Source organism: Pan troglodytes, chromosome 10 (genome assembly GCF_028858775.2).
Source record: "Pan troglodytes isolate AG18354 chromosome 10, NHGRI_mPanTro3-v2.0_pri, whole genome shotgun sequence".
NCBI lineage: Eukaryota > Metazoa > Chordata > Mammalia > Primates > Hominidae > Pan > Pan troglodytes.
Window position 1 is genome coordinate 61179905 of NC_072408.2, and position 72089 is coordinate 61251993.

The window sequence follows — 72089 nt, forward strand, 5'->3', positions numbered from 1 at the left end:
TTGGAAACATTATTTTTGCAGAATCTGCTAAAGAACTTTTCTCAGCCCACTGAGGCCTAGAGTAAAACACTGAATATCAAGCCATAAAAACAGAAAGTATGCTATTCGTGAATCTGCTTTTTGAGGTGTGAATTCAGCTGAGAAAGTTAAACCTACCTTTGATTCAGCAGGTTAGAAACAATTTTTTGTGGAATCAACCAAGGGACATTTCATACCTCACTGAGACCTATAGTAAAATATCAAATATCTCACCAGAAAATTTAGAAAGAAGCTATCTGTGAAACTGCATTGTGATTTGTGGATCCACCTCACACAGTTAACCCTTTTATTTGATTCAGTAGTTTCAAAGCACTCTTTTTGTAGAATCTATGAAGAAACATTTCAGAGCCCCCTGAGGCCTTTAGTGAGTAACTGAATATCCCATGATAAAAACTAGAAAAAAGCTATCTGAGAAACTGCTTTATGATATGTACAGTCAGCTCACACAATTAAACTTTTCTTTTGATTAAGCAGTTTGGAAACACTCTTTTTGTACAATCAGAAAAGGGAGATTTAGGAGTGTAGTGAGGCCTATAGTGAAAAAATGAATATCCCGTGATAAAAACTAGAAAAATCTATCTGTGAAATTGCTTTGTGTTGGCTGCATTCAGCTCACAGAGTTGAACCTTTCTTTTGATTCCACAAGTTGGAAACAGTCTTTTTGTAGAATCTGTAAAGGGGCATTACAAAGCCCACTGAAGCCTATAGGGAAAACCCGAATATTCCACAGTAAAAACTGGAAGAAAGGTATCTGTAAAACTGCTTTGTTATGTGTCAATTCACCTCATGGAATGAAACCTTTCTTTTGATTAAGAAGATTGGAAACATTCTTTTGGTGGAATTGGCAAAGCAACATTTCAAAAGTCATTGAGACTCATAGTGAAAATCTGAATATCCCTGGATAAAAACTAGCAAGAAGCATCTGTGAAACTGCCTTGTGATGTGTGCATTCAGCTCACAGGGTTAAACTTTTCTTTTGATTTGGGAGTTTGAAAACTCTTTTTGTAGGATCCGCAAAGCTACATTTTGGAGGTCATTTTGACCTATAGTGAAAAACTGAATATTTCTTGATACCAACTGGAAATAAGGTATATCTGAAACTGCTTTGTGATGTGTGGATTCACCTCACAGATTAAACATTTCTTTTGATTAACCAGTTTGGAAACACTCTTTATGTAGAGTCTGTGAAGAGATATTTCCTAGCACAGTAAGGCCTATACTGAAACACTGAATATTCCTAGATAAAAACTAGAAAGAAGCTATCTGTAAAACTGCTTTGTGATATGTGAAAACAGCTCACAGAGTTAAACTTTACTTTTTAATCAGCAGTTTGGAAACACTCTTTTTGTAGAATCTGTGAAGGGACACTTTGAGCACAGTTAGGCTTACAGTGAAAAATCAAATATCCAGCAATAAAAACTAGAAAGAAGCTCTCTGTCAAACTGCTTTCCTATTTGTCAATTCAGCTCAGAGTTAAAACTTACTTTTTATTAAGCATGTTGGAAACACTTGGTTTGTAGAATCTGTGAAGGGAAATTTTGAAGCTCACTGAGGCTTATAGTGGAAAACTGAATATTCCGTCACAAAAACCAGAAAGAAGCTATATGTGAAATGGCTTTGTAATTTGTAGATTCATCTCACAGAATTAAACCTTTCTTTTGATTCAGCAGGTTGGAAACACTATTTTTGTAGAATCTGCAAAGGGACATTTTTCATTCCACTGAGACTTACAGTAAAATATCAAATGTCCAGCCATAATAACAGGAAAGGTGCTATCTGTTAATCTGCTTTGTGAGGTGTGGCTTCAGCTGACAAAGTTAAACCTATCTTTTGATTCAGCAGGTTAGAAACACTTTTTTTGTAGAATCCGTGAAGTGACATTTCACACCTCACTGAGGCCTATAGTAAAATGTCGAATATCCCACCATAAAACCTAGAAAGAAGCTACCTGTGATACTGCTTTGTGATGTGTGTATTCTGCTCACAGACTTAAACCTTACTTTTAGTTCAGCGGTTTTGAAACACTCTTTTTGTACAAACTGCAAAGGGACATTTTGGTAGGCCTTGAGACTTATAGTGAAAAACTGAATATCATGCAATAAAAACTAGAAAAAATCTATCTGTGAAATGGCTTTGTAATGTGTGGTTTCAGTTCAGAGAGTTAAACCTTTCTTTTGAATCAGCAGTTTGTAAACACTCTTTCTGTAGAATCTGCAAAGAGATATTTCAAGGAGCAGTAAGTCCTATAGTGAAAAACTGAATACCCCACAATACGAACTAGAAAGAAGTTGTGAAACTGCTTTGCAATGTATAAGTTCATCTCCAAGAGTGAAACCTTGCTTTTGATTCAGCAGCTCAGTAACACTCTTTTTGTAGAGTTTGTGAGGAGCCATTTTGCAGCCCATTGAGGCCTATATTTAAAAAATGAATATGCCATAATGAAAACTAGAAAGTTGTTATCTGTTAAACCACTTTGCAAGGTGTGGATTCAAAAAGTTGAACTTTTCTTTTGATTCAGCATGTTTAAAATACTCTTTTTCTAGAATCTCTGAAAGAACATTTCAGAGCCCACTGATGCCTATATCGAAATACAGAATATCCCATGATAAAAACTAGAAAGAAGCTATCTGAGAAACCACTTTGCAGTGTGTGAATTCATCTTAAAGAGCTAAACCTTTCCTTTGATTCAATATGTTGGAAACCCTCTTTTTGAAGAATCTATGAAGGGACAGTTCAGATCCCATTGAGGCCTATAATGAAAAATGGAATATCCTGTGAAAAAAACTAGAAAGAATCTAACTGTAAAACCCCTTTGGGATGTGCGGATTTGTTTCATTGAGATAAACATTTCTTTCTTTCCAGCAGATTGAAACCACTCTATGTATAGAATTTACAAATGGACATTTCAGAGCTTTATGAGGCCTATAGTGAAATACGGAATATCCCATGATAAAACCCATAAAGAAGCTATTTGTGAAACTGCTTTGCATGTGTGGATTGAGCTCACAGAGTTGAACCTTTCTTTTGATTCAGCAGGGTGGAAACACTCTTTTTGTAGGATCAGTGGAAGAATACATTGGAGTCCCCTGAGGCCTATAGTGAAAAACTGAATATCCCACGATAAAAACTAGAAAGAAGCTATCTGTGAAACTGCTATGTGGTGTGTGGATTCAGCTCATAGAGTTAAACCTGTCTTTCAATTCAGCTAGTTGGAAACCCTCATTTTGCAGAATCAGTGAAGGGACATTACAAGGCCCAGTGAGGCCTATAGTGAAAAACCGAATATTCCGTGACAAAAACTAGAAAAAAGTTTCAGTTGAATTGTCTTATGATGTGTGTAGTTATTGAACAGAGTTAAAACTTACTTTTGATTCAACAGGTTGGAAACTCTCTCTTTTTAGAATCTACAGTGGCGTATTTGGAGCCCATTGAGGCCTATAGTGAAAAACTGAATATTCCAGGATAAAAACTAGAAACAAGATATCTGTAAAACTGCTTTGCTATGTGTGGATTTACCTTACAGAGTTAAAAAAATTCTTTTGATTCTGCAAACACTCTTCTTGTGGAATGTACAAAGGATATTTCTGAGCCCATCGAGAACTATAGTGAAAAACAGAATATCACATGATAAAAACTAGAAACAAGCTCTCTGGGAAACTGCTTGGCAATGAGTGCACTCATCTAACAGAGTTAAACCTTTCTTTGATTCAGCAGGTTGGAAATCCTCTTTTTTTAGAATCTACTAAGGGATGGCTGGGGGCAGTGGTTAACCCCTGTAATTCCAGGACTTTGGGAGCTGAGTTGGGCAGTTCACAAGGTCAGGAGATCGAGACCACCCTGGCTAACATGGTGAAACACCGTCTCTATGAAAAATTTTTAAAAAATAGCCAGACTTGGTGGCTGGCCCCTGTACTTCCAGCTACTCTGGAGGCTGAGGCAGGAGAATGGCATGAACTCAGGTAGCGGAATGTGCAGTGAGCCAAGATCACCCACTGTACTCCAACATGGGTGACAGAGTGAGACTCCATCTCAAAAAAAAAAAAAGCACTAAGGGACATTTTGGGGCCCATTGAAGTCTATAGTGAAAAATTGAATATCCCGCAATAAGGACTAGTAAGCAGCTATCTGTGAAACCGCTTTGTGATGTGTGGATTCATCTCACAGAGTTAAGCCTTTTTTTGATTCAGCCAGTTCAAAACACTCTTTTTGTAGAATCTGTGAAGGGACATTTCGGAGCCAATTGAGGCCTATAGTGAAAAACCGAATATCCCACTCTACAAACTAGAACAAGCTATCTGTGAAACCACTATGTCATATTTGGATTTATTTCACAGAGTTAAAGCTCTTTTTTGATTTGGCAGGTTGAAAACACTCTTTAAGTAGAATCTCTGAAGGGACATATCAAAGCCCATTGAGGCCTATTTTGAAAAACTGAATATCCCACAATAAAAACTAGAAACAAGGGCAGGCACTGTGGCTCACACCTGTAATCCCAGCACTTTACAAGGATAAGGCAGGCCGATCACCTGAGGTCGGGAGTTTGAGACCAGCCTGACCAACATGGAGAAACCCTATCTCTACTAAAAATACAAATTTCTCTGGGCATTGTGGTGCATGTTTCTAATCCCAGCTATTCAGGAGGCTGAGGCAGGAGAATTGCTTAAACCCAGGAGGCAGAGCTTTCGGTGAGCAGAGATCGCACCATTGCATTCCAACCTGGTCAACAAGGGCAAAACTCCATCTCAAAAAAAAAAAATCTAGAAGCAAACTGTCTGTGAAACCTTTATGCGATGTGTGGATTCATCTCACAGAGGTGGACCTTTCTTTTGATTCAGCAGGTTGGAAACCTCTTTTAGTAGAGCCTAAGAAGGGACATTTCAGAGCCCATGAAGTCTATTGGAAAAAAAAATGAATATCCCACGATAATAATGAGAAACAATCTACCTGTGAAACCTCATTGCAATGTGTAGATTCACACATTGAATCCACAGAGATAAACCTTTCTTCTGATTTAGCAGGGTAGAAACACTCTTTCTGTAGAATATACAAAGGGACATTTCAGAGCCCATTAAGGCTTATTGTGAAAAACCAAATATCTGGAGATTAAAAAAAAAAAAAAAACAGTAACAAACTATCCATGAAGCCGCTTTGGGATATGTGGATTCATCTCACAGAGTTGAACGTATTTTTTGATTCAGCAGTTTAGAAACCCGATTTTTTAAAATCTATGAACGGATGCTTTGGAACCCATTGAGGCCTGTAGGGAAAAACCGAATATTCCATGACAGTAACTAGAAACAAGCTATCTGTGAAATCACTTTGTGGTGTGTTCATTCATCTCACAGAGGTAAACCTTTCTTTTGATTCAGCAGGTTGGAAACACTATTTATGTAGAATCCATGAAGGGACATTATGGAGCCCATTAAGGCTGATAGGGAAAAACCCAGTATCCCGCAATAAAAACAAGAAACAAGGTATCTGTGAAACCACCTAATGATGTGTGGATTCATGTCACAGAAGTAAACCTTTCCTTTGATTCAGTAGGTTGGAAAAATTATTTTTGTAGAATCTACAAAGGGACATTTCAGAGCCCATTAAGGCCTATAGAGAAAAACAGAATTTCCCATGATAAAAAATATAAACAAAGGATCTGTGAAACCACTTTGTTTTGTTATGTGTGGATTCATCTCACAGAGTTAAACCTTTCCTTTGGTTCAGCAGCTTGGAAACACTCTTTTTGTAGAATCTATGAAGGGACATTTTGGAACCCATCGAGGCCTGTAGTGAAAAACCAAATACCCACATATTAGTCTGATGGGCTTCCCTTTGTGGGTGACCCGACTTTTCTCTCTGGCTGTCTTTAACATTTTTTTCTTAATTTTAACCTTGGTGACTCTGACGATTATGTATATTTCTCAGGATTGCTCTTCTCGAGAGTATCTCTGTGGTGTTCTCTGTATTTCCTGAATTTGAAGGTTGGCCTGTCTTGCTAGGTTGGGGAAGTTCTCCTGGGTAATATATTGAACAGTGTTTTCCAGCTTGGTTCCATTCTCCCTGTCACTTTTAGGTGACCAATCAAATGTAGATTTGGTGTTTTCACATAGTCCCATATTTCCTGGTGGCTTTGTTCTTTCCTTTTAAGTCTTCTTGCTATAATCTTGTCTTCTTGCTTTATTCATTAAGTTGATTTTCAATCTCTGATTTTTTTCCACTTGATTTATTCAGCTATTGATACTTGTGTATGCTTCACAAAATTCTTGTGCTTTGATTTTCCAGCTCCATCAGGTCATTTATGTTCTTATCTAAACTGGTTATTCTAGTTATCAATTTGTCTAATCTTTTTTCATAGTTCTTAGATTCCTTGCATTGGGTTAGAACATGCTTTTTTAGCTCAAAGGAGTTTGTTATTACCCACCTTCTGAAGCCTACTTCTGTGAATTCATCAAACTCATTCTACATCCAGTTTTGTTCCCTTCCTGGTGAGTTGTGATTTTTTTTTTCTGAAATGGAGTCTCTCTGTGTCACATAGGCTGTAGTGCAGTGGTGTGATCTTGGCTCACTGCAACCTCCGCTGCCCAGGTTCAAGCAATTCTCCTACCTCAGCTTCCTAAGTAGCTGGGATTACAGGTGCATGCCACCATGCCCATGTAATTTATTGTATTTTTAGTAGAAACTGGGTTTCTCCATACTGGCCAGGCTGGTCTCAAACACCTGACCTCATGTTCCACTCACATTAGCCTCCCAAAGTGCTGGGATCACAGGCCTGGACCACCGCCCCTGGCCTATATTTTTTATATATGAGCAAAGAACAATCAGACCCAGTCATCAGTGTGGCAATTTTCTAGGCAACAAGGGAGGGAGGAACTTGGAGGTTGTGGCAGTGGCAGTGGAGAAGACACAGTTGCTCTGGGCTGTGCGCAGGTGGCCTGAGCTGCCTTGCTCCTTGAGGCCTCAATTTTCAGAGTAGCAGTGTCCGCTAGGTGATGCCCGATGTCTGCCAATGAGAGTGTCAACCTGGAGTGAATTGAGATCACCCAGAGTGAGGGAGGAGGAGAAGGATGGAGGCCCCCACAGCACAGTGAATAGCCGTACTCTCCCAGGTGGTCCCCACAACGAATCGACCAGGCTCCCTGAAAAACATAGCCTAAGTCCCCACCCATCAGATCATCTGGAACTTCCATTCAGAGATGAGAGACCGACTGGAAATTCTCTCAGTCAATGTCCAAGCTTAAAAGAGTCACTGGCACACCCACTAGAACTAAGACAATTTTTAAAAGAATACTTTCTGTGTTTTGGGTGCATCTGTGTATTTCTGTATAACAAAATTACTTATTGTAAATGTTACTTTTTTTTTTACTCATTACGTGTATGGTCCTGTGATAGACAGACCAGGGGACTCGGCAGCTCAGAGTCCATAAGGCCAGAAGCTGACATCCTCAATTTCTATTTAGATTGAATTTAAACAAGCCAGCCAAACACCTGCAGTGAAACTCTCATAAAGACAAGCTATTGCAAAAGGAAAAACAAAAAACAAACAAAATAAAACAATGCTGTCAGGGGCAGTGGCTCATGTCCGTCATCCCCACACTTTGGGGGCCTGAGGGCACGTGGATCCCTTGATCCCAGGCAATCCAGAATAACCTTGGCAACATGGTGAAAACTCCTCTCTAGAAAAGTACAAAAATTAGCTGGTTTCATGGCCTGGACTCAAAATTAATAAATAAATTAAAATTTAAAATAAATACCTTAAATGCTGTTTTCTGTTATTTTTGCCTCCTACCCTGAGAAGAACATAATATAGCTGTTGTCTGTCTGTCTGTCTGTCTGACCATCTGTTTGTGACAGGGTCTCACCCTGTCTGTCACCCAGGCTGTGGTGCATTGACACCATTATGGCTGACTGCAGCATCAACCTCCCCATGGTTAGGTGATTCTCCCACTTCGGCCTCCTGAGTAGCTGGGACCACAGGTATATACCTCGGGTTTTGGCTGTGTTGTCCAAGACTTGACTCGAGCTCCTGGGCTCAAGCATTCCTACAGCCTCAGCCTCCCTAAGTGTTGCAGTTGCAGGTGTGAGCCACTGCACCCAGCCTGACTTAATACATCTGGTCTCATTACATCTTGACCATGTGCCCATGAAGAACTCAAGTCAAGGGAGAGACTTTCAGCATTCTCTCCTGAAAGTGGGGAGATGGATGGTGGCCAAGTGTCCTGTACTTCTGTGGTTTTAGGTGGCCACGTGTAGAGGATAGATTTCAAATGTTTCTGTAGAGGTGCAAGCCACAGTCATTCGGGGCATCCTAGCAAAGGATGGGGATTCTGACAATGTCTTAAGGGCCAGGGAGGGCCAGGATCTGCCAAGGCCCGTGTTCCCAGGTGGAGTTGATGGAATCCAGCATAGAGGGAGCCATCAGTCCTCAGTGAGTTCTAGCCCTAGGCCCCACTTTTCAGACCAAGTTAGAAGGAACAGTCCCTCGTCCTTCATGCCACATTCCTCCACTGAACTTGACAGTGGATCCGTTTTCCAAACATGAGGTGACTATTGGTTTGAAATGGATAACAAGGGGCTGGTCTTTCCTGAGTGGGCAGGATGAAGAAGTCATTCTGTGGCATAGAATGAGGTGTGCCTTGAATCTAGAATCTCCAATTAAAACTAATGAAGGTGGCCGGGCATGGTGGCTCATGACTTTCATCCCAGTACTTTGTGAGGATGAGGCAGGCAGATCACAAGGTCAGGATTGTGAGACCATCCTGGCCAACATGGTGAAACCCCATCTCTACTAAATATACAAAAATTAGCCAGGTGTGGCGGTACATGCCTGTAATCCTACCTACTCAGGAGGCTGAGGCAGGAGATTTGCTTGAACCTGAAAGGCGGAGCCACTGTAACTCCAACCTGGGGGACAGAGTGAGACTCCGTCTCAGAAACAAACAAACAAACAAAGCCAACGAAGGTGTTTAACTCAAAGTGTCATGCTCGGGTCTCTTGATAGGATACATCCAGCACCCGGGGAAATGTTGGGGGGGTGGGGTGGAAACTATTTTGTGGTCTTAAGGGAAGGTTTAAGAAGTAGTCCCACAAACGTGATGGCCTAAGGAATCCCCTCCGCTCAAGAAGCGATATTCACTTCTAGCCATGTCACCCATGTGGGAGAATCAGGCTCTCTACAGAACCTGTCGTGAAACGGGCTCACTGCTCCATTCAATGAAAATGGGATAATCTGTTTCCTGGCATGCAGCCGCAGATGAACGATGATGCCAAGATCAAAGAAACCTCCAGTCTATGTGCTCCATACACTCGCAGAAAGAGAGCGTCAGGCTCTACTCACACAGTGTGGTTTTGTAACCTCCAGCGTGTGTGCTGGTGGGGGGCACTGTGGACAGAGGAGGGGAGAGAGTGGTGGTGTCCGGCGGGTGCTGGTGACAGGGGACGTGGTTGGGTTGCTCAGAGTCTAGGGAAATCATCACCTTTCAGGACGTCCTCCGCTCCTGCTCTCCTATGTGCCCTACTCTCCACATCTTCACAGTGCAGTGGAGACCATGGGGGTGGAGGTTGCCATAGCGCTGGACTTAAGCAGAGGAAGGCCACCCTCCCAAGGGTGTCCCTGGAGTGGGTGCCTTGGGCAGGCTCACAAGGATGCTAATGGTGACAGTGACAATGATGTACGGCAGAGGCCGCAGGCCAATGTAGAGGTATGCATTTGACCTTGTTGGGAGTGGTCAGCTTTGTGGAGTCCCGTGCATTCTTCAGAGGAAGCTAGCAAGTACTGTCTCCAGGATCACAGTTCCCAGCAGAGGCACTTTTGTTCTCACAGAATCCTGGGACGGAAAGTTCTCAGCAGGCTTCAGCCTCCTAGCTGAACAGCTGAAACCACTACTAGGAGGTTTTTCAAAGAGGCAGTGGTTCCACAAGGGGCTGTGAGTAGTTTTAGAAATGGAGAGAAGTGTTTGGAGATCCATATTTAAGACAGAATGGACAGGGCTCAGTCACAAGTCATTTAGGACACGGGGAGTTACAGATAGAGAGAACCCTCCTAGCATCATAGGTGAACAGACGTACGATTTATTGAGACAGTAAGTGTAGGTCACAGCTGAGGCAAGGGAGAAGCAAATCCAGATTTTAGGGTTGGATCTTTATTAATATGCAATATCTATGAGGTATCCGAGCCCAGAAATAACACACCAGTTCTGTACAGGATTCTGCATGGAAATCAAATCTGGGGTTTCTAAATTTAAGAATTCAGCCTTGGTAATAGATTAGGTTAAATTAGATCTACCTGAGTCTATTTTTAAAAAAGGACAGGGAGGGAGAGAATAAGACAGAGAGAGAAAGATACAGAGAGAGACAGGCAGAGAGAGACAAAGACACAAAAAAGAAAGAAAAAGAGAGAGACACAGAAAAAGAAAGAGACAGAGAGACAGATGGACAGACAAAGAGACTGACAGAGAGAGACAGAGACAGAAAGAGAGACAGAGAGAGAGACACACGGATAAAGAAAGAGAGAGAGAATGACAGAAGACAGTGAGACACAGACTGAGAGAAACAGAGACAGGAAGAGAGAGAGAGAGAGAAACAGACAGAGGGAGAGAGACAGACAAAGAGAGAGATAGACAGATGGACAAAGAGATAGACAAAGAAAGTTTCATGCACGTCTGTGTGAAGAGACCACCAAACAGGCTTTGTGTGAGCAACATGGCTGTTTATTTCACCTGGGTGCAGGCTGGCTGAGTCCAAAAAGAGAGTCAGCAAAGGGAGATAGGGGTGGGGCCATTTTATAAGATTTGAGTAGGTAAAGGAAAATTACAGTCAAAGTGGAGTTGTTCTCTGGTGGGCAGAGTGGGGGTCACAAGGTGCTCAGTGGGGGACTTTTTGAGCCAGGATGAGCCAGGAAAAGGACTTTCACAAGGTGATGTCATCACTTAAGGCAAGGACGGGCCATTTTCACTTCTTTTGTGGTGGAATATCATCAGTTAAGGCAAGGACTAGTCATTTGCATTTCTTTTGTGGTAGAATGTCATCAGTTAAGGCGGGGCAGGGCATATTCACTTCTTTTGTGATTCTTCAGTTACTTCAGGCCATCTGGGCGTATACATGCAAGTCACAGGGGATGCGATGGCTTGATTTGGGCTCAAAGGCCTGACATTCCTGCCTTCTTATATTAATAAGAAAAATAAAACAAAATAGTGTTGAAGTGTTGGGGCAGTGAAAATTTTTGGGGGGTGGTATGGAGAGAGAGAATGGGTGATGTTTCTCAGGGCTGCTTCAAGCGGTATTAGGGGTGGCATGGGAACCTAGAGTGGGAGAGATTAAGCTGAAGGGAGATCTTGTGGTAAGGGGTGATATTGTGGGGTTGTTAGAAGAAACATTTGTCGTATAGAATGATCGGTGATGGCCTGGATACAGTTTTGGATGAATTGAGAAACTAAATGGAAGATACAAGGTCCGAATAAAAGAAGGAGAAAAATGGGTATTAAAGGACTAAGAATTGGGAGGACCCAGGACATCCAATTAGAGAGTGGCCAAGGGGATTCAGCATAATTACTTGCTTGGTTGGCAAGTTTTTTGTCTCTTTCCTTGAGTTTTTTATGTTGTCATACACCAGGCCAGGTTGTTTTAGGTAAAAACAACAGTCTTCATTTAAGAATATACAGAGTCCTCCTTTTTCAGCAGTGAGTAAGTCAAGGCCTCAGCGGTTTTGGAGGACAACTGCAGCTAAAGAGTCAACTTTAGCCTGGAGGACTGATAAAGTTTGTGACACATCTGTGATGCTAGCAGAGAAGTCATTAGACAGGCTACGGAAGGTCGTGACAGAGGTTGAAATGACTGCTATTCCAGTACCGAGAGCAACAGTGGAGGCAGAAAGTCCTAAACCAACCATCAAGGAAATTAGTGGAATAACCCTTTTTTGTCATGTCGGTGTCATGAGGGGAACAGGGAGCTCTTCAGTCCCACTGGCAAATTGAATTTTGGGGGTAAGGAAAACTAGTGTGCATGTGCCTGTCCAATTAGCAGGTAGACACATGTAGGTAGAGGATCCACAGAGGAAGAAGAGACCTTGTGTGAGGCAAAACTGGAGATGTAAAGTAAAAAAGTGAGAAGGGGTGCTGAAAGGGGTGTCTTGTACCCAGACTCCTAGGGATCCAGCTAGGGTGGCAGCTGTCAGAGGTTGTAATGGGGACTGATGGGGTAACTGCATAGAGGAGGATGTTCAATTTTCATGATGTATGAGAAAATGTTGATTATCTATGAGCAACCTTTCACTGTTATTTTGGGGGCTGGGTATAAGTAAACAAGAAGAGTGCCTGGGAGGAGAGTCTGATGAGCAAAGGGAAGGTAGCCAAGGATGGAGCGAAATACAGGGTAAGTGTCTTCCTAAGCAACGATTACTGCTAATGTTTTTGAGTTTGTCAGTATTGACAGAGGGCTTGTCTGTAATATGGAGCTGGAAGGCTCCAATTGTTTCAGTGATGTGTGTAGTTGGGCTTCGGAGATAAAGAGTAAAGGAACATCAAGAAGGTGAAATATTACCTAGGGGAATTCCAGTGGGTCTTTGCCAAGAGATACATAAAGGAGCAGCAACAGGAATAATAGTTTGTGTTGTGAGAGGTCCAAATATGGGGGGAGTAGAGTTAATATAAGGAGAAAGGTTTTTTTAAATAAGTGCGGAGGAGGGCGGCAGCTTGCTGATGTGAAATGTCTGGGAAAGTCTTGCTGGACCTGTCTAGAAAGTAAATGATTTCCTTAGGAGGGTAAAGGTGAGGGCTGTTAAAGGAAGTTCAGAGGTGTAAGGAGACAGGAGATGTTGCCCAGTCTGTCTGTAAGGCAGGGACAGCTATGTAGGCACTGGAAGAAAGGGAAATGCAAAGCCAGCAGTTGTTCACTAAGGAGGGATTAGAAGCGGCTAGGAGAGAATGGGTAAGGTTGATAGTGTGGTGGAGATAGCTGGGGAGAGGCAAAAGGTGGCATAAGAATGGGAATGAGAATAAGAGAGAGTATAAAAGTAAAGAATAGAACTTCATCAGGGTGGAAGTATTGGAGGGTGCCCTACCAGCAAAGATCATCACCCACTCTAAGAGGGAATTAAGAGTGGCGGTTTGGGGATAGCACCAAGAGATATCAGCTGTGATGGCTTGAAGAAACAGTGTAAACCAGCAGTGTAAACAAGAGTAGGGCATTTATAAGTAGTTGAGAGCAGAGAATAGGAGTATGACTGGACAGAAAATAGTAGGGATGACAAGTTTTTTTTGGGCTCAGCCTAAGTGGTGGGGTTGAGTTCATAAAGCCCTGTTGCAAAAAGTAGGGTAAGGACAAACAGACCTAATAGAATGAAGGGATGTATTAGGCTCATAAGGGTTATTACTGTTCTTCAGAAATACGAGTGAGTTTAAGGGAAGTAGGGGAGAGTACTTGCGACTTCCAGGAGGAAGAGGAGGGATTAGGCTGGCTGTCCAATGGACACAGCTTTATTCTGGAATGGTGAACCCAGTGGGGAGGATCCTGCAGGCGGACGGCAGTCAGGGTACTATAGATGACTAAGTAGGGTCCAGTCCATCGAGGTTGTAGAGTTTGAGGGGTCAGATTCTTAACAAGAACTGATCATCCAGCTAGAGTGTCTTCATATGGCTGGGGATCTGGAGTAGGCAAGAGAAGATTAGCAGCCTGGTGACTTTCCTGTCTAGCCTGTTGGAGGACTGGAAGATAGTTGCCTAGAGGGCTGGTGTCTGGGATGAGGTTGAGGCCAAGCAAGAAAGTGCGTCCATATAAAAGTTCAAATGGACTGTACCCTGTAGCATCTCGAGGACAGGCTCTAATTCTGAGAAGGGCGAGAGGTAAAAGTACTGTCCAATCCTTTTTAAGTTGGAGGCTGAGCTTGGTGAGGTGTGTCTTTAAAAGACCATTAGTCGGTTTTACCTTTCCTGAAGATTGAAGATGTTAAGGGATATGAAGGTTCCACTGAATACCAAGAGCCTGAGAAACTGCTTGGGTGATTTAACTAGTAAAGGCTGGTCCGTTATCAGACTGTATAGAGATGGGAAGTCCAAACCAAGGAATTATGTCTGACAGAAGGGAAGAAATGACTGCGGTGGCCTTCTCAGACTCTATGGGAAAGGCCTCTACCCACCCAGTGAAAGTGTCTACCCAGACTAAGAGATATTTTAGTTTTCTGACCCGAGGCATGTGAGTAAAGTCAATTTGCCAGTCCTGGGCAGGGGCAAATCCCCGAGCTTTATGTGTAGGAAAGGGAGGAGGCCTGAACAATCCCTGAGGGGTAGCAGAATAGCAGATGGAACACTGAGAAGTGATCTCCTTGAGGATAGATTTCCATGATGGAAAGGAAATGAGAGGTCCTAAGAGACAGGCTAGTGGCTTGTAACCTACATGGAAAAGTTTATGAAATGATGACAGAATAGAATGGGCCTGTGAGGCTGGAAGGAGATATTTTCCTTGGTCTAAGAACCATTTACCTTGTGGGGGAAGAGCTTGATAGGTGGAAGTTTCAGCTGCGGAGTAGGTGGGAGTGACAGATGTGAAGGAGAAAAACTGGCCGTGAGGGACAAAAGTTGGAGAGCTAGCTGCTTGTCTAGCCACCTTATCAGCATAAGCATTGCCTAGAGCAATGGGATCTGAAGTCTTTTGATGCCCCTTGCAGTGAATGACCCCAGCTTCCTTTGGAAGTAAAGCAGCCTTGAGCAGAGTTTTCTTAAAGAGGCATTAATGATGGAGGACACTTGTGTAGTGAGGAAACCTCTTTCAGCCCATATGACCACATGGTGGTGCAGAATATGAAAGGCATATTTAGAATCAGTATAGATATTGACACGTAGTCCTTTTGCAAGAGTGAGGGCTTGAGTTAAGGCAACTAGTTCGTAGCATAGCCTGCCTTTGCTGGTGAGTGGCGATTAGGCCTGGTGGAACTGCCATCAATAAACCAAGTGTGATCAGGGTGAGAAACAGGGCAGAAGGAAATGTGGGGAAATGGGGTGAACGTCAGGTGGATCAGAGAGATGCAGTCATGAGGGTCAGGAATGGTATCCAGAATAATGTGGGAGGCCGGATTGAAGTCCAGGCCAGGAATAATGGTAATTGTGGGAGAATAAACAGAGTGAGTATATCTGAAGGAGCCAGGGAGCAGAAAGTATATGTGTCAGGTGTGAGGAAGAAAATAGATTTTGGAAATTATGAGAGCTGTAGAGAGTGAGTTGAGCATAGTTTGTGATTTTGAGGGCCTCTAAAAGTATTAGGGCAGCAGCAGACGCTGCATGGAGACATGATGGCCAGCCTAAAACAGTAAGGTCAAGTTGTTTGGACAAAAAGGCTACAGGATGCGATCCCAGTCCTTGTGTAAGAATTCTGACTGCACAGCCCTGCACTTCAGCTGTGTGTAATGAAAAGTGTTGGGATGAGTCAGGGAGAGCTAGAGTGGAGACAGTCTCTAAAGCTGTCTTCAAGGAATGGAAAGAGGAGTGGGGAAATGATTTAGGATCTATGGGGTCAACTAGGTTTCCTTTTGTGAGTTTATATAATGGTTTTGTTAGGATGGCAAAACCAGGTATCCTAAGATGAAAGTATCCAACCATGCCTAGGAAGGAAAAGAGTTGTTGTTTTGTAGAAGGGGTTGGGGTTTGAGAGATCAGTCAGACACGATCAGTAGGGAGGGCACGTGTGTTTTTATGAAGAATTATGCCAAGGTAGGTAATGGATGGAGAAGAAATTTGAGCTTTGGAGGGGGATATCCTTTGGAGAATAAATGCTGAAGGAGCAGAAGTGTGTCTTGTTGAGAAGATTCAAAGGAGGGGCTACAAAGAAGATCATCACCAATATATTGAATAAGGTGAGAAGTGGAGGGGTGGAAAGAAAGTAAATCATGAGAAAGAGCTTGGCTGAAATAATAAGGGCTGCCCCTGAAACCTTGCAGCATTACAGCCCAGGTAAGCTGCTGGGACTGATGGGTGTCAGGGTCAGTCCAGGTGAAAGCGAAGAGAGGCTTGGTTGAAGGGTGTAAAGGGATAGTAAAGAAAGCATGTTTGAGATCTAGAACAGAATAATGGGTTGTAGAGGGAGGTATTGAGGATAGGAGAGTATATGGGTTCAGCACCACAGGGTGGATAGGGAAAACAATTTCATTGATAAGACACAGATCCTGAACCTGTAAGGCTTGTCTGGTTCTAGGACAGGTAAAATGGGGGAATTGTAAGGAGAGTTTATAGGCTTTAAAAGGCCACGCTCTAGCAGGTGAGTGATAACAGGTTTTAATCCTTTTAAAGCATGCTGTGGGATGGGATCTTGGCATTGAGCCGGGTAAGAGTGATTAGGTTTTAATGAGATGGTAAGGGGTGCATGATCGGTCACCAAGGAGGGAATAAAAGTATCTTATACTTTTGGGTTAAGGTGGGGGGATACAAGAAGATGCAAAAGAGGCTTTGGATTGGGAAGAAGGGCAGCAATGAGATGTAGCTGTAGTCCAGGAATAGTCAGGGAAGCAGATAATTTAGTTGAAGTGTCTCGGCCTCATAAGGGAACTGGACAAGTGGGGATAACTAAAAAGGAGTGCTTTAAAAGAGTATTGTCTAAGTTGGTACTAGAGTTGGGGAGTTTTAAGAGGTTTAGAAGCCTGGCCGTCAATACCCACAACAGTTATGGAGGCAAAGGAAACAGGCCCTTGAAAAGAAGGTAATGTGCAGTGGGTAGCCTCCATATTGATTAAGAAGGGGACAGACTTACCCTCCACTGTGAGAGTTACCTGGAGCATCTGTGATGGTCCTGTAGGCTTCTGAGGTGATCTGGCAGTGTCAGTCTTCAGCTGCTAAGCCAAGAAGATCTGAGAAGGGGTCAGTCAGAGAGCCTTGGGCTAGAGTTCCAGGGGCTCTGGAAGTGGCTGCCAGGTGAGTTGAACAGTCTGATTTTTAGTGGGGTCCCACACAGATGGGATACGGCTTAGGAGGAATCCTGGGCTGTGGGCATTCCTTGGCCCAGCGGCCAGATTTCTGGCACTTGTAGCAAGCTCCTGGGGGAGAAGTTTCTGGAGGAACCCCTGGCACCTGAGGTTGAGGCATTTCGAAGTTCTTGTGTGCTGGAGATGTGGCTGGGGTTTGTCTCACAGTGGAGGCAAGGAATTGCAACTTTTTTCTATTATTGTACACCTTGAAGGTGAGGTTAATTAAATCCTGTTGTGGGGTTTGAGGGCCAGAATTTAATTTTTGGAGTTTTATTTAATGTCGGGAGCAGATTGGGTAATAAAATGTATATTGAGGATAAGACGGCCTTTTGACCTTTTAGGGTCTAAGGCTGTAAAGCGTCTCAGGGTTGCTGCCGAATGAGCCATGAACTGGGCTGGGTTTTTTATATTTGATGAAAAAGAGTCTAAATGCTAACTGATTTGGGAGAGGTCAGATAAAGAAAAAGGAGCATTAACCTTGACTATGTCTTTAGCTCCAACCAACTTTTTAAGAGGAAATTGCTGGGCAGGTGGGGGAGGGCTAGTCGCAGAATGAAACTGTAAGCCAGACTGAGTGTGAGGAGGAGAGGTGATAAAAGGATTATAGGGTGGAGGAGTGGAGGCTGAGGAAGAATTGGGACCTAGCTCAGCCTGGTGAGGAGGGGAGAGGTCAGATGGGTCTGTAGAAAAGGAAGATTAGAAAAACTCAGCAATGCTTGGGGTTGGGACTCAGAGGGCAGGTGGGAGGGAAAGAAGGAAGATTTGGGATGAGTTGCATTGGGCACAGAGACTAGGAAGGGAGTGATGTGTAAACGAATGCCTGGATGTCAGGCACCTCAGACCGTTTGCCTATTTTACGACAAGAATTATTTAGATCTTGCAGGATGGAAAAATTGAAAGTCCTATTTTCTGGCTCTTTGGAACTACTGTCGAGTTTGTATTGGGGTTAAGCAGCATTGCAGAAGAAAATAAGGCATTTAGGTTTTAGGTCAGGTGTGAGTTGAAGAGGTTTTAAGTTTTTGAGAACACAGGCTAAGGGAGAAGGAGGAATGGAGGGTGGAAGGTTGTCCATAGTGAAGGAAGCAAGCCCAGAGAAAAGAGAGAGTAGAGACATGGAGGGAGGGGCTTCGGGGGTTCTTACCCTCCAGAAAAGCGGGAAAGAGGTCGGGGCACAGAAATAAGGGATTGGGGTGCAGAGATAAGAGGTCAGGGCACGGAAATAAGGGATTGGGGTGCAGAGATAAGAGGTTGGGGCACGGAAATAAGGGATTAGGGTGCAGAGATAAGAGGTTAGGGCATGGAAATAAGGGATTGGAGGTTCTTGCCCCCCTAGAAAAGCGGGATTTGATGCTAAGGGTGAAGGAGAAGGGGTTGAAGGGTTCTTGCCCCTGCCCCAGAAAAGCAGAGAAGGGGTAGAGACATGGAGAGAAGGGGTTGGGGTACTTGCCCCTCCCCCAGAAAAGCGGGACTTGCCGCTAAGGGTGAAGGACCAAGGCAGATGTCCCTGCGTGGTCTGACACCTCTGAAACCTGGGTGAATAATCAGAGAGGCATCCCTGCAATGATTAAACACCAAGGGAAGGCTGCTTCCCTAGTCAGTGACTGGCGCCGGAGTTTTGGGTCCATGGATAAGATGTGTCTCCTTTGTCTCTACCAGAAAATGAAAGGAATTGAAATTAAGAGAAGGGAGAGATTGAAGTGTGGTGCCAAGATTGAAAGGAGAAAGAGGTTAAAGGATAGTGAGCGAGGTTGGAGAAGAGAGTAAAAAGAGGCCGCTTACCAGATTTGAAATTGGTGAGATGTTCCTTGGGCTGGTGGGTCTGAGGACTAGAGGTCGTAGGTGGATCTTTTTCATGGAGCAAAGAGCAGGAAGACAGGGGACTGATCTCCCAAGGGAGGTCCCCCAATCCGAGTCAAGGTACCAAATTTCATGTGCATCCATGTGACGAGACCACCAAACAGGCTTTGTGTGAGCAACATGGCTGTTTATTTCACCTGGGTGCAGGTGGGCTGAGTCCGAAAAGAGAGTCAGCGAAGGGAGATAGGGGTGGGGCCATTTTATAAGATTTGGGTAGGTAAAGGAAAATTACAGTCAAAGGGGAGTTGTTCTCTGGCGGGCAGAGTGGGGGTCGCAAGGTGCTCAGTGGGGGAGCTTTTTGAGCCAGGATGAGCCAGGAAAAGGACTTTCACAAGGTAATGTCATCACTTAAAGCAAGGATGGGCCATTTTCACTTCTTTTGTGGTGGAATATCATCAGTTAAGGCAAGGACTAGTCATTTGCATTTCTTTTGTGGTAGAATGTCATCAGTTAAGGCGGGGCAGGGCATATTCACTTCTTTTGTGATTCTTCAGTTACTTCAGGCCATCTGGGCGTATACATGCAAGTCACAGGGGATGTGATGGCTTGGCGTGGGCTCAGAGGCCTGACAGAAAGAAACAGAGTGAGAGAGACAGAGAGAGATAGAGACACAGAGAGAGAGACAGAGACAGAGAGAGGAAGAGGAAGAGGTAGGGGATACTCAAAAAATAATAACACATATTTTATAATGCTTTGATGCCATAAACGGTGGCCAGAGTATGCTTTGAAAACAACAACATCGAAAACAACAACATCAAAAACAACAGTGGCAGCAGCAGCACTCACGGATTTCTAGAAAATAAGATGTTATCAGCTATGGTGTACATCAACCGGTTCTCACTAAACTTTCAGGGATTCACAAAAGCGCTAGTTAACAACAGAAGAAAACAGCAGCTAACATGTCCTGGGGAAAATATATGTCTTCCTAAAAATTGGTGATTTTTACTTCTCCTGAAAATACATAAATAAGAAAAAAGAAAGACACAAACAAAACAAAATAAAACAAGCAAATAAACACAGGCCAAAGCATCGTCTCTGAAAATCTTAAATGAGCAAAACACTTTTTAGAAAGCGTTTCTATTTTGGGCAAATACTAATAAGACCCAGGGTAGAGCTGTGATGCCCTTTCCATTTTGAAAATATCCTGGCCTGTGGGAGAAGAAAATAAAACAACTTGATAAAAGGTGATTGAGACCCAGCCAGGATGATGCTTTCCTAGGGAGGGAGGCCTGAGGAGCGAAAGGGGAAAAGACCCAAACTGCAGTCTGGCCAGCCTGCCCGCTTGCCTAGGCGGGTCAAGGTCTAGGCCATCAGCCCAAGCTGCCTCTGGGGAAGTGGGACCATGCCACCTCCAACTTCAAAAACGGTGGCCAATGAGTGAGGCCTGACAACCACCAATGCAAATGTCAGCCTGGAGAGACTGAGATCGCTGGTGAGGGGTGGGTGAAGGGGAGAGAAGATGGAGGCACACCCAGGTGGCTCCAGAACCTTTCCAAGCAGGGTGCCGGGAGGCAGGGTGGTTGGGGGAAACCCATCTAACACTAAATTAAGGTAAAGGAGCATGGGGGGCCGAGGGATGACTTAAAAATTAAAGTGACCCCTCATAAAGCCAAAGTGGAAGAGCCTATGTGCATTAAAGAAACTAACACAGGAAGAAAAGAAAAATCAAGTGCTGATAAAAAAAAAACAATGGGGGCCCCCCGCCAGGGCAGAGGTTCCCTAGGCAACGAGGGAAAGAGGGAGGGACCTCCAGAAGGGAAGGAGAGAAACCAGTTGCCCCAGGCTAGGTGAAGTCGGCCAGACCTCCCTCCATGCCACCTTGACTTTCAATAACAGTGGCCGCCAGATGATGCCCGAAGACAACCGATGCTTGCAAGTGTCAGTCAGCAAGGAAAAGAAGCAAACGACCTGCGTCACTCTGGGTTGGGGTGGAGGTTGGGGGGGGGGCGGCGGAGGCCCACCGCATTGGGGCCTCTTCCGGATCCCTCTCAGACCAGGCCGTTTCTGGGCCCAGGAAGTCCTCTCAGGCGATGCCCCCGACTAGTTGACAAGAGCCCCCAGGGGACACAGCCTACGTTTCTGCCCATGGGATCGTCTGGAACTTCCATTCCCCCAGAGAGAAAAGAGGACCACTGGGGGCCCGGGTGTGCGAACGGAGGCTAGGGCTGGAGGTGGGACCTATCTAAGGCAGAAGTACAGTCCATAGCATTTCAGAGTATACTCCAGACCCACGACCTCAGAGTGGCAATACCTGTCACAATGGGACGAAGTCCATGAAATCCACATTCCTGGACACAGCATGGATTTCCCAGAGAGGACAGCTCGCACCACACTCCCTCCTGTCCTGGGGCCAGTTTTTACTCCCGAAGTACCCATTTCTCAATCGTGTTCCCCAAAGTCTACCTTGTTGTCAATCAGTCAGGACTCTAGTTTGGTGAATCCCGGAGCATCCACATCTGACCTCTAAGATTGGATTCCGCACACTACACATCGCTCCACACAGTGTCTCTCCACGAGAACATCACCGTGGTCCTAGCCTCGTAGCAATACAGTGCCATTTATTAGAAATCACTGGACAGAGTTTCACTCTTCTTGCCCAGGCTGGAGTGCAGTGGCACGATCTCGGCTCACTGCAACCTCTGCCCTCCAGGTTCAAGCAATTTTCCTGCCTCAGCCTCCCGAGTACCTGGGATTACAGGCATATGCCACCATGCGTGGTTAATTTTGTATTTTTAGTAGAGACGGGGTTTCTCCATGTGAGTCAGACTGGTCTGGAACTCCAGACCTCAGGTGATCCGCCCACCTCGGCCTCCCAAAGTACTGGGATTACGGGCATCAGCTAATGCACCCAACCATGTGTATAGAATTTTATGCCACGATAATGAGCTTTCTTCCTTGGCGCCTTCGCAATTGGTTTAACTAGGTAAGATTTTCTTTAACTGTATTTTTAAGTTGAGGTGTTTGTCAGGGAAATATGAAAAGTACAGATGCCACAAGTACAGGGGGGGAAAGTCTGAAAATGCCCCTTCCATCCAACTGGGGACCTGGCCTCGACCTCCGGAAATCATACACCGAGTAGGGAAGCCTAGCAAGGCCCCTCTGTCTAGATTCCTCTCATCCTTTCTAAGCAGGGCCCTCCCCGGAATGGGGGTGTCAGGACCTACAGTCAAGCAAGACACACCCTGTGGAACCCATGCATATACATGGACAATTTCCCTGTCATCTCAGGGCCTTTGTTCTGCAGACTCCCATGATGACAGGTCGCAGAAACATGTCTGCCTATTCTTTTATTCATTTGCCTCTGACGAGTTGAGGTTTCAGGTGAACCTTCAGAGGGCCAAAGGCAAAGCGCTCCCTCTGCCCCTATGTGACCTTTTTGTGAGCAGCGAAAAATGATGGTCTTCCTAGGCCAAGGTCACTAGATACCCTGATCCGTTTCTCCCCTCCCAGTGGGATTTTGTACATCCGTCTTGGGGTAACACACAGTCTGCTAGCCACTGACAATAGCCGTGGCAACCACACCATCTAAAAGCCAAGAAGATAGAAAACAAAACTAACTTACTCAACTGAGTAACTAACAGGGAGAGGGGACTCAGGGAGTCAACCTATAGCAGAAATGATACATCATTCAGAGCATAAGGCCACAGTGAAAGGTGGCAGAACACATGCTTTTAAAGGCTGAAATCTCAATGGCTCATGCCAGTCATGCCAGCTCTTTGGGAGGCCCAGGAGAGTGGATCACTTGAAGCCAGGAGTTCGAGACCAGCGTGGCCAATATGGCAAAACCCCATCTCTACTAAAAATACAAAAATTAGCTGGGCGTGGCTGTGTGTGCCTGTAATCCCAGCTACTGAAGGCTGAAGCAGGAGAATCGCTGGAACCCGGGAGGCAGAGGTTGCAGTGAGCCGAGATAGCACCATTGAACCCCAGCCTGGGCAGCAGAGCAAGGGACTCAGTCTCAAAAAAAAAAAAGAAAGAAAGAAAGAAAGACTGAAATACTCCCCCACCTTCCTTCCCTTTTCCCCTTCAGAACCTATGGTGGTTTGCAGTTTCTGATCCCTGAAGAGGCAGAATATATTCCATGGGGCTTACTGTGGCTTTCTTCCATTGCACTGAACGTCCCCCACAAGGCCGGATACCCCCTGACTCAGGTTGAGGAGGTAGTGTTTGGTTTTATTTCTCTTTCTCTTTCTCAACTTTTATTTCTTGTTCAAGCATACATGTTCAAGATTGTTATATAGGTAACTTCTGACTGGGGGGTTTGGTGTGCAGATTATTTCATCACCCGGGTACTCAGCGCAATACCTGACAGTTTTCGCGTTTTTATCTGAACCTGTCTCTCCTCCCACTCCTGCTCCTTCAAGTAAGGCCCCGTGTCTGTCATCCCCTTCTTTCTGCCCAAGTGTTCTCATTATTTAGTTCCCATTTATAGAAGAGAACACGCGGTATTTCGTTTATTGTTGGTTTCATCTTCGGTGATGGTGATAAAAGAGGCATGACACTAAACTGACCCTTAGGATGCTCCCCTCCGTCTTCACCCCACTTCCCCCTCTCCACACACACCCTCACCCCTGCACCCTGTACTCAAGCCCAAGAAAGGAAGAAAGACAGAAAGTAAAGTAAGAGGTCAGCCTCCAAGGCAGTGGAGGTGGGGGATCTCAAACGGTGAGCAAGCGGTGGGGGGCGGGGTATGTCCTGGCCAAGCTAGCAAAGGTGAGGGACTGACTTTCTAGCCCCACCCCACCCCCCAATCCCCAGCCGCAGCCAGGCTTTGGGTGGGGTGGCCCCTGCAAAAGCTTCTGAATGGAGAGAAGCCTGAGGCTGTGGAAGTCACCAGCTCCGACTCCAGGAAGGGAACAAAGCTTTGTGCATTTGAATGGGGCTTTGGAACTCGGTGCTGTGGCTTCCAAAGTGATGCGCCTCACCTCGCACAGAGCAAGAGTCCATCGGGAAAAAAAAAAAAAAGGAAAAAAAATTAGTACACTGGTCGTTGTTGTGAATCATTCCCCGGAGGCCAGGCTAAGTGGCTCACGCCCGTCATTCCAGGACTTTGAGACATTGGGTCAGGAGGATTGCAACGAAGTGATGAGACTCTGTCTGTAGAAAAAATTTAAAAATGATCTGGGCACAGTGGCGCGTGCCTGTAGTCCCAGGTACTCTACTCTGGAGGCTGAGGAGGAATGATCGCTTGAGCTAAGGTGTATCCAGGCTGCAGTGAGTGATCTATGATGGCATCGCTGCACTCCAGCCAGGATGACAGAGTGAGATGCTGTCTCTAAATCAATCAATCAATCAATCAAATCACTGAAAAGAACTCTCTTTTTCTTACTTTCAACGGATGTCTCTTTAGGCCATGTGGGCATGGTGGCTCACCCCAGTAATCCTAGCACGTTGGGAGGCCAAGGCTGGAGGATTAAAAAAGAAAGAAAAAGGTGGGGGGAGGCGTATCTCCTTCACTGGTGACTAAAAGTACACAAACCCAACAGGGAAGGAACGTGTGTAAGATTCAGTAAACGCATCCTGTTTTCTTAAATTACCGTACAGAACTGTCATGTTAAAGATGAGTGGGGCCGGGGCGGGGGGAGGTGGCTCACGCCTGTAATCCCAGAACTTTGGGAGGCTGAAGCCGGTGGATCCTGAGGCCAAGAGTTCAAGACCAGCCTGGCCAAGATGGTGAAACCAAGTCTTTACTAAAAATACAAAAATTAGCCGGGCACAGAGGTGGGAGCCTGTAATCCCTGCTACTGGAGAGGCTGAGGCAGGAGACTCACTTGAACCCGGAAGGTGGAGGTTGCAGTGTGCTAAGATCATGACACTACCCTCTAGCCTGGACGAAAGAACGAGACTCCGTCTCCAAAAAAATGAATTTGTTTTTCAAAAAAAAAAAAGGAGGAGTGGACCAGCCTGGCCAACATGGCAAAACCCCCTTCGTCTCTACTAAAAATGCAAACAAATATCAGCCACGCATGGTGGCACGCACCTGTGAAGGACACTTATGGAAGCTGAGGCATGAGAATCACTTGAGTCTGGGAGGTGGAGGTAGCAGCGAGCCTAATTGGAGCCACGGCACTCCAGCCTGGGTGACAGAGTGAGACCCCGTCTCAAAAAAAGAAAGATGAGGCCGGGCACGGTGGCTCACGCCTGTAATCCTAGCACTTTCAGAGGCTGAGGCAGGTGGATCTCAAGGTCAGGAGTTCGAGACTGCCCTGACCAATATGGTGAAATCTTGTCTCTTCCAAAAATACAAAAAGTAGCTAGGCTTGTTGGTGCACTCCTGTAGTCCCAGCTGCTCGGGTGTCTGAGGCAGGAGATTTGCTTGAATCCGGGAGGCAAAGGTTGCATTTAGCCGAGTTCAGGCCACTGCACTCCAGCCTGGGTGACAGAGGGAGACTGCATCTCAAAAAAGAAAAAAGAATGATGGAAAATATATATCTCAGAGTTGGTAAATGGGTACATCCAGTGTGAGATGCACATGGGTGGTGGCCAAGCTTGAATTGCAGTTTCTTTTCTTTTCCTTTTTAGCTCTGTCGTCAGGCTGGAGTGCTGTGGCGGGATCCCAGCTCACTGCAATCTTTGGTTGCCTGGTACAAGTGATTCTCCTGCCTCAGCCCCCCGAGTAGATGAAATTACAGGCACTCGCCACCACACCCAGCTAATTTTTGTATTTTTATTTATTTATTTATTTATTTATTTTAAGAGTCTCACTCTGTCACCCAGGGTAGAGTGCAAATGGCACAGTCTCAGCTCACCACAACCTCCACCTCCCAGGTTCAAGCGATTCTCTGTCTTCAGCCTCTCTATTAGCTTGGACTACAGGCACATGCCACCACACCTGGGTAATTTTTGTATTTTTAGTAGAGACGGGGTTTCACTATGTTGGCCAGGCTGGTCTCGAACTCCTGACCTCGTGATCCGCCCACCTCAGCCTCCCAAAGTGCTGGGATTACAGGCATGAGCCACCACTCCTGGCTAATTTTTGTATTTTTAGTAAAGACAAAGTTTCACCATGTTGGCCAGGATGGTCTTGATCTCCTGACCTCGTGATCTGCTCACCTTTGGTTCTCTTCTTTTCTTTTCTTTTCTCTTCTTTTCCTTTCTTTCCTTTTTTCTCTCTCTTTCTGTCTTCCTTTTCTTTCTTTCTTTCTTTTCTTTCTTTCTCACAGGATTGCCCAGGTTACAGTGGGTCACGGCTGATTGCAGCTTCAACCAGTCAGGCCTCAAGTGATCTCCTTATCTCAGCCTCCCGAGTAGCTGGGACTACCGGCGTGCACCACCATGCCTAGCTAATCTTTTAATTATTTTTATTATTATTATTTTGAGACAGGGTCTCATTCTGTCACCTAGGCTGGAGTGCCATGACACGATCTCAGCTCACTGCAACCCCCACCTCCCAAGTTCAAGCAACTCACCACCCCCAGCCACCTGAGTTTTTGCCATGTTGGCCATGGCTGGTCTCGAACTCCTGACCTTAAGTTAATACACCCACCTTGGCCTCCTAATGTGCTGGGAAATCAGGCATAAGCCACTGCACCTAACTGAATTGTATTCACTCTATCTCATATATACTCAAAGAATTTTTTTGGAAGTCAATGCTAGCATAATCCCCACTGTGCATATTTCAGGGCTGGGGAGACCTGAAACACACAATGACTTTTATATCATCACAGAAATGAGAAGAAAAAGAATGTTCTAACCCAGCTCTGTTCCCTCAAACCTGGGGCCCTGGCTGCATTTAGATGTTTTCAGGGGGCAAGGGGCTTGCGTTTGTATAATTGTTTACAGGTGAAGAGTTGACATGGGAGAGGAGGATGAGTAATCAGCAGTTGTGCCGGGCCTTTGCATACATTTATGGAAGAAAAGGGATCAGAGGATGATGGAACCTTGAAGAATTAACACACTTCTCTTGTGACAGAACCTGACAAAATTTAGAACTTTGAAAACCAGATACCCACATTCTAGAGACAGCCTTGTACCTGGCTCATTTCATGGGAGATGCTTAAGAGAACACTATGTTCTTATGGTGACATTCCTAAGCTTTTGCCTTAGAAAGGTCCAAAGTGGCCTAATAATATAGACATTGGCTCAGCCCGCATCACTGATGCCTCTGTCCATTTGGCAAGAGGCACCCACAGGTAACACAGTGTAGCCCAGGGCAGGTCTGACCATGCCAGGTCTCTCTTGTCATCTAATCTGGGAAACCCCACCTGGCCCACCATAACCATTTGTTGCAGGGGGAGCAGGAAAGAAGGGGGCTATCCCTGACAGGGGCAGGTTGTCAGGTGCTGGAACTCTGGTGGGCCTGTCATGTTCACACCCAGGTCATGGCTGGTTGAATAAAAAGTTGAGTGTTGGGGACAAAGTGTGTCTACTCAGATGTAAATCCCAAGGCTGTCCTCTGCTTTCCTCATGGGCTGGGGGTCTATGCAGATGCTCCTACGTGTCTGATCTGGGGAGCAGAATTTCTAATGGGGATGTCACCTGGTGGCGAAAACAAGGGAGACGATTAACTATTTTTTTTTGCGGGGGGCTTGGCTTGGGTGCTGAGCATTCTCTTTACAGAGCTGCATTAAAATCAATGAGCAGCTGTTTGATGGGTTCAACTCCCCATCTCCTTGGACAAGGGGTAGGATAACTATACCACCAAGCATGGCCCACAGTGAGCTATGGTGACAGCAGGCACATGTGAGTCTCTGCAGACAGGGGCCTGACAAGGCCAGGATGGGCCCAAAACCCAGACCCAAATATGGACTCTCTCTGGGCTCTCTCTTAGAGCCTTTGTCTCTGAGTGACCCAAAGTTCTGCCGCCAAAAATCTGGCCTTCATTAATCCCAATGGCAACTTGGTTAGGTGTAAAGTCCCTGTTTACGTACCTGTAGAAATACCAGAGAAGGCCTTTGTGTTGTTTTTACTTTACAGTAGGCTGTATTTATTCATGTTGCTACAGTTTGTATTGTTTTAACTATTTACCCAAGGTATCTTCTGTAGTAGGCAGCTTCACTGTACTGCCAGACCTTCTCTGAGACATAAAAGCCACCACTATTACTAGGGAGGTTTTTACACAAAAATAGGAAAGAGGTTACATAAAAAAAGTTACATTGTTCCCTACATTTGTCTGCAATGTGTCATCTCAGAGAACTCATCCCTGTAGCCCATCAGGGCAGAAGCTGTGCCTTCAAACGTCTTTGTAATGTTCTACAAAAGGAGATCATTTCCCAGAGTGGTTTAGCCTTTCAATGCTGGTGGAGCCTTTCAATGCTGCCATGATAACATTCTATTTTCATTTTAGCTGTAATGCAGAAAATATTATCTGTGTGTCATGATTGGCTGTAACAGTTTGCTTGGGCTTCCATAACCCAGTTCTGTGGACTGAAGATCTCAATGGAAACTGAGTTTCTCATAATTCTGGAGGCTAGAAGTTGAACATCAAGCTATTGGCTGAAGCTGTTTCTCTAATGCCTCTTACTACTTGAGATTAGTTGACCACCTTCTATTTCTGTTTTCACAGGGTCTTCCCTTGAGCTTCTGTGTCTTTACTCTTTTTAAAAGGACTCCAGTCATATTAGATTAGGGTCCACTTTACTGAACTTACTTAATCACAGTCACCTCTTTAAAAACCATATGTCCAAACACTCACTCACACTTTGAGGCTGATTACATTATATATGCCTTAGAATGTCAACATATAAATATTAGAATATCAACATATAAATTTGGGAGAAGTGACACAATTTAGAACATAATATGCATTAATGTAGATTGCCAGGAAAGTGATTACTGGGTGAAAGGATATACATATGTAAAATTTTTATAGCTACAGCCAGGTGACTTTCCACAAGGTCTGTTGCAACAACAGTCCCTGAATATAGCTGCTTCTCTAGACCCAGCCTCTCCTGGATGTTAACATTCTTTTAATTTTTTGACAATCTCATGTCTGCGGGGCCAATAAAAACACACTGGTCCTTTTATTTCCCGTTTTCCAACTGATATGTTTGAGTCACTTTTTAGTTGTTATTTTAAATATGGATTTGGGTTTTCTGTTCCTCAAGTTACCTCCTCAGATCTTTGGCTCTGTCATTAATCCTGGAGTCTCCCAGCATTTGTCTTCTTACCAGGTCTGAAAATGTTGTGTCAGTTTCTTAAGACTTTCCTTAATATTAAAGAAAGAAAAACAGTATATTGCTTTAATTCAAAAGGGTTCTTCTAAGCTGTCTTGCCCTGTTCACTGTCTCCAAAATGGAGAGGAAATAAGGCTTCTCCAGGTTTTTGCACTCAATGTCAGAAGCCACTGTGTTTCAGGTAATTTAGAGGGAATTTCATGCAGCCCTCTCTGTGAAAGTTTCTTAGTTCTGACCCACGTGCTGTTCAGTAGCCATTTGAAATTGTGAAGCCTGTGTTTACTCATCTCTACACTGAGGACTTTTTTGGAGAACTCAGTGGGAAAATATACTTTATACAGGCTACTAATATGGGCGGGTGCTGTTGCTTCACAGATGACAGAATTCCATGAGGATTTCTTGTAGGTATTAGTGGTTAGATTACCCTCAACCCCATATCGAATTTTTTTTTAAGTCTAAAACTTTTTTTTTCAGGGACGTGCATGTCCTCCACATTCACAGGAAGGAATGTTTGTGGCCGGGCGCAGTAGCTCATGCTTCTCATCCCAGCATTTTGGGAGGCCAAGGCGGGCAGATCACTTGAGGTCGGGAGTTTGAGCCCAGCCTGAACAACACGGAGAAACCCCGTTTCTACTAAAAATGCAAAATTAGTTGGGCGTGGTGGCGCATGCCTGCAATCGCAGCTACTCAGGAGGCCAAGGCAGGAGAATCGCTTGAACCTTGGAAGCAGAGGTTGCAGTGAGCCGAGATCACGCCATTGCACTCCAGCCTGGGCAACAAGAATGAAACTGCATCTCAAAAAAAAAAAAAAAAAGGAATGTTTGTTACATTTACACACCACAGTTCTTTCTCCTTCCCAATACAGCATGGTGCATCTGGGAGAGGACTCCCAACTCCTGGCTTCAGAATGCTCAAAGACATGGTGGTGTACTTTGAATGACAGATTGGTTTGGCTGATACCAAAGGTAATAAAAGAAAATGAATCCTGAGAAAACATTTGAGAAACATTCAGAATTTGTAGGCCAACCAGTTTGCATCAGACTCTCTCTGGACAAAGCCACTATGTGAAAACTGTGACCAGTGATTTTTTTAAATGCCCAAGTTTAATGGACATATATAATGTAATATAATATAATCAGCCAAAAAATACAATATATACAAAGTATGAGGGTAATATAGCCCAATAAGAAAAACAACATAAATATCCAGAAATCTACCCTAAAGAAATAGAGATGTATAAATTACCTAAAAATTTTAAAAATCATTATCTAAATGGTGCTCCGTGAGCAAAATGTGAGCACAGACAACTAAATAAAATCAGGAAAATGAGAACATACACAATAAGATAAAAAATATTGAAAAGCAAATTATGGAGTTGAAGAATATAAAAAGAAACAATGCCTGAGAAATTATCAAGCTTAAGAAAAAACCATAAAAATTAAAATGTTCAACAAATTTTAACCAGGATAAACAGAAAAAGATTCATAATAAGAAAAATTATAAGCAAAGTTTTGAAAGTCACCGACTAGTAGATAATCTTGAAAGCCAAAAAAGAAAAGCTATGTATCATTTATAAGGGTGCTTCTATGAGATAACCAGTGCATCTAGCTGCAGGAATCTTGCCGGCCAGAAGGGACATGGGTAATATAGTCAATGTGCTGAAAGAACAGAAACTTTTAAGCAAGAATACTATATCCAGATAAACTATTTATCAAGAGGAAGAAAAACTAAAGTTCTTTCATGATGACCACATACTACAATAGCTTATCACCGCTAGGCCTGCACTACAAGAAATGCTAAAGAGAGTTTTTTTCATGAAAAATAAAGTGATGCTAAACAGCATCGCAAAATTACATGAAAGTATGTAACTCTCCGGAAAAGACATATACAGGCACAAAAATAAAATTCTGATAAATTCAAATGATGGTTCATAAAACATGTAATTATGTTATATAATTAAAAAACAAAAACTGAAAAATATTCAAAAACATTTGTTAATGATATATAATATAAAAAGATATTAGTGACATCAATAATATAAAGTTGAGGCAGATGGAAAGAGAAAGAATGTTTGTATGCAACTAAAGTGAAGTTTTACTGGCTGAGCATGGTAGCTCACACCTGTAATCACAGCACTTTGAGAGGTGGAGGCAGGTGGATCACCTGAGGTCAGGAGTTTGAGACCAACCTGGCCAACATATTGAAACCCCTTCTCTATTAAAAATACAAAAAATTAGCTGGGAGTGGTGGCAGGTGACTGTAATCCCAGCTACTCAGGAAACTGAGAGAGGGGAATCACTTGAATCCGGGAGGCGGAGGTTGCAGTGAGCCGAGATCACGCCATTGCACTCAGCCTGGGAACAGAGACTCCGATTAAAAAAAAAAAAAAAGTTAAGTTGTTACCAATTTAAAATATATTGTAACTTTAAGAGGTTTTATGGGCCAGGTGCGGTGGCTCACGCCTATAATTCCAGCACTTTGGGAATCCGAGGTGGGCGAATCACGACATCAGGAGTTTGAGACCAGCCTGGCCAACATGGTGAACACCTTGCCCATCTCTACTAAAAATACCAAAAATCAGACGGGCGTGGTGGGCACTTGTAATCCCAGCTCCTGGGGAGGCTGAGGCAGAAGAATCATTTGAACTCAGGAGGCAGAAGTTGCAGTGAGCTGAGATCGCACCACTACACTCCAGCCTGAGCGACAATGTCAGACTCTGTCTCAAAAAAAAAAAAAAAGGTTGTATGTAATCCCTATGGTAACCACAAGGAAAATATTTAGAGACACACACACACACACAAATACATTAAAGTATGTCACTACAAAAATCAAGGCCGGGCGCCGTGGCTCACGCCTGTAATCCCAACACTTTGGGAGGCCGAGGTGGGTGGATCACAAGGTCAGGAGATCAAGACCATCCTGGCTAACACGGTGAAACTTCGTCTCTACTAAAAATACAAAAAAATTATCCGGGCATGGTGGCGAGCGCCTGTAGTCCCAGCTACTCGGGAGGGTGAGACAGGAGAATGGCATGAACCTGGGAGGTGGAGCTTGCAGTGAGCCAAGGTCACGCCACTGTACTCCAGCCTGGGCGACAGAGCAAGACTCCGTCTCAAAAAAAAAAAAAAAAAATCAAGACAAAAGGGAAGAGTAAAAGGAGTGGGTAAAGGGGAAAACATAGCTATAAAAATCAGAGAAAACAATGACAAAAGTAAGCTCTTCACTTTCAAAAACATATTTTAATGTGTATGAACTAAACTTTTCAATCAAAACATGTAAATTGAATACAGGGATTAATAAAACAAAACCCAACTTTATCCTCTCCATAAGTGACTCACTTTAGATCTAATGTCAAAACTAGACTGAAAGTAGCAAGACGAAAATAGACTTTTGATGTAAATGGAAATCGAATGGAGCAGTGCTGGTCACAACTTTGTTAGGGAAAATATATTTTAGTCATAGTTCATAAAATAAACTTTAAGTCGGCCGGGCACGGTGGCTTACGCCTGTAATCCCAGCACTTGGGAGGCTGAGTCAGGCGGATCACGAGGTCAGGAGATGGAGAACATCCTGGCTAACATGGTGAAACCCTGTCTCTACTAAAAATACAAAAAGTTAGTCGGGCGTGGTGGCAGGCGCCTATAGTCCCAGCTACTCAGGGGGCTGAGGCAGGAGAATGGCGTGAACCCGGGAGGTGGAGCTTGCTGTGAGCCGAGATCGCGCCACTGCACTCCAGCCTGGGAGACAGAGTGAGACTCCTTCTCAAAAAAATAAATAAATAAATAAATAAATAAATAAATAAAAATAAATAAACTTTAGGTCTAAACTGTCACAGGAGACAAAGAAGGACATTACATAATAATAAAAGGGCTCATTCACTGAGAACTTATATAATTTTATTTTATATATGTGTGTGTGTATATATATATAATTCTTACACCAGTGTTTCCAAATGTATAAAGCAAACATTGAAATAATTATTACAATAGACAGACAAATAATAATAGTAGAATACTTTAATTCAAACTTTTAATAATAATTAATAAAGCTAGCCTAAATGTTAATAAGAAAACAGAAGTTTTGAAAACACTAGAGAAAAATTAGACCTAATGGGAATATACAGAATACACAGCAACAGCAAAACACACAATTTTCTCAACAGCTCATAAAACATTCTCCTAGATACACCACCTATTAGGCCACAAAACAAGACTTAACAATTTTTTAAAAATAGAAATCTTAAAGACTATTATTTCTGATCAAAATGGAATAAAACTAGAAATCAATAACAGAAGAAAACAAAAATGTCAACATATATGGAAATTAAACAATACACTTTTGAGCATGCTCATGTTCAAGGGTTGTAAGACAATATTGTGAAGATGTTCATACTTCCTAGTGAGCTACAGATTCAATGCAATCGCTTTTCAATTAGCAATTTTTTTTTTTTTTTTTTTTTTAGAAATAGAAAAAGCAACCAACAAATTATATGGAATCTCAAGGGGCAATAAAGAGCCAAAAAATGTTTAACAAAAGAAATAATGTTAGTGACCTCACCTTTTCTGATTTCAAAGCACATTACAAAGCCACAGTAATAAAAACATTTGGTTCTGGAATAAAGACAGACAAGTTTTCCAATAAAACACAATGTAGCACAGATGCAAACCTTGCACATATGGGCAAATAGTTATTGGAACACCTATATTCACTGAAGCATTATTCACAAAGGCCAATATTTGAAAGCAAAACCAACTTTCCTCACTGAATGAATGAATAAATACAATTTGTAATATTAAACTAGTGGAAAACTACTCAGCTTTTAAAAGCAGAAAATCTTGTAACATCCACAATAAAGATAAACCCTGAGCACATGATGCTAAGTAAACTTAGCCACAATAAAACATGGGTATTATTAATTTATTTCATGTGTACTGAGTTTTAGTTTTGCAACAGAAAAAAGTTTTACAGATATGTTGCATAACAATGTAAATACACTTAACATGACTAAACTGTACAAGAAAAAATATTTAAGATTCTCACTCTATGTTATGTACTTTTACCACAATTAAAATTAAAATGACATCTGAGGGCAGGGTGCAGTGGCTCAGGCCTGTAATCCCGGTACTCTGGGAGGCCGAGGTGTGCAGATCACTTGAAGTTAAGAATTCAAGACCAGCCTGGCCCCATCGCTACTAAAAACATACAAATTAGCCAGGCCTGGTGGTACATGTCTTTAATCCCAGCTACTCAGGAGGCTGAAGCAGGAGAATTGCTTTAACCTGGGAGGTGGAGGTTGCAGTGAGTTGAGATTGTGCCACTGCCCTTTGGGCGACAGAGCAAGACTCTGTCTTAAAAAATAATAATAATAAAATAAGACACCTAACAGAGATAGAGTTATAAACTTTCTGAAAAATTACCTTCAAACCACAAAATGCTTTCTTTCACACTAAGATAATATAAGATAAAGATGTTGAAATCAGGACAATTTCCATGACTACTCACCTAGACAGAATCAATTATTGGCCTCGAACCAAGAAGAAAAATATACAAATAATAAACAAAATAGTGGTAATATTTATACAAGCAAACAAACACTTAGATAATTATATTGACAAAGGATGTAGGGCTGATTCATAGTTGACTTTTGCCCCACACTGTCTTAAGGTGTACAGAGTTGAATACTGTCATACAAAATTATAATATATAAATTAAAACTAAAAACAGTAAACTAATGTAAGGTGGCCTACCCTAAAATAATGAAACACAGAAATGCAAAATTGCAAAGTTAAAATTAACATTAACTCCCAAAATTCTGATTTGAATAATGTAATTCAAAACCATAATAAATAGGTAGAAACTAGAAACACAACTGATGTGAGGCAGCCTACTCTAAAAAAATACAGAAATATAAAATACAAAACATAAGGAAGAGAAACTTTAACCCATAAAATCCTGAATAAACATAGAAAAGAATTCTAGATAACTACAATTTTGAACTGTAACTGTGCATCCACGAAAAGCATGAATTTTGAATCGTTTGGATACAATTACAGCAACATTTCAAAGAAAACACATTATAATTATTCATAAACAGCTTTGATGAGAAAGTTTTTAAAAAAAGCATTTCAGTAATACTAGAGAAACTTTTAAATTATGCTACTGATACATTGAAACATTTCTGCTTTTCTTTTTTTCTTTTCTTTCTTTTTTTTTTTTCTATTTTTTTTTTCAGACAGAGTTTCACTCTTGTTGCCCAGGCTGGAGTGCAATGGTGCAATCTCGGTTCACCGCAACTTCTGCCTCCTGGGTTCAAGCTATTCTCCTGTCTCAGCCTCCTGAGTAGCTGGGATTACAGGCATGAGCCACCATGCCCAGCTAATTTTGTATTTTTAGTAGAGATAGGGTTTCTTCATGTTGGTCAGGCTGGGCTCAGACTTCCAACCTCAGGTGATGCACCCACCTCGGCCTCTCAAAGAGCTGGGATTACAGGCTTGAGCCTTCATGCCCAGCCCATTGCTGCTTTTCTTACAAAATGGTAAGGCTGTAATCTAGCCTTTAGAAGAAAAGTCTTACATTTCTAAATACAATAACTATATATATATTGTAAATACGTATAAAACATTGATATATAAAATAAAATTGGTTATAAGTTGTACTATTATTCAGGTAAAAGTTGAGGAAACTGGAAGGAAATGCTAATAATAACATTGTGCCTAAAGTAGATGAAACATACAAGACAAATATTTTAATAAATGATATAATTTATATATAACACATACATTTGAGCATGTTATTTTATTTAATTAATTAATTAATTTATTTATTTATTTATTTATTTTGAGATGGAGTCTTGCTCTTTTGCCCAGGCTGGTGTGCAGTGGCATGATCTTGGCTCACTGCAACCTCCGCCTCACAGGTTCAAGCAATTCTCTTTCCTCAGCCTCCCGAGTAGCTCTGATTACAGGCACATGCCACCACGCCCGGCTAATTTTTTTTTACTTTTAGTAGAGTTGGGGTTTCATTATGTTGGCCAGGCTGGTCTCAAACTCCTGACCTCGTGGTCCACCCGCCTATGCCTCCCAAAGTGCTGGGATTTCATGCGTGAGCCACCGTGCCAGGCCTTGAGCATGTTATTGTAGAACTTCTGAAACTAAGATTACAGACAAATTACAGACATATGATAATTCAGAAAATGAAAACACAGTCATGGTAATCTTCATGTTAAAGAAGACAGAATCACAAAATAATTGAGAAATAAGTTAATAATTGGGAATTCAATATATGTTCAGCAATATTCTAATTTCCCTTACTGGAAAAGCTTTTTAAGGAATCCATAAAATGAGTACATACAATAAATTACCCTACAGTAGAGACTGTTGGCATATAGAGTTTAAATGTTTAAGATTAGGCATAAAGTTTTTCAGTCAAATTTTTTTGTAGAATTATGTTGTAGAATTATCCTTCATAGGATGTGAAATTATAAAGCAGAAAACATGTGTCATCTGTCTCTGGTGTTCCTGGAATTTTTTTCTTTTTTATTGTATAATCCCATTTATATGAAATATCCAGAATATGCAAATCCATAGAGACAGAAAGTAGACTAGTGACTGCAAAGGGAGGAGGAGGAAAGAATAAAGAGTGACTGCTAAAAGGTATAGGATTTCCCTTTATCATCACTGCTTCCCCCACAGTGGTGACAGTCATACCTTGTTAATAAGCTAAAAACCAAGGATTATAAATTTTATTTATGTTTATTTTTAGAGTCTAAGATCTCACAATGTTGCCCAGGCTGTTCTTGAATTCCTGCCTCAAGCAATTCTCCACCTCAGTCTCCTCAGCTCCTGGGATTACAGGCATAAGCCACCATACCCAGTTCTGACTATACACTTCAAAATTGTAACTTTTATTGTGTGATATGTATATCTCACCTAAAAAATAAAAGAACAGGGAGGTCTGTACTGAGATGATATAATCTCCAAATATATTAAGTAAAAAAAGAAAGGTACAGAATATTGTGTGCAATATACTACTATATTCTTTAAAAAATGTACACACATACATATACACTGTCCAGGCATAAAACCGCTGAAAAGACATATGGGAAACAAATTCCATTATTTCCTAAAGTGAAGGATCCTGGAGTGCCTGGGGATATGGTGGTATGGAAGGGAGATCTAACTTTTCAACATGCTCTTTTGTACCTTTTGAATTTTGTATAGAGTACAACACTTCTCGTATTTCCTAATTTAAAGAAAGAAAAAAGAATACTCTGATGCTTTCTCTTTAGTCTTTAGTTTTATTTTAAGAGATCATCTGCATTTTTTTCTGTAATAAACTTAAAAGATACCCACCCATTTTGTCAGATTTATTTATTTTTTAGCAATTTAAGTATTAAAATTACAGTTTTTGTCTCAATCCTTAATAATATTATATTCATTATATTTCAGATATTTAGGTTTCTCATGGAGAAAAAGAAACACAGGCATAAACCTATATACTATCCACCTGCTAGTCCTGCAACATGATTTTAATAAAGTGTTACTGATGTACTTGAACAATTTCTATGATGTCGGCCGAGTGATATCAACAAGAGTGATTATAAAGTAGCTGGCCTTATAGGTCAAGAGTTATGATCTTTGATCCACTGCTCAATCCATTTCAAGATCTGATCTACATTCTTTTCTTTCTTTCTTTCTTTCTTTTTTTTTTTTTTTGAGAAGGAGTCTCACTCTGTCGCCCAGGCTGGAGTGCAGTGGCTTGATCTCGGCTCACTGCAAGCTCCGCCTCCTGGTTCAACGCTGTTCTACTGCCTCAGCCTGTTGAGTAGCTGGGACTACAGGAGACCATCACCAAGCCCTGGCAATTTTTTTTTTTTTTTTTTTTTTTTTTTTTTTGTATTTTTAGTAGAGACGGGGTTTCACTGTGTTAGCCAGGATGGTCTTGATTCCTTGACCTGGTGATCCACCCGCCTCGGCCTCCCAAAGTGCTGGGATTACAGGCGTGAGCCATCGCGCCCAGCCAGTCTGATCTACATTATTTTCTAGCTCTTCTGGTTTATTGCTAGGCAGCTGATGCACGATTTCTTCCTTGTGGGATGTTGTGGCTTCTTCATAGAGAACTTGAAAAATCTCACGCTGAATATTGTCTGTTAGAGTCTTCCAGTTATAACCCCTTGTTTCAAGTCTTTTGTACAATACAGTGGTATCTGTTCTCAGCATTAAAACTATATGAAAAAAGCGTTTAGGGAAGAAATCACAACCGTGGTAATCAACAATAACTCCACCTTCTCCCGTTTGTTATCTAACTCATCAACTACTCTGTCTTCTTCTAAAATGGGGCAATCATACTGTTCATCATAGCCATCATACAATTTCTCTTCTCAAGATAAATCACTCACATTCATGTATTTCAGTCCTGATATTGATGCAGGTTCTTTGCCTAGTGTGGTTTTTCCAACCCCTGGTGTACCGGTGAGCAGGATGTTCGGAAGCAACGATGGCTTGCCGCGACGTCTCCAAGCGCCTTGCTCACAAGCCCTTTGCACTACTCTGTCTGGAATTTCTAAACCAAATCCCAATGCCTCCCAATCCCTCCACAACTCCCCTCACACACTTCTGACTTGAAGCACCGTAGATTTATTTTTAAAAATGGCATAACAGGCCGGGCACGGTGGCTCACGCCTGTAATCCCAGCACTTTGGGAGGCTGAGGTGGGTGGATCACGAGGTCAGGAGATCAAGACCATCCTGGCTAACTCAGTGAAACACCGTCTCTACTAAAAATACAAAAAAAGAAATTAGCCGGGGGTGGTGGTGGGCGCCTGTAGTCCCAGCTACCTGGGAGGCTGAGGTAGGAGAATGGCGTGAACCCGGGAGGCGGAACTTGCAGTGAGCCGACATCGTGCCACTGCACTACAGCCTGGGCGACAGTGTGAGACTCCATCTCAAAAAAAAAAAAAGAAAAAGAAAAAAAAAGAAATGGCATAACACAGAGTTCTCCAGAAATGTGCACAGATTTCACTATATTCCCAAAAGTAATGAAAACTAGTCAGATCATGTACGTTCTTAAAGATTCTGGTAGGACTTTGGTTTTCAGTGTGAATGCACTGGAAGATTCTGGGATGGAGAAAAGAAGCCGTAGAAGATTGAAGAGCATAGTAAGCATGGGACAGGAAAATGTTTCTCTGTGACAGCAAGAAAAATAAAACTAGTCTTTTCCAAAACAATTTCCATTGGAGCAGAGATGACCAAACCACATTTAAACTCTGGCCTTCTCTGTGACTTTGGACCTCTCCCATGTGTTACCTGCTCATTTATTTTCACTTTGCTTTGTATATGGCGGTTGTCTCCTGTTTTCACACTCCAGGAATTTTGTCTTTGCTACAGACTGTCCACCACAGTTTTTTTTTCCTTCCCCCCAACAGTAATTGGGCTCACCAGAAAATGCCCAACTCCCAGCATCTTCCTCAGGAAAGAATTAAAACTGTAGAGTATGTGTTGGAATGTTTGTCTTTTTGAGAGATTGCCTTATGACTAGATTCTCTCTCTCCTGACATGGAGTGCTGAAGGACATGATGGGGTCATATGGATGACAATTGTGTCTGATGAGAAAAAAGATGAATGCTAGTTACAGCACTAGAGAAACTGCAACACCACAGACAGTCAACTGAGGAAGAAAATAGGTAATCAATCTAAAAACAATGAAACTAAATCTCTTTATCTTAGAAATACACACAAATCCAGAGAAGACATATCTGAGATTGCGTCTGTGAAGCACCCAGAATCTATAGCCTTTCTGACTGCTTTCAGTATCCCCCTTTACTAAGCCAGTTTTTGTTTTTTGTTTGTTTGTTTGTTTGTTTTGAGACAGAGTTTTGCTTTGTCACCCATGCTGGAGCGCAGTAGCACAATCTCAGCTCACTGCAACCTCCATCTCCCAGGTTCAAGCGATTCTCTCGCCTCAGTCTCCTGAGTGGCTGGGACGACAGGCGCGCACCACAACGCCAGGCTAATTTTTTGTATTTTCAGTAGAGACGGGGTTTTGCCATGTTAGCCAGGCTGGTCTCAAACACCTGGCCTCAAGTAATCTGCCCATCTTGGCCTCCCAAAATGCTGGAATTACAGGCATGAGCTACCGCGCCCAGCCGTGCCAGTCTTTAAATGCTAGATTTGATGGATGTTGTATAAATTTTCAGATCTTATAAAAAAATTACAAGGCATACGGAGAAGGTGGAAAATATGCTTCACTGGAAGAAACAGAATAAATATCCAGAAGTTGAATCTTAAGAAATGAAGATTTTTGCATATCTGATGAAGAATTCAAAATAATTAACTTAAGCGTTCTCAGTGAACAAAAATAAAACAAAAATAGACAATGGAATAACATTTAAAATAATAAATGACCAAAATGTGATATCAACAAAGAGATGAAACCTTTTTCTAAAAACCCAACAGAAATTGTGGAGTTGAAGGATACAATAATTGAGGTTTAAAAATTCACTATGGAGCCACAACAGCAAACAATGGAGCAAAAAAAGAGTCAGCAAATTAAGCATATATTATTCACAAATATTTAGGCCTGGAAACTAATTTTTGAAAAGAATGGGAAAAATAAGGGAAAAATATGAGACTTACTGGACACCATCAAGTAGACCAATATATTCAGAGAAAGAGTCTTATAAAAAGAATATACGAAGAAAATGGCATAAATGTTATTTGGGGGGAAAAGGGGGGATGCTGAGAACTTTACACACTTCAGTGATGAAACAAAACATACTAGCAACCAAGAATAATTGATCTGGGAAAAACCGTACTTCAAAAATTAGAAAAAATAAAGACTTTCAAAGATTAAAATAAAAAATCTAAGGTTGTTTACTACTAGAATAACATTAGAAAAAATGCTAAAGTGAGTCAACTATGTTGAAACATTAAATGATGCTGGAAAGCATCATAAAACCATATGAAAATATAAAGCTGTCTGTTAAATGTAAATATACATTTAATTTGTATGTAAATATAAATTTTATATACACAGATATAAAATTTGCTATTGTAATAATAACGGTGCATAAAATTCTTAAATCTCTGTGAAAATACACACAATATAGAGAGATATAATTTGTAATGTTAATAAGAAAGTGGGGGAAGTAAAAATGAATATATTTTGTATGCTGTTAACTTGAAGTTGAAGGCAAAAGCTGCTTGCCCTGGGGACCTTAGCACTGGGCAAGGGAGGAGGCAAAGCTGCCATTTTCTCTCCCTTAGTTCTTCCATCTCCCCCTACTCTGCATAAGGATTTTTCAAAGATTTTTGTACAGAAATATCCTGGGGGAAGGGCAGTAATTTTTCTCTTCAGATGAATGGCAGATAAATTACTCAACCAATATAAAAAAGACAATTTTTCTCTGTGAGGCAAATGCTCGACAGGTTTGCATGTAGCCTACTTTAAAAAGACTGAGGTTTCCTAATCTTGAAGTTGCTCAGCTGTGACACCGATCTTCCCCATGTGCAATGTCCATCTGAGCCTTTTGAAATCCCTCTAAAAAATGTAGTGTGGACAAGGAGAACTAATACAAACATAAAGCTTTTGCTTCCAGTTCTGCAGTCAATCGTAAGTATTTTTGTCATACTTCGGTGTCTTACGCCTTCTACCAGCATCCTAATAGGTTAGTTTACAAATAGGATAAAATCTAAGATCCTTCACAGTGATTTAGTTTTGGTGATGAGAGTGGGATGCTGCGATAAACACAACTTTCTGAAAGGGGGAAAGATACAAATACTTGAAGAGTTTGCAAGGGATATGTGAATTTCCCCTAGGACCAACAGCAAATTCTCTCAGCCAAGTGGTTAGTGTGGTGAAACAAGGGCTCTACACTTGCAGTCTGCTAACAAGGCTGATCCATGAGAGGATTAAAACCAAGAGCCTGAGTGCTTCACATGCTCATTTTTCTCCTGCTGAAAGGATCAAGGAGTCCTTAAAGCTAATGTTGAGGCTTGGGTGAGTCCAAACCACTAGAAGTTCATGTGGTTGAACTGTGAGTAGCCAAAAGGCTGCTGAAAGCTACATTAAATGGGTCTTGTTAGTCTCTTCTTTACCCACATGAAGGTGCCCACTCCCGCTGCACTCCAAAATTTTTTCCTTCATCTATAGCCAACTTCAGCAATTTTAAGTATTAAACTACATAAGATTGGAGATTTGGAGGGGGGAAGTCAAGCTTTTATAGTTCTGTTGGATACAGGTATCTAATTCACTATTCAGTGTAGTCTCCTAGGGTGCACGGGGAGATACATGTGTAAGGGTGGCTGGAAGTGCTGACAAATGTAGGGTTAAGAGTGATTACAAAGTGGTAGAAAGGAAAAAGTTCTTAATCCTGGGTACTCTTGAAATGTAAGACATCACAGACCTTAGTATAACAAGCCAAGAGAGAAAAAAATCTCCCAACCACTCAAATCCTCTTTTTCATGTGAATCACTTCTGGCCCCTTGTGCCCTCATACTCCTGCCTAGGGGATAGTGTCATCCTACTTTAGCCCTTGCCTCAAACAAATACTTAACACAATGGTCTGTGTTTAAACAGAAAAAGCTGAGTAGAGAAAAAAATTTGGGCAAATTCTACATGTGCTTCATGACTCTCACAAATTACAAACTGTAGGGTGAACATAACAACAATAAGAGTTCTGTAAATACAGATTTGATTTTATTTTTGAGACAGGATCTCACTAACACCCAGGTTGAAGGGCAGTGGTGTCATCTTAGCTTATTGCAACTTCCGTCTCCTGGGATCAAGTGATCTTCCGAAGTAGCTGTGACTACGGATGCGCACCACCACACTCGCCTTATTTTTTATTTTGTGTAGAGATGGGGTTTCCCCATGCTGCCCTGGCTAGTCTTGAACTCCTGAGCACAAATGATCTCCCTCCTCATCCTCCAAAAGTTCTAGGATTACAGGAGTGAGCCACCGCGCCTGGCAGAGTTCTGTAAATATACATTTAATGAGCATTATGTGGCAATGTATGTTCTTAGATTTACAGAAATAAATATGTAATTGATACTAAGTACAACCCCAAGGCTCTTTTTTAAAATTCTCTGATTTCTTCTGTGAATTAGGCAAGTCAATTCCTTCAGCTTCAACTGATGATAAAAAGGGACAGACAGTATGAGTCACCAGGCTGCGGGGAGCAGAGAAAAAAGATTGGACTGTAGTTCACTGACCTATTTCTCCTGTGATTGGCACTATTCTGTCTCTCCACAAAGTTCAACAAGTTGTGATTTCTTATAGGCTGTGTCTGAAGTATCCATAAATGTTATTAGGTTCCAGCTGAGCTATGCCTTTGGAATACTTTACTATCTGTTATCTACAGAAGAAAATACATGCAGCTACTTAAGGCACATTCTCTGCCAAGCACTGTGCTAAGCAGAAGCTTACAGGTGTGAGTTGACTTAATCTTTAGGAAAGCTCAAGGATCAAGGGACTCATTATTCCAATTTTACACAGGAGGATAAAGTGTTGTCTCATTGTGAGCAGCTGCCTAGAAAGAATAAATAAATAACCAAAGCCACATGGCTGGTAAGTGGTAAACTGGAATCTCAAAAGCAGTCATTTAATCCTATCAATTTGGCTAGCTGAGCAACCCCTTGCCAGTGGTCTAAAAAATACCAGGGAAAGAGAGGGTGGCAATTGTGCATTTGAAAAACAGGTAAAAACCTGGTGTTGATATTCAGAAAAAAGGTATTCGATTATCACAACACTTGACATCCATTTTTAACTTAATGCAGCGCATAAAAGTGTTTACAAAAGTTGCACATGCTTTGGGGATCAACGTTTGGGAGGGATTTACATAGAATATACATTTACCTTAAGAAACATGTGTTCAGCTCCTAGTAACTCTATGTCTATCAAATATATAATTATTACACAAATTAGGTGTTTCAGCTAATAATGAAATTGCTAATTATGTGTTTAATAAATGTTATATTTATTTATAAATTGATACAATTTTAATAAATTTATAAATAAGTTCAATCATTACTCTTCAATGATCACTAAGAACTGGTTGAATACACCTTAGACCACATAACACGTGTGTGAGTGAGTGTGTGTGTGAGTGTGTAATGTATATTTTGTCTGTTTATATATACAATGTATATTTTATCTATATATTATAAATAATATACATATAATATATGGCATATATAAAGATAATACACATACACTACATGACTAAAAACATGTATTTTATGTGTATATATATATTTTTAAATTAATTTTTTTTTTTCGAGAGGAGTCTGGCACTGTGGCCCGGGCTGGAGTGCAGTGGCATGATCTCAGCTCACTGCTACCTCCACCTCCCAGGTTGAAGCGATTCTCCTGCCTCAGCCTCCCGAGTAGCTGGGATTACCAGCACCCACCACCATGTCTGGCTAATTTTTGTTTGTATTTTTAGTGGAGACGGAGTTTCAGTATGTTGGCCAAGCTGGTCTCAAACACATGACCTTGTGATCCACCTGCCTCGCCCTCCCAAAGTGCTGGAATTAAAAGTGTGAGCCACCACGCCCAGCTTGTATTCTATTTTTATTAGTGTTTAATTTACTGGTGTCCACAAGAAAGAAATAAAATACATTTTACAGGTAAAATCAAAGCACTAGTTATTAATCCCTGCATCTAGTCTTTATTCAGAATGAGGGCTGGTATAATTAAATAACAAGTAAGATTGGTCCGGGCATGGTGGCTCATGCCTGTCATCCAAGCACTTTGGGAGGCCAGCTGAGGTGGGCGGACCACTTGAGGTCAAGAGTTGAAGACCAGCCTGGCCAACATGGGAAAACCCCCTCTCTACTAAAAATACAAAGAATTAGCCTGGCATAGTGGCATGTACCTGTAGTCCCAACTACTAGGGAGGCTGTGGTTGGAGAATCGTTTGAACCCGGGAGGCAGAGCTTGCAGTGAGCTGAGCTCATGCCACTGCACTCCAGCCAGGGTGATAGAGCAAGATCCTATATCAAAAAATAAATAAATAAATAAATAAATAAGTAAAATTACCATAAACATAATTTATTTTTTGTATATTTCTCTATTGTTTTTCCCATCAGGTTTAAATCTTTATTTAGAAACTTTTGCCTTTTTAAAGATCTGTTCCACACTGTTCACCCAAACTCTCACTGCCAAAACCTTAGCTTTGTGAAGTTTTTTATTTTAGCCCTGACTCCTGAATAGTACCTCTGAACCAACCTAGGGCCTAAAGAAACTTGCTAAACTGACATGAGTAATTGAGGTCTGGCTGACTTTTTCACCTGCTGATTGTAGATCCATAGCATCTTGAGTGAACATAGACAGTAACCAGGAAGCTGTGATGTCAGGCCTTGGGTGAGATCAAGCACTCTGTTGGATTCAGGTCTGACCCAGTGCAGTCATAGTGGTCATGGCCACAGAGATGTTTGTGTCACTCCACTTCATTTTCATGTGTCTCAGGACACACACACACACGCACACACACAGACTCCATTTGTTTGGGAGAAAGTAAAAGAAGAAAAGAAGAGTCTCTGCTAGATAATTCAGAAAATTCTCCAAGACCATGTTGTCCAAGACCATCAAGGTAGTACCTCTGTTAGCCTGCAAGAACCACAGTGTTACTGGGCTTGAGATGTCCCCTAAAGTAGAAAGAGCTTAGATCACAACACCCAAGTCCTTTCAAATATCTCTAAAGCCTTCTCAGGAACAATGGCTACAAACAAGTCCAGGCAGTGTTGACTGCAATAAATATCAAAATCTTCAATGGTGAGACACCCACAAAGATCTACTGGCATCAGCAAATCATTAAAAGAAATACTTAACCAAATGAACCAAAAAAGGCACCAGGGACCAATCCTGGAGAAACAGAAACGTGTCATTTTTCTGAAAGAGAATTCTAAATAGCTGTATTGGGGAAACAAAGAAATTCAAAATAACAAAAAGAAATTCAAAATTCTATCAGATACCTTTAACAAGCAGATTAAAATAATTGTATTTATTTATTTACCTCTTTATTTATTTAGACAGAGTTTCATTCTTTTTGCCCAGGCTGGAGTTCAGTGGCACAATCTCAGCTCACTGCAACCTCCGCCTCACGACTTCCAGTAATTCTCCTGCCTCATCCTCCAGAGTAGCTGGGATTACAGGCGCCCTCCACCACACCTGCCTAATTTTGTGTTTGTAATAGAGATGGGGTTTCATCATGTTGACCAGGCTGTTTTCAAACTCCTGACCTCTGGTGATCCACCCATCTCAGCCTCCCAAAGTGCTGAGATTACAGGCGTGAGCCACCGCGCCCAGCCTATTATTTGCTTTTCTTGCTTCCTTTGTGTCTTTAACAAGAATGGACACTTCTACCTGGGTTTTAAAAATTGTGTAAAAGAAAAATAAATTTTGGGGCTTCCAAAACACTAAGCTAAAGGGAAAACTCAAGATGGGAACTGCTTAGGGCCATTCTGCCTCCCATTCTATTCAAAGTCACTCCTTTGCTCACCGAGATAAATGCATATTTAATTTTCTCCTTTGGAGAGGCTAATCAGAAACTCAAAAGAATGCAACCATTTGTCTCTCAACTACCTATGAGCCGAAAGTCCCCTCCTTGCTTTGAGAATTCCCGCCTTTGCTTCAAGTTGTCCCACCTTTGCAGACTGAACCAATGTTCATCTTGCACACATTGATTGATGTCTCCTGTGTTCCTAGAATGTATAAAACCAAACTGTGCTCTGATGACCTTAGGCACACGTCCTCAGAACCTCCTGAGGCTGTGTCATGGGTGTGTGTCCTCAACCTTGGCCAAATAAATTTTCTAAATTCACTGAGACCTGTCCCAAGTTATCAGGGTTCACAATGGATGGTGCATTGTAGCTCCACCCCAGGACTTCTCATTAACAAGAACTATCCGGAATCTCTCCAGATGCAGTGAAACCAGGTATATGTAAACTGTATGAAACTTAATGGTACTTCCTAGAAGTATATGAATGAATGTTAAGGAAAAACCACTAACCGCCCACCTTTCAAAGAAACAATAACACTGTGAATTCTGTGTCATTTCCAGAGTCAGCTTGTTTCCTGAATCGTCCCCACTAAACTTGAAAACATTCCAGAGTAAGCTATTGTCCCTCCAGACTTTGGCCCTCCCACTTCTGTCCCCTGTGCCTCCACTCAACCCTTACATGGATCACATTCTCTGATTCTGCAAAAGCAGGTGGAAGCCCTGAAGATAGTTGTTTTTTTCTTTTTCTTTTTCTTTCTTTCTTTTTTTGAGATGGGGTCTTGCTCGGTCGCCCAGGCTGGAGTGCAATGGCATGATCTCTGCTCACTGCAGCCTCCTCCTCCCAGGTTCCAGCTATTCTCCTGCCTCAGTCCACCGAGTATCTGGGATTACAGGAATGTGCCACGACACTCAGTCAATTGTTGTATTTTTAGTAGAGACAGGGTTTCACCATTTTGGCCAGGCTGGTTTCAGGTGATCCACCCATCTCAGCCTCCCAAAGTGCTGGGATTACAGGCATGAGCCACCGCGCCTGGCCAGAGAACAATGATTTTTAAATGATTTTTTTGAGTCATGAACTCCTTGAGAATATTATAAAAGTTAGGAGCTCTCTCTTGAGTAAAATGCACACACACATACAGAATGTTCCCAGAGCCTCTGAAGCCCCACCATGCATCCCTGGCTGAGAATCCCTGGTCTATAGAATATGTTCTTCTTATAGTGCTATTCATCACAAAACAAGTTGCTCCATCATGACCTGATGTTGAAATGCACATTTGAAATCTTGCAGTCACATAACCTCAAGGGTTTGGTCAAGAAACACAGACTCCTCCCACAGCAATGTGGCAAAAACTTTGGATAGTATGCCAGGGCTTCCTTCTGGACTGTTTATGATTTCTCCATACTCTTGAGCACGTACACAACAATCTGAGAAGCTAAAGGCACAGAAGCTGGTCTTAATCTGAGCAAATCAACAGCTTTCAGAAGCTGCAGAGAAATGAAGCATCAGAGAAAGTGAAAAATTGTCCCTAATGATAGCTCAAAAAATAGGGCTGATTAGGCAAACTGTGTATCCCTGAGTTTCAGTGGATCCCAGTTGTCATGGATCACCAATCACTGTTACCAACCTCCTAGGAGCATCCTGCTCACCTGTTTGGCAGTCAAACTCAATAGAACAGACTTTAGAGTGAGGCAGGCCTGGATTTAAGTGCTGGCTTTCTTTGCTGTATAAATTTGCTGAGGCTGCTTAGCTTCTCTGAACCTTGGTTACCTCATCTGTAAAATGGGAATAACAAGAGAATCTACCTCATAGGATTATTGTGAACATTAAATGAAATAGGGCATGTAAAGTGCTCAGCACCCTACTCAGCAAGGGGGAAGTACTCAGTAATATGGCTGTTACTATTGACAGTAGCAGAGGGCAATAACAGCGTAACTCCGGAGTTAGGAAAACTCGATTCCAGGTCACACGTGGTGGCTCACGCCTGTAATCCCAGCACTTTGGGAGGCCAAGGCAGGCGGATCACTTGAACCCAGGAGTTCAAGACCAGCTAGGACAACATAGTGAAACCCTGTGTCTACAAAAAATACAAAAATTAGCCAGGTGTGGTGGTGCAGGCCTGTGGTTCCAGCTACTCAGGAGGCTGAGGTGGGAGGATCGCTTGAGCCAAAGAGGTTGAAGCTAAAGTGAGCTGTGATTGCACAATTGTGCTCCAGGCTGGGTGATGTGGCAAGGCCCTGTCCCCAAAACAAAAAATAAACAACAAAAAACCCTTGATTCTAGATTTTGACTTCACCAATTACTTGCCGGTTTAACTTTGTGCAGGTTACTGAACTCTCCCATTTTTAGTTTCCTCAACTGAAGCACAGGGTTAATCCTTACTTCAAAGTGTAGTTCAGCCAGGCGCAGTGGCTCCTTCCCATAATCCCAGCGCTTTTGGAGGCCAAGGTGGGTGGATCACTTGAGGTCAGGAGTTCAAGACCAGCCTGGCCAACATGGTGAAACCCTGTCTCTACTAAAATTACAAAAATTAGCCGGGTGTGGTGGTGCATGCCTGTAGTCCCAGCTACTTGGGAGGCTGAAGCAGGAGAATTGCTTGAACCTGGGATGCAGAGGTTGCAGTGAGCCAAGACAGCACTGCTGCACTCCCGTCCAGGTGACACAGTGAGACTCCATCTCTAAAAACACTTCCCCAGTAACCAAAGTGAAGTTCAATGAGCTAATAATGCATGTAATATATGTGCTTAGACATGCCTGGTACATATTAAACACTCAGAAAATAGTGACAATAAAGAAGATGATGGTGCTAATAATAGTTAATACTTACAAAGTTCTTACTAAATGCCAGGAACTGTTCTAAGCACTTTACATGTGTTATTTTTTATTTAGTAGTCATAACCAATAAGGTAAGTCCAATTATTATCTTTGGATGAGGCCTGCAAAACTCAAATAAATTGTCCTAGATCACAGAGCTGGTAAAGATTTTTTTTTTTGGTAGGGTCTTGCTCTATTGCCCAGGCTGGAGTGCAGTGGCATGATCACAGCTCATCACAACCTCAACCTCCTGGGATCAAGTGATCCTTCTGCCTCAGCCTCCTCAGTAGCTGGTACTACAGGTGTGTGCCACCATGCCCAGCTAATTTTTAGATTTTTTTGTGTGAGATTGTGTCTTGCTATGTTGCTCAGACTGGTCTCAAACTTCTGAGCTCGAGTGATCCTCCCACCTTGGCCTCCTAAAGTGCTGGGATTACAAATGTGAGCCAACATGCCTGACAAAATTTCAACCTAGATAGAGCTTGAGACCGTGCCCTAAACTACTGTTTTGCTGAGAATAATGTGTCAAAATCAGCACTGTAAATCAGAGATTCAAGATCACTTCACTAAGGTTTGAGAGACTTCCCATTTCTGGCTGGAGCTCCCCTCCCTGCCCCATCAGCTTTCATGGCTTGCGGAGGCACCGCTATCCAAAAACAGGTGCACTGCTAGGGCCACATGCTGTTCTAAGAGAACCAAGACAGCCTTCTCCAAATTCTTCTAGATGTGCCGTTAGTCTCAGTTAGCCAATGGTCACTGACTGCTCTAATATGAGAGAGACAGCCCTTCTGCCTGACCACACCAAGAGAAAACATTCAGGGTTTGCTTGATTTCATGAGGGGAACTTATTGGGGTGGAAGAATGTTCTCTGCAGGCTTGTTTTGCAACTTCCCAGCTCGTGCAGGCTCCAGTGACAATGGTGTGATTAGGGAGCCCAGACTAATGGAAGACCCAGGGCCTCCTGCTCTCCTCCAAAAGTCGCAAGGCTCCCATTGTCACGGCTCACAGGAAACCAAGAAGAGCACCAGGGACAGGTGGCAGACATGCCAACATCGTGAAAAGGATGGGTAATTGAACATAGCTAGGTTACATTAATCACCCAGGGTCAGAGAACAGAACCAGGAAAGGAGAGAGGGGAGAAATCACTCTAGTCTTTCTGGTCAGTTGGCACAGGAGCAGTGGCACAAAATGGTTTTATGTGGGGGATTTAGCTCACATAATCTCATCATGGCACCCCCTCCTTGCAAACTGCCCCAAATAAACAATCTAAATTCAAGGCCAGCCCCAGCCTCACATCTGATGAGATTGCTGCCTTGAGCTCCTCCTTTATAGAAATGCTGGCAACACCATGGCTGCTCAGCCACCTATAGTTTAGGGGGAACATAGAGGCTTGCATTTGCACTGCAAATGCAGATTCAGAGGCAGGGAGCCCTGAAGCCCAGGGACAGTCTCCTAGATCTAACTATCTGCAGGGATTAACTGTCATTATCACCTCTGGGATGTGTGTTCTGCAGACCCTGCTTTCTATTTGGCCCTGCCCAGAGGATTGATTTCAGCAACTATAAATTTGGAGGGAGCTGTCCATCTTGGAAAAGATTCTGGAATGGACACCTGAAAGCGAGGAGGAAACATGTTTCCCAGGAACCAAATACAAATATGTTCAAATACAAATCATGTCTGACCACTCCCTAGGCTCCTCTGAGTGGGTTAAAAGACTATAGGCTCGGGGAGCTTCAGGAGATATGCACCATCAGGCTTCAGTGAACAGAATCTGTAGGGAATTGCCACATGGCCTCTGACCTTGCATATGATCTAGGTGAAGACACATATTTTTCTCACAATATGACAGATGGCATGAAGCTAGGAGGCAGATACACTTGGGATGACAGAACCAGGAATCCAAAAGATAGTGTAAAATAAGGGTAAAGTGCTGACTAAAAGATGAAATTTATGAATAGCAGGAACAGATATGGTCTTGCACTTTGGTCAATAACATAACAAATAAAACCAACCAAAGGACCCTCCACAGGTTTAGACTCTTGTCACTGTTACCCTCAGCACAAAACATAATCTTGTGAGGTCCCACTTCCTCACTTGTAAAACTGGGATAATAATAGCCCCTACATTATAAAGTTGTTATGAGAAATAAATCAGTTAATGTAGGCAAAGTACTTACTTAACATGGTGATGATGATGATGATGGTGATGGTGATGATGGTGGTGGTGGTGATAGTGATGGTAGTGATGGTGATGGATGATGGTGATGGTGCTGATGATTACGGTGATGATGATGATGGTGGTTATGTTGATGATGGTGTTGGTATGATGATGTGGTGACAGTGATGGTAATGATGGTGATGATGATAGTGATGATGATGGTGGTGATGGTGATGGTGATGATGGTGGTGATAGTGATGGTGATGACTGGTGATGGTGATGATGGTGGTGATAGTGATGGTGATGATGGTGATGGTGGTATGATGTTGATAGCGATGGTAGTGATGGTGATGGTAATAATGGTTGTAGTGATGATGGTGATAGTGATGATGATGGTGATAGCGATGGTGATGATGGCGGTGATAGTGATGGTGATGATGATGTTGATGATAGCGATGGCGATGCTGGTGATGGTGATGGTGGTGATGATGGTGATAGATAACACATGGTGCCAATCATAGTGCTTCCCACTAGGCAGTCTCATTCCAGAGCCTATGTTCTTAACCATCTTGCTATACTAATTCTCATAATTGTTAAGTATAATTATTATAATTATTACTGACTAGAAAGAAATGTAGCTGATCCACAGCATGTGTAAAAATGACTTTAAGGATGATGGCTGACAGCAAGTTCAACGCGAGTCACATAAAGGCTCTCTGTAATGAGGTGGTGACAGTCCCAAGCTACTTTTTGCAGCATGGGTATCACAAAAGGAGAGGCCTAAAGACACACAGAGCAGGATCAGAAGGAAATGACTACGGCTGGGTGCAGTGGCTCATGCTTGTAATCCCAGCACTTTGGGAGGCTGAGGCAGGTGGATCATCTAAAGTCAAAAGTTCGAGCCCAGCCTAATGAACATGGTGAATCCCCATCTCTACCAAAAATACAAAAATTATCTGGGTGTGGTGGTGTGCACCTGTAATCCCAGCTACTTGGGAGGCTGAGGCAGGGGAGTTACTTGAACCTGGGAGGCGGAGGTTGCAGTGAGCCGAGATCACACCATTGCACTCCAGCCTGAGTGACAAGAGTGAAACTCCATCTCAAAAAAACAAATAAAAATAAAAATAAAAAAGAAGGAAATGACCAGAATGACCAAACCATAGCATAAGAAGAATAGCCAAGACCAGATATTGTGGCTTACGCCTGTAATCTCAGCATGTTGGGAGCCTGAGGCAGGAGGATCACTTAAGCCCAGGAGTTTGAGACCAGCCTGGCAACATGGTGAGACCCTGTGTCTAAAAAACTTAAAAAATAATAGCCAGAGGACCTGGCATGTTTTGCCTGAAGAAAATACTTGGGGGACATGCCAGCCACTTTCTAAGGCCTTAAACCTGCTTCATAGGATCCAAGGCCCAGAAGTAGATCAGGTAAAGGTAGGCCCTAGGCAGACAGATCTCAGCTCAATACAGGAAGGCCTTTGTGATGTGTTGATCCAAGATGAACAGGAAGCATCCTGTCCCAGAAGCATCCGGGTGCTGGCAGAATCGAGAAGTCTGGGACTCAAACACTGCATAGGGGAGTAGCTATTTTACAGGCTCTAAATAGCTCTTCCAAGTGTGGAACTAGGACCATCTGATGACCACATGCATCACCTGGGGGCTTGTTAGATACATACATCCAGAGACTCCACCCCAACAAATGGGTCTGAATCTGCATTTTCACAAGTTGCCCAGCTGATCTGTGTGTACATGAATGCTGACAAGCACTGATGTGGAGATCATCTGAGGAAGACCCAGGTTCAGGTGGGCTGCTGCTCTGAAAAGCAAGAGTGGGGAGAAACGCTGGGGCAAGGAAGAGCAGGTGGTGCTAGAGTCTGGTCTCTATGGGGATGGCCCAGCTGTGCTTCCAGCCCAGCTGCTCGAATTATGTCTGTTTTTTTATCTAGTCAGGTTCAGAAGAGTCATTCAAATTTGCATAAGGAGGCCTGAGGTAAAGGGGCTCATGGGCACAGGTATTCATCTGACACCTCATTAAGCCATCTTGGTAAATCATCTCTAGAATGCCTGTTGTTATCTTAGGAAACAACATAAAGAGGATGATAATTAAAAGTACCCTGAGTGGGAATTTCTACTTCCTTCCAGTGGTTGGCAAGTAAAGCACCTTGGGAATTTTTGGGTAAATTAATGTTTCCATACATTTTCACAGATAACACAACATCAAACTTGTCTATGCTGCAGGTTTTTTTCTCTTTCCCGTGCTGGTGATTTGGGTTTGCAGCTTTATTCTCTTGCTGGTTTTTTGTCTTCTGTTTTTCTTTTTTGTTGTTGTTGTTGTTTGTTTGTTTTTTTCCTTTGCACTAAGCATTTTCTGATTTTACTTTGACTTTCAACAGGGGAGGGTATTGCTTCTGGATGTTACATGACATCCAAAGCATAAAATGGTAAATGAAGCTGAAGGTCGTTTTCAGTTGAAAAGGCAATTTTATGCTTCATGGTTAGGACCATGTAAGGCATTTTTATGGCGCGGTATTTTTCATCTTAGATCTCCATCGGGATGGCATCCGGGGATTTGCTGTCCAGTAGAAAGTTCACCTTTCAGTTACCCACTGCCTGTCTGCAGCCTCCTAGCCTTGCTGCTCTCCTGCACATGCGCAAGTGCATTCCTGTTAGACCTGCTCCCCTCCTGGGACTGCCAGGGCCCTGGTGTTGCCATATTCCCCTGGTTTTCAGGGCCCCTTGCCATGCATCTTTCCTGTCCCTCACAATCCTCATTGCCTACCTGCAAGACCCACTGTCTAGGACCTGAGCCCCTTAGTAACACTTCTTGATCTGCCTTACACCCTGTCCTCCTGCTCTTCCTCTCTGATAAAACCCTAACTTGGGGTCATCCCACCATCTGCCTTCTCTGCTCCTGACTCCACCCTGCTGAGAGAGGAGAAAGTTCACAGAAGCACCCGCTGAGGCCACCACAGGTTCAAGGTCTCAAGCCTTTCCTAGATTCTTGTGCTGTCTGACAACAATTTTACTTATCCTAAATAAGCACCTCTCCTCAAAAAAAAAAAAAAAAAAAAAACACCTGTTATTTGACCCCACTTCCCTGCCTCACAGAGGAGCCTTCTCTTTGCCACAACTTGTTGACAGCTCTTTCAATACCAGTCCTTTTTGTTAACTCACTGAGGCAGCTTTTAGGATGCTAGAACAGATTCCATGGCCCTGTGCTAAAGCAAATGAATTTGAATCTGTCAGGTGGAGCCCAGCGTTCTTTTTTATTTACTTTTATTATTTTTTTTAGAGACAGGGTCTTGCTCTATCACCCAGGCTGGAGTTCAGTGGCATGATCATAGCTCACTGTAGCCCCTCACTCTCTGGGCTCAAGAGATCCTGCTGCCTCAGCCTCCTGAGCAGCTGGCACTACAGGTGCAAGCCACCATGCCGGGCTATTTTATTTTATTTTATTTTATTTTTGATACAGAGTCTCGCTCTGTTGCCTATGCTGGAGTGCAGTGATACGATCTCGGCTCACTGCAACCTCTGCCTCCCAGGTTCAAGGGATTACCCTGCCTTAGCCTACTGAGCAGCTGGGAGGCGTGTGCTACTACAGCTGGCTATTTTTTTTATTTTTAGTAGAAACAGGGTTTCACCGTTTTGGCCAGGCTGGTCTCGAACTCCTGACTTCAAGTGATCCACCCACCTTGGCCTCCCAAATTGCTGGGATTATAGGCATGAGCCACTGCAACCAGCCGCTAATTTTTTATTTTATATATTTTTTGTAGAGATGGGGTCTTGCTGTGTCCTGAACTCCCGGCCTCAAGAGATCCTTCCGACTCAGATTCCCAAAGGACTGGGATTCTAGGCGCAAGGCACTGTGCCTGGCAGGGTTTCATATTCAAAAAAGTTGCGTAGTTAGGAACCAGTTATTGGTCTATATCCCTGAGTTTTTCCTCGCTTTTTGTCTTCTCAAACGGTTACAGTCTGGCTTCTGCCTTGACCACTCTGTTAAATACTTCATCAGGTTCAGGACAACAACCACCACACCCATGCAGGTTCCCAGGTCTCCTGCCACTTGACCTCCCTGGAGTATTGACACTGTTGGTCACTCCAAGATTTCCAGACACCTCTTCTCTTTCTTTGACTTCTACCCCAGGCCATCTCCCTTGGCACGTTAAGGTAGACCCTTCTTGGACCTTAAATGTTGGTAATTGGTTACTACAGTTTCCCAGGGTTGAATCCTCAGACCACTTTTCTCCTGAAACTACAATTCCTCCCTGGAAAATCCACGTGGCTTAATCTACAAAGTACATGCTGAAGTATGTCTCCCAGCTCTCATTTCTCTAACGTCACATTCATGGGTCCAACTGCTGGAGATGTAAGGTGCCTGTGGGGTGTACATCTCCTCTGTTCACCCCACAGGCACCCTAACCTCAAATATTTCAAGATCAAATCCACAGTTCTCCCAGCTCCCAGCCCCATGCCAACTCCCCCTCCTCCCCTACTCACGACTCGCTGAACATCCCCATCTCTACTGCCCAGCAGCTGCCCTAGAGTCCCGGGGTCATCGCACAGCCTTCTGCTTCTTCATCAATGCATTCAGTTCAGGCCCCCTGGTTTTTACCTCCTAAATATGATTAAACTGCCTTCTTCCACCAGACCCTTAGTTTGGGTCTCATCTCTTGCTTGGACTATTAAAATAGCAACCCCCCACCCCCCCTACTTTTTTTTTTTAAAGAGATGGAGTCTCACTATGTTGCCCAGACTGGACTTGAATTCCTAGATTAAAGTGATCCTCCCGCCTCTGTCTCCCGAGTAGCTGGGCTACAGGTACACACCATTGTGCCTGGCTCCAACAACAGCTTCCAAAATGGTCTCTGTCTCCATTCAAGTCTCACCACAACAATTGTTGGGGTGATATTTGTTTTTGAAACACGATCTCCCTCTGTCACCCAGGCTGGATCAAAGTTCACTATAAACTCCACCTCCCTGGTCAAGGGATCCTCCCACCTCAGACTCCTCCAGAGTAGCTGAGACTACAGGTGCAGGCCACCACACCTGGGTAATTTTTTTTTTTTTTGTAGAGATGAGGTCTTGGTATGTTGCCCAGGCTGGCCTCGAACTCCTGGGCTCAAGCCCAGGACCTCGAGTCTGCCTGCCTCGACCTCCCAAAGTTGTGGGATTACAGGTGTGAGCCACCACGCCCAATCTGGGGCGATATTTCTAAAATGCCAATCTTGCCACGTCAGTCCCCAGCTTCAAATGCTTGAAGGCCCTCCGTGATCTAAAGTTAAAATTCCAGCCAGAGACGGTGGCTCACATCTGTAATCCCAGCACTTTGGGAGGCCGAGGCGGGTGGATCATCTGAGGTCAGGAGTTCAAGACCAGCCTGGCCAACATAGTAAAACCCTGAATCTACTAAAAATACAAAAATTAGCCAGGCATGGTGGCATGTGCCTGTAATTCCAGCTACTCAGGAGACTGAGGCAGGAGAATAGCTTGAACCCGGGAGAGGGAGGTTGCAGTGAGCCGAGATCGCGAGATCGCCCCACTGTAGTCCAGCTTGGGCAACAGAGCGAGACTTCATCAAAAATCAAAAATAAAAAAATCCCAGCTCTTCATCATGGCCCAGAAAGCCAATCACGACTGTACCCAACTGCAGGGCTGGGCAGATGAGGTGCCTAGGATGCAAAATTAAGGAGACACACACTCTCAGTTGCTGACCCTGCATGTGCACGACCCTGAGACTGAGTGTTGCCTTAAATTTTGCACCCTAGTCCTCACCCTGCCCATCTGCTTCTTGGCTTAACAGTCATCCCAACTCCTGCATTCTGTGCTTTGGTACTCTCACTCTCCTTGTGGCTAGTTCCTCACAGACACTGAGAAGCTTCTCACAGCTCAGGACTATCTTTGGAAGCCTCGTTCTACCCTGGCCTCTATGCTCCTTCAGTCCCATGGGCATTATCTCTACAACTGCTCTGACCACATTAGGTTCTCCCCATCCCTCTGAACTTCTGAAGGGCAGACACTGTTCCATCCTCTCTCTCTCTCAGGCAGCATGTAGCAATCATTAGGTGCTCTATAAATGTTAGCTGAACTGAACACAAATCTGCTCTGGGAACTCACATGAGTTAACTTCGGGTTCATTGCCCAAGGCCCACATTCCCACTAAACCCCTTCAGAATGCAGTGACCACTAAGGATGGCTATGCACCAGGAATGAACTAGAGCCAACCCCTGTCCAGACCCAGGCTGGAGGAAGGGTAGATTGAACCATCAGCTCTCCAAGAATGGTGGCTAGAACTCTAGCAAATAACTCCCCTTCTGACAAATTCACTGACTGTTAGCCTGCAATTTTCACAGAAATTACACATTGCCTGGCCAAGTGCTAAATTTTGAGCTTTCTTCCTGCCAAGTTTCTACCATGCTGGTTGATGTTTGCCAATCTTGTAGTGGTAATGTGTTTTCCAGTGGGGAACATGAGTAGCTTCAGGAGTTATTCTGGAGGCTCATGAAGTGGATCTTGAGCCATTTTATAGGAAGGATTCAGTAACGTGCCCTCCTAAAGAATACCATTGCTACCAAGAGAAGTCCTTGGAGATTTTGCATTAAACCTTGAATACTATCTAGGAGGGACTTATCATACAGTAAACAGCTCTGGGGTAAACACATTTCATAAAGTCCAACGTCATGAGTTTAACTTTTTTACTGTTATCCAAATACTTTCTTACCTGTAGCCTTCCTTTTTTTTTTTTTTGATAGGGTCTTGCTGTGTCACCCAGGCTGAGTGCAGAGGCACAATCATAGCTCAATACAGCCTTGAACTGGGTTCAAGCAGTCCTCTGCCTCAGCCTCATAAGTGGCTGGCACTATAAGTGAATGCCACTGGGCCCAACTAATGTTTTTATTTTTTATTTTTTGTAATAGAAATGGGGTCTCTCTACATTTCTCAGGTTCTTGAACTCCTGGACTTAATCAATCCTCCTGCCTTAGCCTCTCAAAGTTCTGGGATTCAAGGCGTGAACCACTGTGCCCAGCATCAAAATTTTTTTTAGGCATGCTGGGGCATGCCTGTGATCCTAGCTACTCAGGAGGCTGAGGTGGGATGACCTGAGGAGTGAGACCATGTCTCTAAAAAAATCAATAAATAAAATAATAAAAAGAGAGTACATAGTAGGGCAACGATAGACTGCCATTACCTTGAAAGAGAAAAAAGATAAGAAAACCCCCTATGTGGGCCAAGGTGATGCAGCCAGCTGACACAGGATTTTACATAGAATTTTATTTATTTATTTATTTATTTATTTATTTATTTTGTTTATTTATTGGGACAGAGTTTCTCTTTGTCTCCCAGGCTGGAGTGCAGTGGCATGATTTCAGCTCACTGCAACCTCTTCCTGCAGGGTTCAAGCAATTCTTGTGTCTCAACCTCCTGAGTAGCTGGGACTACAGGCACGCACCACCACACCAGGCTGATTATTTTGTATTTTAATAGAGATGGGGTTTTACCATGTTGCCCAGGCTGGTCTCGAACTCCTGAGCTCAGGCAATCTGCCTGTCTTGGCCTCCCAAAGTGCTAGGATTACAGGCGTGAGACACCACGCCCGGCCTTGGATTTTACATAGAATTTAAAGAGCTCATGATCCCCTTGAAGTTCTTTCATCATCTTCCCAGACATACAAGAAGGCTATTTAAGAACATCTGGGTTAGAGGTTCTGTGTGGTCCTTGAATCAGGGTGTAAGAAATGGACAGGACCTCAGAGTTCAATGAATGTAATCCTCATCAAGTCAGATTTTACAGACTCAGTCAATGAGACCCAGACAGTTTTCATGGCTGACTCATAGCATAGCTGTTGGAGACCTATATCTTGGTTTTCTGAATCCCAGTTCTCACACAGTGTTGTGTTAATATACTGTGTTTAAAAGAAATGTAAAGAAGGAGAGAGGAACTGTGGAGAGATGCCGAGACCAGCTCAGTCAGGGAGACCCTAACCCAGCGCTAGAGGAATTAAAGAAACACACACAGAAATATAGAGGTCTGAAGTGGGAAATCAGGGGTCTCACAGCCTTCAGAGCTGAGATCCCTGAACAGAGATTTACCCACATATTAATTAACAGCAAACCAGTCATTAGCACTGTTTCTATAGATATTAAATTAACTAAAAGTATCCCTTATGGGAAACGAAGGGATGGGCCAAATTAAAGAAATATGTTGGGCTAGTTAACTGAAGCAGGAACATGCCCTTAAGGCATAAATCGCTCATGCTATTGTTTGTGGCTTAAGAATGCCTTTAAGTGGTTTTCCACCCTGGGCAGGCCAGGTGTTCTTTGCCCTCATTCCTGTAAACCCACAACCCTCCAGCTTGGGCGTTAGGACCATTATGAACATGTCACAGTGCTGCAGAGATTTTGTTTATGGCCAGTTTTGGGGCCAGTTTATGGCCAGATTTTGGGGGGCTTGCTCCCAACAGAGAGACTGGCTGAGGGCAAAAAAAGCAATAGTTATTCCTAGGAGGTATAGGTTGGCTATTACTCAGCTTCTTTTTTGTGTTCAGCATAGATTGGTTGTCTAGCTTCAACCCAAAGAGACCAAGCCTGAAGCTCCCTTCTAGCTCCTTACTTTAGATCTGTGACTAACTCCTGATGGATTGTCTGAGCGAGATCTGTGGAGAGGCAGATAGTGGGGCTTGGGCACATCATGAGTTCTAATTGGCTGATGTCATTACAAAAACCATAAGCAAGAAAGAATCTACTGTTTCCAGGAAGTGGGGCGAAAAGTTTCTAAGGAGAAAGTATGAGTCTTGAAAAAGGAAGGTAAGGGTTATGCAGCAAAGAAGAGGTTATTGGGTGTTCCCTGTAGGCTGGGGGTGGGAGAGGGGTGCACAGCAGAGCAAGGTGTCAGTGAGGCATGCTCAGAGATCATTTTTGTTTTTGTTTTTTGACCAAAGAAATGCTCAATTTTTTTTTAGTTTTAAAATTTTTAAATTTTACTTTTTTGATCAGTGAAATGAGAGATGGTTTTGGGGATGCCTGGGAGCCATCTAAGAGGTTTAGTAATCTGGAGATTATCAAAGTAAGATTTGCATTTCAGATAGATGCTTTTACATGGAATACAGATCTTTAGACTTTTTTTCAGTTAAGTGTTAGAGTGCAGTTGTCCAGATTATGAATCATTCATTCATTGATCCAACTTTATGAAGCTCATAATATAAGTCAGGCACTGATCTAGAGAAGAAAAAATAGTCTAAAGCAGCACAGTGACAATGGAGTGGGAGTTATATAACCAACAGTACATGCTGAGGAGACAGATTTGAGAAATACTTAGGAGTTAAAAATCAGTAGGACCTGATGACTAATGAGGGCAATGGGGAGTGGAATGAAAAGAGTAAGGATATTGACAGATGCTTGAAACAAATATGTCCAATATTTGAGAATTATATAATAAATTTAAAGGAATTTTCTGTCAGGGGGCCCAGAAAGATTAAAACCCAAATGTTACTACATAAAGATCAAAAAGCCTTCATTTCCAACATCTTTGAACGAAGAGACTACTTTGGACTTTGTTATTTCTCCAAGGCAGAGATACAGACCTGCCCAAGGGAGGTAATTATATCATCTACCAAATTGTAGGTTTAACCAAGAGAGGTTGAAATAAAAAGTACAAAAGTCTTGCTGGGCCTCTCTCAAGGGCCTCATGGTAAGCCATTCCTACCAGAATTCTAATTTTGTCAAAATGGCGTTGCTTTCATGTAATTTTAGAATAAGCTTTTAAAAACTGCGAGCAGCAAGAACAGCAAGTGAACACAGATGGGCTAGGGGGCAGAGTGAATTGGGTAAAGTTTACAAGAAAAAAGAAGAGGGGATTTTACTAATGCTACTTTCAAAGGCAAAAGACCTAGTCAAAGCACCTATTTTTGCTTTCTTAATTCCTTATCTACTACTACAAATAAAGAGCAGCAAAATTAAAAGGAGAAAAAAAAGCTATGCACTGTAAATGCCTTTAAAGACACCTTCTTAGTAGTTCACTGTGTTGTATACATCATAATGTCTTGCTGGGCAGGCTGCCCATCTCACCTTCTAATCTCACAGTTCTGTGACATGAAAAGTGAAATGTAATATTTACAATCCTGGGAATGAATTAATCCCTGGCAAAATAGAAGGATTTGATTTTCTCATCTTCTCACATCTAGCTGGCTTAGTACCTAAGCAGGGTACCAGGGATCTGTTTCTACTGTTTCTACAGGGCAGGGAACTAGAATCAGGTCCTGAAGCTAAATGCCTGACATGTCTCAGACAAGCAAAGACTGATAGAATTCATCACCACTAGACCAGCCTTACAAGAAATGCTAAAGGGAGTCCCACATCTGGAAGTGAAATGATAATTACTCTCATGAAAACACAAAAAAGTATAAAACTCACTGGTAGAGCACATACACAAAGGAGAAAGAGAAAAGAATCAAACTTTATCACTATAGAAAACCACCAAATTACAAGGATGAACAATAAGAGGGGAAGAAAGGAACAAAGGATATATTTTAAAAAAATTAACAACATGACAAGTCCTCACCTATCAATAATAATCTTGAATGTAAACTGATTAAATTTCCCCCTTTAAAATATATAGACTGGTTGAATGGATTAGAAAACATGGCCCAACTATAGGTTGCCTACAAGAAACTCACTTGATCTGTAAAGACACACATAGTCTGAAAGAGTGGAAAAAGATATTCCATGCAAACAGAAACCAAAGCAAGCAGGGTAGCTATACTCATATCAGATGAAACAGACTTTAAGTCAGAAATGATTAAAAAGAGACAAAGGTGGTTATATAATGATAAAGGGATCAATTCAGCAAGAGTACGTAACAATTCTAAATATCTATGCACCCAACACTGGACGACCGAGATATATAATATAAACCAAATATTATTAGATCTAAAGGGAGACATAGACTCCAATACAATAGCTGGGGAATTCAACACCCCATTCTCAGCACTGAAGAGATTGTCTAGATAGAAAATCAACAACAAAACACGAGATTTATACTGCACTTTAGGCTGGATGCAGTGGCACACACTTGTAGTCCCAGTACCTTGGGAGGCTGAGTCAGGCAGATCCCTTGAGGCCAGGAGTTTGAGACCAGCCTGGCCAACATGGTAAAACCCTGTTTCTACTAAAAATACAAAAATTAGCTGAGTGTGGTGGCAGGCATCTGTAATCCCAGCTACTTGGGAGGCTGAGGCATGAGAATTGCTTAAACCTGGGAGGTGGAGGTTGCAGTGAGTCAAGATCATGCTACTGCACTCCAGCCTGGGCAACAGAGTGAGACTCTGTCTCAAAAAAACAAAAAACCAACTGCATTTTAGACTAACAAAGAGACATTTACAGAACATTTCATCCAACAGATGCAGAAAACACCTTCTTTCATCAGCACAAGAAACATTCTCCAGAATAGACCATATGTTAGGCCACAAAAGGAGTCTCAACAAATTTAAAATAATTGAAATTATATCGAGTATCCTTCCTGACCAAAATGGAATAAAACTAGAAGTCAACAACAAGGTGAACTTTTGAAATTTTACAAATACATGGAAATAAAACAATATGCTCCTGAATAATCAATGAATAAAATTTTAAATTTTATTTTCTTTCCTTTTCTTTTATTTTTTTTCTCTCTTTTTTTTTTCTAAGAAGGATCTTGCCATGTTGCCCAGGCTGGTCTTGAATTCCTGATCTCAGGTGATCCTCCTGCCTCGGCCTCCCAAAGTGCTGGGATTACAGACATGAGCCACTGCACACAGTCTAACGGTTGTTTAATGGATACCAAAGTACAGCTAGATATGGAAAATAAGTTCTAGTGCTCTAAAGCACTATAGGATGACTGTAATTAACAATAATTTATTGTATATTTTCAAATAGCTAGAACAGCAGATTTTGAACCTCCCAACACAAAGAAATAATAAATGTTTGAGGTGATGGATATACTAATCACCTTTATTTGATCCTTATACATTGTAAACATGTATCAAAATATCAAAATGTACCCTGTAAATATGTATTAGGTATCAATTAAATATGTATTAGGTATGAAGTATTAGGCATCAATTAAAAATAATAACAGCTGAGGCCAGGTACAGTGGCTCATGCTTGTAATCCCAGCACTTTAGGAGGCCAAAGTGGGCGGATCACCTAAAGTCAGAAGTTCGAAACCAGCCTGGCCAACATGGTAAAACCCCGTCTCTACTAAAAATACAAAAATTAGCTGGGCATCGTGGCAGGCATCTGTAATCCCAGCTACTCAGGATGCTAAGGCAGTAGAATTGCTTGAACCTAGGAGGAGGAGGTTGCAGTGAGCCGAGGTTGTGCCATTGCACTCCAGCCTAGGCAACAAGAGCAAAACTCCATCTCAAAATAATAATAACAATAATAATAATAACAACAACAGCTGGACACAGTGGCTCATGCCTGTAATTCCAGCACTTTAGGAGACCAAAGCGGGAGGATTGCTTGAGCTCGGGAGTTGAAGAACTGCCTAGGCAACACAATGAGACCCCATCTCAAAAAACAATAATAATAATAATAAATAAGCAAATGTCTGACATAGCAGCCCAAGGATCTGGCACCGGAGTGTTCTCTGTCTCTGGCATCGATTATCTCTATTGCTGTCCTTTCTGGGAAACAGCTTTCAGGAGTTCTATTTCTGGGAAATTACAGGGACAGCCCTGACAATAATAAACATCAAAAACACATGCCAGAGGGCCTCAAATGCCCTGAAAACAGAGGGTGCTCCCATCCTATGGAGCAGCAAATGCTTTATCGGGTTTTTTTTTTTTCTTAAGTAGCTAAGAACAATTGCTCTGAAGACGCAAAGCTAAACTAACTGCTAACATCCAAACACAGCCTGACAGTGTAGCTGCAAACTTTGTTCCTGATCCATGGGTAAAAGGAGCTCTCAGCTTTGCAGAAGCCTTATGTTGGTGCCGCCTGCCATGGGACAGAAAAGAAGCACCTGTGAGCAAGAGCAATGCACTCAATATACCACTGCTGACTCCTAAGTGCCCAGAATTTCATCTAGAGAAGTAGCTTTAGAAGTTAGGTGATGAATTCTATTCATTTATTAAAATATAAATATAATATATATATATGTATATGTTATATATATATATATATATATATATATATATATATATATATATATATATTTTTTTTTTTTTAGGCAGAGTCTTGCTCTGTTGCCTAGGCTGGAGTGCAGTGGTGTGATCTCGGCTCATGGCAACTTCCGCCTCCTTGGTTCGAGCGATTCTTCTGCCTCAGCTCCTTGAGTAGCTGTGATTACAGTCGTCCACCACCACACCCGGCTAACCTTTGTGTTTTTAGTAGAGATGGGATTTCACCATGTTGGCCAGGCTGGTCTTGAACTCTTGACCTCAAGTGATCCACCTGCCTTTGCCTCCCAAAATGTTGGGATTACAGGGGTGAGCCACCGTGTCCAGCCATTTCTTTTCTCAAACAGAAGAGCAAAGATGAGGGAGTCTTCCAGCCTAACAGCACACCAAGGATATTATCTGCCTGCATTAGGAAGCCCCCAGGGTACACAGGATGGCAGGAACTTCCAATGGGGTGAATGAGAGTGACTTGGAATTACTTGGTGTGATCTCTTTGGATGCTTCTGATACCTCCATGCTTCCTGAAGCTTTTCCACTGGGCTTGGGAAAAGGAGAACCCTTTAATATTTAGTAGAGCAGAGAAAGAAGGAGAATGGAGAAGCCACGTAACACATTCTTCGGTGTTTTACTGGCTGAAAGGGCTGCAGATATTTTACATGCCCCTCAAATTGTCAACAGGCCAGGCACGGTGAATGACACCTGTAATCCCAGCACATTGAAAGGCTGAGGTGGATGGATCACTTGAGATCAGGAGTTCGAGATCAGCCTGGGCAGATGGCGAAACCCCATCTCTACTGAAAATACAAAAATTAGCTGTGCTTGGTGGTGCGCACCTTTAGTCCCAGCTAATTGAGAGGCTGAGACAAGAGGATCACTTGAACCTGGGAGGCAGAGGCTGCAGTGAGCCAAGATTGCACCACTGCACTCCAGCCCGGTGATGGAGTGAGACTCTGTCTAAAAAAAACCCCCAAAACCCAAAATTGCCAACAGGAAGAAGGCAGAAGCAAAACAGGTGCTCATGGCTGCCAGAGATTTGTGGGCCCTGCCTGGAGTAGAAGTCTAAATGCTGGCTCTGCATTGAAGACATGAGGGAATTTCTTTGCCTTGCTCTTGCCCCAGCTCCCTTTAACTGCATACCATGGTACCTCTTTCCTTTCTAGGTGATAATGCCCCATCCATAAGCAGGTTACTAACAAAAAACTCCTCTCCAAACACCTGCAGGGGGAAGGTCCCCTTTTACTGAGCACCATGGCTACAATTTTAACAGTTACTGCAAAATAAAAGTTGCTACATTCTCATAATGATGGGTTTTCCCATAACCTGAAAAATTATTCACCGAGTGTCTGTAGCCAGGATGAAAAACACCCTTAAAGTTTAGATATGCATCAGTATTTCCCTCAAGAATAGTACAGGTTAAAGCTTTTATAAAGAGAAAAAAAAAATAAGGAGTTGAAAAACATATAAATATAAATAAATAGCCACAAAAAGGGGAAGTTAGAGAGAGACTATGAAAACATCTTAGTCTTGAGGAAACATACAATCTGAGAAGCAATTTTGCAGGACTTGGCTGAAAGTCAATGGGAGGCTGATCAAATGAAGTGATAGAAGTCATGTAATTTGTCATATTAAGCATCTGCAACAAACCCACATAGAATCCAAGGAATGTAGGTGATCTGACAAAAGGCCTCATGTTTAAAATTTGCCCTAAGCTTCCCCAAATCCACCAAAAATTTCCCCGTATGAGCCACCTTTTCAGATACAGTTTAGCTATCTGTTCTTGTGACACTAGGTTCATTTAAAGAGTTCTTGGGAGCCACGTGGGGTGGCTCACACCCATAATCCCAGCACTTTGGGAGGCCATGCACAGCAGGTGGATCACTTGAGGTCAGGAGTTCAAGACCAGCCTGGCCAACATGGTGAAACCCCGTCTCTACTAAAAATGCAAAAATTAGCAGGGCGTGCTGCCATCAGCCTGTAATTCTAGTTACTCAGGAGGCTGAGGCGGGAGGATTGTTTGACTCTGGGAGGCAGAGGTTGCAGTGAGCTGAGATCACGCCATTGCACTCCAGCAGCCTGGTTGACAGAGCGAGACTGCCAAAAAAAAAAAAAAGTTATTGGGGTTGGGTGCAGTGGCTCACGCCTGTAATCCTAGCACTTTGGGAGGCTAAGGTGGAAGGATGGTTTGAGGTGGGGAGTTTGAAACCAGCCTGGGCAACATAGTGAGACATCATCTCTGCCAAAAAAGAAAAAAAATCCATGTTGAGGCATTTTGTGTAAAAATAGAAAAAATTTCCTGGGCGTAGTGGTGTGCACCTGTAATCCTAGCTACTTGGGAGGCTGAGCCTGGAGGGTTGCTTGAGCTCCAGGAGTTTGATGCTGCAGTGAGCTATGATTGTGCCACTGTGTTCCAGCCTGGGCAATAGAAGGAGACCCTGTTTCAAAAGAAAAAAAAAGAAAAGAAAAGAAAAAAAGCTGAACACACTGGCTCACATCTGTGATCCCAGCACTTTAGGAAGCCAAGGCAGGGGGATCACCTGAGGTCAGGAGTTCGAGAACAGCCTGACCAACATGGTGAAACCCTGTCTCTAGTAAAAATACAAAATTAGCCATGCATGGTGGCACATGCCTGTAATCCCAGCTACTTGGGAGGCCCAGGCAGGAGAATCACTTGAACCTGGGAGGTGGAGGTTGCAGTGAGCTGAGATCGGGCCATTGCACTCCAGCCTAGGCAACAAGAGCAAAACTCTGTCTCAAAAGAAAAAAATCTCTCTTTTTTTTTTTACTGTTACAATGACAATAATAGAGGCTTTTCTCTCCAGGAGCTCTAAGTGAAATTAATGAGAATTCTCATGACCCTAGAAAGAGAGATTTAAAAAACACATAGCGCAGGTGTGGCGGCTCACACCTGTAATCCCAGCACTTTGGGAGGCTAAGGCGGGTGGATCCCTTGAGGTCAGGAGATCAAGACCAGCCTGGCCAACATGGTGAAACCCCATTTCTACTAAAAATACAAAAATTAGCTAGGCGTGGTGGCACGCTCGCCTTTAGTCCCAGCTACTCGAGGGGCAGAAGCAGGAGAATCACTTGAACCCGGGAGATGGAGGCTGCCGCAGAGAGCTGATATCAAGCCACTGCACTCCAGCCTGGGCAACAGAGCCCATATAATTATTTGTATCTTTTTTTTTTTTTTTTTTTTTTTTTGAGAGGTACTTTCACTCTTGTTGTCCAGGCTGGAGTGCAATGGCGCGATCTCGGCTGGCTGCAACCTCCGCCTCTCGGATTCAAGCGATTCTCCCACCTCAGCCTCCTGGGTAGCTGGGATTACAGGCACCCGCCATCATGCCTGGCTAATTTTTGTATTTTTGTAGAGACAGGATTTCACCATGTTGGCCAAGCTGATCTTGAACTCCTGATCTCAGGTGATCCTCCCTCCTCAGCCTCCCAAAGTGCTGGGATTACAGGCGTGATCCACCGCGTCTGGAGAGTTCTCTTTTCTTTGCGAAGGGCAAGGCGGACTAGAATGGATTCACCCAAGAGCGGTGCGCATGCCCTAAAAGCATTATGGTTAGATCCATGTCAGACAGGTTAGTTTTACTGTTTGCGTTCCCCTTGTGTTGTTGCCCATGTGTTGCTACCATGGTAATCCTGCTCAGTACGAGAGGAACCGCAGGTTCAGACATTTTGTGTATGTGCTTGGCTTTGTTGGCCTTGGATAGGCGGTCCTCTGCCGTCCCCTCCAGCGGGCCGCTCCGCCTCAGGAGGGGCATGTCCCGCCATGCGCCGGGAACCAGGATCCGGTGCAGAGAGCCCCTCATCCTAGGAAATGGGCTGCTGCCAGAAGGGCGGTCAACCCCTGACCCATCACATAACGTGTTTTTGGGGAACCGGATGCTAAACTATTTGTAGACATCCTGCTTCTGGGTCAGGGTTTTCTATGGAGCAGAGCAGCTCCCTCGCTGCGATCTATTGAAAGTCAGACCTCCACACAAGGTTCCCTGCACCCGTGCGCGGGGGACCTGGTGATGTGGCGTGTCCTGTGTAATTCAGCCCTTGACGTCTACCTTCCTTCCTTTCTCCTGTTATACCCGGAACCTAGTTTCCTCGCCCGCTCATGCCCACCGGACCCGGAGCCCCGAAGCACGCAGCAGGTGTCTCTCCCGAGAGACCACTGGTGCCCGCTGTGTCTTCGGGAGGCGCCCGTCCCCATCTGCGGGCTTTCCAAGGTGCTGTGCCGGGGTTTGCCGAGGTAGGGGTGTCGCCCATGCTCGTCGTTCCCTCTCCAATTCCGCCTCCTTCCTGCGCCCCGCTTTGACCTCCTTCAGGGGCTGGGATCGGATTTATCGAGCCTGGTGAGAATGGCTGAGGCGTGGGTGTCAGAGGGTGTGCCCCTGCGGTTCCTGTCCGAGTAGTGTTCACGCATGCCCAGTGGTGGCCATTGGGGTCACGGCCCCTCTACCCGCCCCAGGCGCGCGGGAATGGGACAGGAGCCAGTCACTGCCTTTGTGTCTTTCCTCCTCTCTCCGCTGCCCGGGTCAACCAGCCGACGGTGGCGGAACGGCGGGTAGGTCGGCGGAGTTAGATGGCCGCAAAGGTGGGCAGGCTCGGTGTGATAAGGTTCCAACTGGGTCTGATCGCTTCGGTCCGCGAGCGCCGGGTCCACCAAATGTCGGCGGCGAGCGCTGGCCTTGATGGTTAACTTGGGATTTCTAAGGTAGAACAGATCTCTCTGGTCAGCAGCACTACCACCTGCATCCACTAGATGTCGTTCTCTCACTACGTCGTTTCTTCCTCTCCAATTGTTTCCACAGTACTTTCAGTTGCCCTTCATTTTGTTTTTCTTTTTTCTTTTGTTTCTTATTCCTCTTTTTACACACTGAAGCTGCTGTTGTTTTACCTTTATTTTTCTTTTTTGAGAAAGGTTGGAGTATGAGAATGTAATCTCGGCTCACCGCAGCCTCGACCTTCCTGGGCTCCCTCAGGTAATCTTGCTATCTCAACCTTCCAAGTGGCTGAGACTGCAGAATTGCTTGATTCTGGGATGTCGAAGCTGCAGTGAGCCATGATCACGCCATTGGCCTCCAGCCTGAGTGACAGAGAAAGACCCTGTTTCAGAAAGTAAGAGAGACAGGTTAAAGAAATAACTCCTTGAAATTATTGCTATTAATTGTGATCTAAATTATCTTTTATATTTTTATATTTTTCACTCCTACTAGTTTATTGTTGTTGTTGTTAGTATTTCTTTGTATTATTGTTTGTTATTATTGTTATTGTTTTTATTATTTAGTTATTTAGAGATGGAGTCTTGCTCCATCACCCAGACTGCAGTGCAGTGGCACGACCATGGCTCACTGTAGCCTCAAATTCCCGGATTCAAGTTCGAGACCAACCTGGGCAATATGGCAAAACGCCATGTCTACTAAAATCTGTCACTGTATACCCCCAGGGCCGTTGGATATGGCAGGTGCAAGTTCGGAGGCTGAGGCAGGCAGTTCGCTAGAGTTCGGGAGTTCGAGACGAGCCTGGGCAACAGGCTGCAGTACATTTGCCTGACCAAGGCCCACCGCAGCCTCCACCTCCCGAGCCCAAGAGATGCTCCCACCTCAGGCTCCAAAGGAACTGGGGCTACAGGCGCCTGCCATCACACCCAGCTAACTTTTTAATTTTTTTTTTTTTTTTTAAGTAGAGACGTGGTCTCACTGTGTTGCCAGGGCTGGTCTCAAACTGCTGGACTCAAGCGATTCTTCCACCTCAGCCTCCCAAAGTGTTGGGAGTATAGGCATAAGCCATGTTGTGCTGCCTTGTTTTTTATTTCCTTCATTTTTCTTTTTTTCTTTCACTTTCTTTCCTTTTCTTTCTTTTTTTCTTCTGTCTCTTTTTCTTCCTCCCTTTTTTCTCATTTCTCATTCTCTTCTTCTGTTTCTCTGCCTTTCTATTTTCTTTTTCATCTTTCTTCCCTTTACATCTCTGTCTCTCTTGATCTTTTCTGCTCTCTCTCTTTTCTCAATTTGTTTCCTCCCATCCCTCTGTCTGTCCGTCTTTGTGTGGGTTCTGGAAGAGTCTCCTTATTCTGTATCCCCTGTGTATGTACCACAAGCCTCTAAGACTTTCGCTTTGTTGTTTTTCCTCCTTGTTGCATAAAATGTATTCACTCTTCCTTTATTTCAGTATTCTGTGAACAGTCGAGGGCTGGAAAAAAAACAGAAACATGAATTTGATTGGTTTCACAAGAGACATGGCAGACCAAAGAATGTACAATGAGTACTTTGCTAAATGCCCTGTTTATTCTCCCAACCGGGCTCATAAAAGTACGGACACATTTGGTGGGTTGAGAGATCTCTATGTAGTCGTGACCCTGTAATTATACTTGACGAGAGCGGTGATGACAGACAGGCGGCACAGAAACCTGCCCTTCTTTGGTGCCAATTGAGCATGGTGACAACAGAATCAAAATGGCCTATGTCTCAAGTTGAAGGTCCTGTTTTTCTGCTCTGGTCTTTAGGAATGAGTGGAGCCTTCCCGTGCTCTGCCATTTTCTTGCATTTTTCTTTTCACATACATTCATTCACTTATTTATTAATTAATTTATTTTAAATAGAGTCTCGTTCTGTAGCCCAGGCTTTGGGGTGGTATCAGCTGGCTGCAATCTCCGCCGCCCTCGTTCCAGCGATTCTTCTGCCTCAGCCTCCCGAGTAGCTGGGATTACAGGCACATGCCACCCTACTCAGCTAACTTTTGTTTTTTCAGTAAAGACAGTGTTTCACCATGTTGCCCAGGCTGGTCTTGAACTCCTGACCTTCAGGGATCTGCCCCTCCCACCCCCGGCCTCCCAAAGTGCTGGGATAACAGTTGTGAGTCACCGCGCCCAGCCTAAATTGCAATCTTTCAAAATAAATAAGTTTTTAAAAAATAAATAGGACATCACCTAGTGGCCAGTGTTATTGAAAGTCGAGGTGGCACTGAGGGAGGTCTGGCCAACTTCACAGAGCCTGGGGCAACTGCTTTCTCTCCTTCCCTTCTGGAGGCCCCTCTGTCTCTCCCTCACTGCCTAGGGAACTTCCACCCTGGTGGGGCAACTGTTGTTCTTTTACCCCCTGGGTAAATGGTGTCTCGTTCTGTCGCCCAGGCTGTGGCATGGTCTTGGCTGGCTGCAATCTCCACCTCTCTGGTTCCAGCGATTCTCCTGCCTCAGCCTCCTGAGTAGCTGAAATTACAGGCGTGTGCCACCCTACCCAGCTAACTTTTGTTTTATTAGTAGAGACAGGGCTTCACCATGTTGGCGGCCAGGCTGATCTCGAACCCCTGACTTCGTGATCCACCAGCCTCAGCCTCCCAAAGTGCTGGGATGACAGTGGTGAGCCACCGCGCCAGGCCACCGTCATTGGTTTTAACTGGAGATTCTAGATTTGAGGCACACCTCATTCTATGCCACAGAATGTCCTCTTTATCCTGCCGTCTCAGGAAAGCCGGGCCCCTTGTGGTTCATTTCAAACCGAGAGTCACCTCATGTTTGGAAAACAGATCC

The 72089-nt window shown here is 43.2% G+C and overlaps 1 pseudogene; it reads right to left on the minus strand.

Annotated features, from left to right (window-relative positions):
- Window positions 1-37529: 37529 nt before the first annotated feature.
- On the minus strand, window positions 37530-51983 carry LOC129136616 (adenylate kinase isoenzyme 6-like; annotated as a pseudogene).
- Between the last annotated feature and the right edge of the window lie 20106 nt (window positions 51984-72089).